This window comes from Chiloscyllium plagiosum, chromosome 2 (genome assembly GCF_004010195.1).
Source record: "Chiloscyllium plagiosum isolate BGI_BamShark_2017 chromosome 2, ASM401019v2, whole genome shotgun sequence".
NCBI lineage: Eukaryota > Metazoa > Chordata > Chondrichthyes > Orectolobiformes > Hemiscylliidae > Chiloscyllium > Chiloscyllium plagiosum.
In genome coordinates, this window is record NC_057711.1 from 62,221,782 (window position 1) to 62,275,095 (window position 53,314).

The following is a 53,314-nucleotide window of genomic DNA, read 5'->3' on the forward strand; positions in this document are numbered from 1 at the left end:
CCTGCCTCCTCCTAGGATCTTTCTTCCTTTTTGGAATGAACTGATCCTGCATCTTCTGCATTATACACAGAAATATCCGCCATTGTTCCTCCACTGTCATCCCTGCTAAGATATTGCACCATTGAACTTTGGCCAGCTCCTCCCTCATAGCTCCATAGTTCCCTTTATTCAACAGAAATATTGTCACTTCCGATTGTACCCTCTCCCTCTCAAATTGCAGATTGAAGTTTATTGTATTATGGTCACTACTTCCCAATGGTTCCTTCACTTCGAGGTCCCTGACCAATTCTGGTTCGTTGCACAATACCAGATCCAGAATTGCCTTCTCCCTGGTCGGATGTTCTGAGTAGTCTGGCATGCTTAAAAATAGTTTTGAGGTCTGATTAAAAGTGGTCCCTGACCAATTCTGGTTCGTTGCACAATACCAGATCCAGAATTGCCTTCTCCCTGGTCGGATGTTCTGAGTAGTCTGGCATGCTTAAAAATAGTTTTGAGGTCTGATTAAAAGTATCCCAGGCTGGTAAGTAAGTCAAGGGAGGATATAATAGGTTGATAATAATTTTCACTTCCTTCCTAGCCACAGAAAAAGTGTTGGATGACAATTCCATTTCTCAAGAAGAGATAAATCAAGAAATTAAGCATCGTAAATCTAACCTTATTGGAGATGAAAATTTCGGATGGACAGAATTAATCTGCATTTGGAGAGGCAGGCATTAGTCAATAACAGTCAACATAGCTTTGTTAAGGAGGAATCATTTAATCAAATCTGATTAAATTTTTCAAAGATAGACCAGGTGTGTAGGTGACGGAAATGCATTCGACGTAGTCTACTTGGACTTCAGCAAGGCTTTTGATTAGGTTAGAGTGAGAGTAGGGAAATCTAACTGCAACCAAACAGGAATTGCTGTGAAAACTCTGCAGATCTGGTAGCATTTGTGAAGAGAAAAGGTGCATTCGAGGAGCAGCATTCCTGATGAAGGGCTCTGGCCCAAAATGTCAATTCTCCTGCTCCTCAGTTGCTGACTGACCTACTGAGCTTTTCCAGCAATACACTGTCAACTCTGATCTCCAGCATCTGCAGACCTCACTGTCTTCTCTGTGCAGAGAAAGCAGAGTTAACATTTCAGATTCAGTGACCCTCCTTCAAAACTGGGAAGTCTTAGTGAAACTGTATAATGTGTCCAGAGCACATCTGGAGTACTGTTAGCAATTTTGATCTCCTTATTTAAGAAAAATATATTATTTCATAAGAGGTAGTTTATGCCTTCATTCCCAGTATGAAGGAATTGTTTTATGAACAAAGGCTAAGCAGGTTGTGTCTCTAATCATTGGAGTTCAGAAGAATCAGAGGTGATCTCATTGAAAGATATAGGAGTCTTAAGGGGCTTGATTGGATAAATGCTGATAGGATGTTTCCCTCACGGGAGAGTTGAGGACCAGGCAGCATTGTCTCAGAATAAAGGCACACTAATTTTTAGACAGAGATGAAGAGGAATTTCATCTGCATGTTGTGAGTCTTTGGAATTTCTTCCTACAGAGATCTGTGGCAGCAGATTCATAAAGTTATACAGCATGGAAACAGACCCCTTGGTTCAACTCAACTGCACTGACCAGATATCCCAATCTGATCTGCTCCCATTTGCCAGCATTGGCCCATATATGAGTAGGAAGGGTTTGGAGGGATACGGACCGGGTGCTGGCAGGTGGGAAGAGATTGGGTTGGGGTATCTGGTCAGTATGGACGAGTTGAACCGAAGGGTCTGTTTCTGTGCTGTAAATCTCTATGACTGTATAACCCTCTAAATCATTCCTATTCGTATATCCATCCAGATGCTTTTAAAATGTTGTAATTGTACCTGCCTCCACCCAGAAGCAGCTCATTCCATACTCACTCCATTCTCTGCATGAAAAAGTTACCTTTTGACTATTCACCCCATCCATGCCCTCATGACTTTATAAAGTCCTTATTCAAAACTTAGGTAGGTTGATTGATTCTCGATCAGTCAGGGAATTAAGTGCTATGGTGAAAATGCAGGCAAGTGGACAAGAAGAATGTCGGACCAGTATGACCTTTTTGAATGGTGGATCAGGTTTGGGGCTAAACTGCCTACTCTCGTTCCTATTTCTTATGGTTCTGCGTGGGAGACTGATAGTGAAGGCCCATGGGTTCCAAATGAAATCGGCAAATTGGGTCTAGAATTGGTTGAGTGGCAGGAATCAAATGGTGATGATCAAGGGAGTGTTTTTGAGACAGGAAGTCTGTGTCCAGTGGAGTTTAGGAAGGATCACTAGGGCTCTTGTTGTTTAGATATGAACATGGGAAGGTTAATCATTAAGTTTGCAGGTGATGTGAAAACTAGTCGAGCAGTAAATAGTGAGGAGGATAACCTTTTAGACTATAGGAGGATATAGACTGGCTGGTCAGATGGGCTGATCAATGACAAACCAAATTCAGTCTGGGATAAGTGATGCTGTTGGGTAGGACAAACCAGGCAAGGGAATACATGATTAATGGTTTGACCCTGAGAAGTACTGATGATCAATGGGACCTTGGTGTGTATGTCTAACATTTCCTTAACATAGTAGGACAGGTAGATAAAGTAGGTTAAGAAGGCTTGTGAGATACTTGCCTCTACTAGCCAAGGCACAGAGTTTAAGAACCAGGAAGTGATCCTTGATCTGTACAAAGAATTGGTTAGGGTAGATTTAAGGCAAAGGTGCAGGAGGTTTAGAGGGGTTATGACGATTTCTTTTCCACCCAAAGTATGGTGGCAATCTGAAACTGATTGCCTACAAGGGCACTGGAGGCCGAAACCCCCCATAACATCTGTAGTACTGTGTTGCTCAGTATTTAGCACTGCTGCCTCACAGCACCAAGATCCTAGGTTCGATTCCAGCCTCAGGTGACTGTGTAGAATTTCCTCCGGGTGCTCCGGTTTCCCCCCACAGTCCAAAGATGTACGGGTCAGGTGAATTGGCCATGTTAAATTGCCCATAGTGTTAGGTGCATTAGTCAGAGGTAAGTGGGTCTGAGTGGGTTACTCTTCGGAGGGTCGGTGTGGACTGGTTGGGCCGAAGGGCCTGTTTCCACACTGTAGGGAATCTAAAAAGTATTTAGATGTGTATGTGTGATGCCAAGGCATACAAGGCTATGGACCAAGTGCTGCAAAATGGGACTAGAATAGTTAGGTGGGGTTTTTTAAGACGCACAGACTTGATGGGCTGAAGGGCCATTTTCAGTGCAGCAGACCTCTGGCTCTTTGACGCATTCCTCTACTCCTTCTTTAATTATCTTATCCTCCGGGTTGGTCTGGCACTGCCCAAACCTCTCACTGACTTCCATCTCAGAATTTCCTCAGTTTTTCATTTAGCTTCTACAGTAAGCTGCTTCTTAACAAGTGATTTTAGTTTTAAACTTGACTTCACTTGCTCACATTATTCTTATCAGTTCACTGGCTTCAACCATGCAGACGTTTAATGGCTCTTCATTGTCCGGCTCTGTGTGACTGCGTGTATTCACAGTGCAGTCAGATCATTCCAGCATAAAAGCAGAACACAGTGGATGCTAGAAATAAAAATAGGAACTGCTGGAAAATTCTCCAAGTTGCAGGATATTGTGAAGGCTGTGTTTAAGGGCAATGTCCCTTGATCGGTAGAGTGTTGCAGTCCATGCGTGTGAAAAGTGACAGTTACACCTTGCTGAATGTGGCACAAAATGACCGTGCATACGTCACCAAAATTTGTTCCACGCAAGAAAAAGTAACCAGACTGCAACAGTTACTTTACATTAAATTTTAAACTAGTTGTAAGATTTGGGAAAAATGCAGGAATACATATACTCAGTAAATTTCTTTGCAACTTAACATGTCTCAATGTGTATTGATAAGTCATGCTGACTATTTTTGCATTTGGTACTTGCAAAAATGGCAAGGTTTAAGCTTAGAAGAAAGTCAGAGGGAAGTCAAGTCAGAGGGAAGTGTCTAAGGATCTAGACACCCATGAATTCTAGGAGTTTATGATCCTTTAAGTCTGAAAGAAAAGAGGATGAGACACAAAATAACTTGAAATTAGCAAACGAACTATAATTTGTGGAAAATATAAATTGTCAATTTTGGCAGGAAGAATAAAAATGAAGCTATTATCTATATGATAAAATACAGAGTTCTGAAGTGCAGAGGGTGTTGCTGCGGATGTAGCCAAATGCTGGTATGTAGATACAGCAAATATTTAGGAACATAAATAAAATGTTATTTATTATAACGGGAACTGCATAAAGTAGGGAAGTTATACTACAGTTGTACAGTGAGACCACAGCTGAGACCAGTGTACAGCATTGGTTTCCTTTAGTTAAGGAAGGATTCAAGGAATTGAAAATAGTTCAGAGAATATTTATTAGCCTTGTAGCTGGCAAAGATGAGTTGTCATGAGGGAAGGTTGGGTAGGCTGGGTTTGTACCTGCTGGAGTGTAGAAAAGTAAGAAATGACTTAATTGAAATCTTTTAAATCTTGAGGGGTCTTGATGGAGTCGATGCAGAAAGGATTCCTCTTGTAGGAAAATCTAGAACGAGAGGACACTTTAAAAATAGGGGGTCACCCATTTAAGATGTCTTTTTTTTCTCAGTCGAGTTTTTGGATCTCTCTCCCTCAGACAGTGTAAGGTTATCATGCGATAGACCAGAATGCGACGTAATTGGATTGGCCACAATCTTATAGAATGGTGGAGCAGGTTTCTGAGCCAAGTGGCCTACTGCTCCATCTCTCACTTTTACACTTTACAATGTCTTTTTTGCTGTTTCAAAGGAGTCATCAGCTGAAGCCTGACTCTTTATTTCCCTCCCTTAAAGTTGGCTGACTTGCTGAGTAGTTTCCTATTAATTTGATGAATTGTCTCATTTTCTCTCTGAATTATTGGTATCACCAAGGTACTTAGCACCTTTTTCCTCAGTTACAGATTGGTCCTTTTCAGATACAGGATTAGCTTGAAGATTGTGTACAACTGACACCAAACCCTTCTGTTAACTTTGTGATATTAGGTATCTCCAGTCCCTTCAACAGTTGCAGGACCTTTTTCTGTCTGTTTCTAGCTGCTGGAATTCTCTGCCTTAATCTCTTCCTTCTCTCATCAAATGTTAACAAATCTCCTGAAGGTGAACTTCTTTAGTAAAACTTTTGATTTTCTTGTATAATCATTCTTAGCATTAATTTTCTGTATTCCAAGCACTTGCTTTGTGAAGTGCATATGAATAGGCTTTGCACAAAATGTGTAACATCTATTGAAGCTGTTTTGTTATTGAAACTTTATTTTCTGTGAAAGGCTGTTGAAAACCCAACTTTTGGAGAAATTCGAGATGTTTGTGCAGCAGCTGGACTGATTGTGGCTGTAGAGGTATTTATTGTAATTAATATTTTCCTGAATATTAAGATTCCTGGTGTTCTACCCACATCTATTAATGTAGAATTTACATTGTTTTTCAGAATAAACTGTACCCACGTGAGTGGAACAGAGATGTACAGTTCAGAGGTAGAATACGAGTTCAACTGAAAAATGCAGATGGATCCTTTTGTTTGGAACAGTTTCCCACACGTAAGTAATTCCATCTGCAAAACATATACAGTGGTCTCTTAACTGTACATCATTTCTGTGAGTGAACTAATTTTTACTTTTATAATCCCATGCACTTTACATTTTCAAAGCAAGTAGAGAAGTTTCACTATTAGGTTTTTACTCATTAAAAACAGAAATATATTAAGGTGCCATTCACCTAAAGATGGAATTAAGGTATTTGACAAATGTCGCTTAACATACGTTTTAGCCAAGTTAAAGCTGTTGTGAATAAAAAGGCAGTGAAAACGTAGAAATATGGCTAAGACATTGGAAACATGAAGTAATAATTTAGTTATTTTTCATGCTGGATTGAAGTATACAATGAAATGTTTCAGAATTTGGAGATCTAAGAGCTATTAATAACAAACTTGGATATAAAGGACATCATTTCAAAGTTTGCAGATGACATCAGCTCTAAAATGTAGTTAATATTGGTAACAGAATTCAGACGAACTTAGACTGATTAAATGGCAGGTAAAATTTAACACCAGTGTGAAGTGATATATTTAAATAGGAAAGATGAGAATAAGGTAACAAACAAAATGTTACAATTCCTTTTTAAAGGGTTGCTATGATAGGGACACTCAAGTGCATGAACACAAATGTTTGAAGGTGGCAAAACAAATGGAGAAGCCTTTTTTTTGTTTAGAAAACAAATGGGATCTTGACTGCCTTAATAACTACGGCAGAGAATGTGAAAGGAAGGAAGTTAAACTACTTTCTAAAAGATTGATCTTAACTGGAGTACTTTGTTCAGTTCTGAGTGCAATGTTTTGGGAAACATGTCAAGATCTTGGAAAAGGCTCGGAAGAGATTTGCTGGAATGATAAGTGTTTGAAATGGAAAGAGCACGGGACTAATTACACAGTTCTGTGAAAAAGCTGGCACAGGCTTATTGTTCTGATCACCATCACACTGTGCTGTCCCATGTTATGATTTTAAAATTTTGGATGAAGACTATTTTTCAAGATGTGTTCAGTTGCAGTGGCAGTAACAGATTTATTCTGCTTAAGTTAATTATATTAGTTATAGAATGCCACTTGAGGTGTGTGTGAAACTGATTTTTCAATCTGCTGCATAAAGACCAAAAGCCTTAAATCAGTGAATTTCATGTGTCCAATTGTACAGGAGGCAGTTTGTGTGGAAGTTCTGTTCATTTATGTACACTTTCCTATTAGTGATTTTGCTTATTTGACCATCAGCCATGATCTTACAACTTATAAAAGTGCTGAGTTATATTCATTTCGAATGGAAGCCTCTTGTCTTTTGATACCAATTTCTGTTTTATCTGCAGCCTATGATATTGCACTTCTAAAAATTACAATATGAAGTTGGGATGTTTGGTCTGTATTCACGTTACACAACACGTGAGCAGCCTTTGTAATTCACTGTTTCTATAATACTTTATTTCTGTTTTCTTTAACTTCCTATCCACCCTACTCTGAAACATTATGGATTTTATTTCAATTACTATCTCTGCCTTCCTGATTCCACTGGCTGAGTTTTTAATGGGGTATTTATAACCAGCAAAATCTTCCTTTTATTTTGTAAATTATGGAGGTTACCGATGACTGTCAACAATTGAAGACACTGGACAATCTGACTGACTTCACTTTGCAAGCACATATTTTTGACTGCTTAGCTTGGAACTTTGAGAGGGGCAAAAAGTCTAAAGATGTAGGAAGCAGAGTGCCTGTTTTTGAGAGAAAACATCTTGAGATTTTCTGTCGGACTACAGATGATTTTCAGGGGCTACGTTTTGAAATTCAGGGGCTTTTTTTTCATTCTTACTTGCTCATTTATTAGGTCATGCAGTCACATAACAATATATTCTGTATTTGTATTGATGTATGAGCTCATTCATCCTATGTAGTCCCTTGGGACTGAGGATGACTTTCTTCCACTCCAGAGTTGTGGGTCCTGAGATAACCACAATCCAATGCTGAATCCCTACACACAGCCACAAATAGTGTTTGAAGAGGCAAATGGGTTGGATGCTTGGATTTCTACATGTGTTTGACCTTGACTGAGGCCAGTGTTCAAAATGAAGGACACCTTCACCAATACTTCTTTTCTAGTTTAATTGCTCTTGAGCACAAGATTCCCACTGGTTGATGTGGTTCTTCCGCTTTTCAAGAAGGGTTTGAGAATGTCCATGAAATGTTTCCTCTGCCCTCCTGGTAACAACACAGCATGATGAAGCTTTGTCTTGTGTTGGACATGTGGAAATATATGGCCTGCCTAAAGCAGTTAATTGACTGTCACCAATAGCTTTGTTGCTAGTGATGTTGGCTGAGAGGGCACCCATATAGACCTGGACATAGTGCGAATTGCAGATGCTGGAGAGTCAGTGGATAGAGAATGGAGCTGAAAAAAGCACAGCAGGTCAAGCAACATCACGTGGACCATCTTTTCCTTCAGTAGATGGAGGCATCGCTGGTGACAAGTAACACTACTGTCCTATGGATCATGGGTGTGATGACACCTTTTGAGGTTTTTTGTCACCAAAAGTTCTGTTGCTTAGGTGACTAAAGGCTGCACTGGCACATTGATGATGAAATTCAACATTGTCTACAATGTCTTCCCTCCATTATTTTGAGGTACCCAAGCTATAGGAGAGTCTGGGACTGGGGAGCATAAAAAGTCACACGATAAGACAGAGAGAAGGAGGTACTTCTTGAGGGTAGTGAATCTGTGAAATTCTTAACCACAGAGGGCTGTCAAGACTGAGATTTACTGATTAAAAGTTTGTCAGGTAATAGAGGATTATGGGGAAAAGGTAGGAAAGTGGAGTTGAAGATTCCAATCAGCCATGATCTTATTGAATGACAAGGGTTGAATGGCTGACTACTACACCTATGACTAGTGATTACTTTTAAGTGATCAATTGTTGTTGGGTTAGAAAAGGGCTACTTCATGAGGTTGGAGGAGACATCTCTGTTTTGTCTCCCGAGGTTTCTATGCTGAGTCTGCAAACAGAAGTTTAAACTGATGAACTAATTCAAAACCACTGATAAATTTGTAAAGAAAATCTGTTTTCTATCTCCTCACACAGGAAAATCAATAATGTTATATGTGGCAGAAATGATTCCAAAACTGAAGACTAGGACCCAGAAGGCTGGAGGAGGAGATCAGAACGCACAACCAGGGGAAGGTGGAAAGAAGAGCAAGAAGAAGAAGAAGAAGTAATTCTGCTAATGTCACTAGCATTAAGTATTTATTTTGAAAACATTCTTGTATCATAAACAAATTTAAGCATTGTGTCATTTGACCTGGACTGTCTGACAAAACTGCCACCATATCTTTCTTTATATTTTAATATTCTATCAGCAGGAGCAAATATTTTAAAATATTACACTTACTTAGATTAAGTTGGAAATGTTTTCAAAAAATGTGCCCTATTATCAACCTTTCACTGCCTGGTTCTTAAGTTGATGTCCATTAATAAAACAAATATAACAATAGATCCTGTGACAGCTGTGAGTTATGTAAGGTGCAAATCAAGTCCCATCGTATGACTTTAAAGTGCAAAGCCGCTTTGTAAAAATATTTTAGTGTTATTCATGTTTTCTAGCTCACCAGAATGGAACTTTAACTATTAAAGCAGGAACTGAATGTCTTTGACAAAGCACTTTTTGGGAGTAAATGAATATTGGAAAAACACTAAAACAAGAATCTGTCCTGTTTGGCTGCCCTGGATACATGAACTCTATCATGACCCTCACTATATCTCCACACAAATGAATAGCTGTAAAGCATGTTAAAGCTGCCAAAAGTCGTTTTCTTCACTTTAACAAAAATTGGTGTATTTGTCAAATTGATTGTAATAAAATAAGTTGTTCTGTTTTCAGTTGGTGTCATACTTTCAAAACCAAACTAAATTTAATTGTCAAAGCCAAAAGAACTGCAGATATCGTTGGAAAGGCTTAGCACTCTGATTTCTTTGCACAGATGCTACTAGAGTTAATGTTTTGGCTCCAGTGACCCTTCCTCAAAACTGATATTGGTAGCTAGGAAATGGTTGGTTTTATGCACGGGGTAAAGAGTAAACAATAGTGGAGATAGAGCCCAAGGACAGAGAAGAACATTTGGACAGACATAGGAGTGAATAGCAATCAGCCTAGGAGAATGAATAGTTACTAATGGGGACAATTAGTGACTGACAATGGGTTGTGTGCAATAACAGACCGTGTGTGTAAACAAGGCCTGGTATGTGGGGGTTGGGGTGAGGATATGGGAGAAGGAGCCTCAAGCCCTACAATTGTTGCACTCAATATTGAGTTGTGAGGCTGCAAAGTTCCCAAGCAAAAAATCAGGTGCTGCTCTTACAGCTTTGCGCTGAGGTTCACTAGACCACTGCAGCAAGCCTGAGATAGAGATGTTAGCCAAGGAACAAGATGGTGTGTTAAAGTGGCAGGCAACTGGAAGCTCAGGGTCCTTTTTTCTGCGGATAGAACGCAGAAGCGGTCACCCAGACTACACTTCGTTTCCTCATTGCAGAGAAGACCACGTTGTGAGCAGTGAAATGCAGGTAAAGTGCTGCTTCACCTGGAAGGTATGTTTGGGCCCTTGGGTTCTGAGAAGGGGGAGAAAGTAAACAGGCAGGTGTTACACACTGTGTGGTTGTAGAGAAAGCTGATATTTAGCTATGGGGGATGTTGGGAGTGAAGGAGAAGTGGACCAGGGGGTCCCAGAGGAAAGGGAGAGGAATGTGTCTGGTCATGGCACCCTGGGAGGTGGTAGATTTCGATCCTGGTGGGATGGTAGCTGAGAACAAGGGGGAACCTATCGCTGTGTGGGAGATGGGTCAGACCGAGCTGAGCAGCCTGTGCTGGGGAAGACTTGATTGAGAAAGAAGGTCGACATTTCAGAGACCTCCCTGTCAGTATCATCATAACAGATGGGACAGAGATGGAATGGAATAGAGTCCTTTACAGGAAGCAGAATGTGAGGATGTATAGTCCAGTTAACTGTGGCAGTTGCTTGGTTTGTAGTGGATAGTGGTAGCCAGCCTAAGCCCAGAAATGGAAACAGATGCAGAGGACGGGAAGGAAGGAGTTAGAGATGGGCCAGATGACGGTGAGGGCAGAGTGGAAGTCAGAAGTGAAATTGATGAACTTTTCCAATTCAGGACAAGAGGGAAGCTGCACTGATGACATCATTGATATACCAGAGAAAGAGTTGTGGTTAGGGACAAGAATAAAACTGGAACAAGGAATGTTCCACTTCCCATAAAGGGACCGGCATAACTGGGGCCCATGCGAGTACCCAAGGCCAGACCTTTGATTTGATGGAAGTGACAGGAATTAAAAGAGAAGTCGTTCAGGGTGAAGAGGAGCTCGGCCAATGGAGGAAGGTGGTGGTGTGTGGACACGGTTCAGGCCTTTCTTTCTCAAAGAAGTGGAGAGCCCTGAGACCATCCTAATGGGGAATGGATGTGTAACAGGATTACGTATCCATAATGAAGAGGACTTCACCCAGGTCGCGACGTTCCGCCTTCAGACCTTGCAGCGATAACTTTACGTCAAGCCTCCTCCTAGGTGGTGCGCCCTGGCGACGTATTTTTTCCGCCAGGTGCGTAACCTCAATTACGACATGCAGCTCCTGTTCATCGACCGTGACGGTTTGGAGGTTGCCCTCAAGACGCTGCCTGTCTTTTACCAGGACCTGATCACTGTCTGGAACATGGTCGAATCGCGTCGTGCCTACCCTCCGGCTGGAGTAGCGGCTGTCGTCAGGGAGCCGTTGCTCAGGAATCCGCACCTCCGTACTTGCGGGTTTGGGTGGCTGTCAGAGGGGAGGGCCGTGGCGGCGAGGGTGACCAGGGTCGGGGATGTGCTGGGGGCCTGGGCTGGACGCTCCCGCAGGACATAGCGAGCAGGGCAGCGGTATACGTCCGGTACGTGGCCACCGCCATCCGACGCCTTAAAACGGCGGTGCTCGGACCCGACGTAGTGCACCAGTTGGAGGACGCTCAGGTGTGCGGTGGGATCCCGTCCGCGCTCACCCCAGCCCGGACGGAATTTCACATTGGCCCCAAGGTCCCGTGCTTCCCGCGGGAGCCTGTGCACCACAACCTGAGCTGCCTCCGCAATTTTAATTTTGTTTCTTTCATAGGTGTAAAAAGGCGGGCCCTGTATCGACTGCTGCTGCACACCGTCCACCTCTTCTCCCTCATCCACCGTCCGGACACGCCTTGGCGTGCCCATTTGCCACCGGGCGGTGGGGATCCCCAGTGGAGGGCTCTCTACGTGGGAGTCCTCCCCCTTTCTCTCGGGGATCTGGGGTGGAGGGTGCTGCACACAGCAGTCCCCTGCAACCGCAGATTGCGGTGGTTCACGGACTCCCAGCCCAACTACTTGTTCTGTGGCGCTGTGGAGTGCGTGGACCACGTGTATATTGGGTGTGGGCGTTTGCACTCCCTTTCAGATTTCCTGAAAAACCTCCTCCTCTGCTTTTGGTTGCATTTCAGTACCACGCTCCTGATCTTTGGGCACCCGGTACGGTGGAAGGAGGGCAGGTCTGAAGACCTCCTCGTGGGTCTGCTCCTTGGCCTGGCCAAACTGGCCATCAACAGGTCCAGGTAGCGGGCCGTGGAGGGGGTCGTTAGGGCCGACTGCCTGCCCCTCTTCCGCGGTTACATTAGAGCCCGGGAGTCCTTGGAGAAGGAGCACACGGTGTCCACCAACACCCTGGAGTTGTTCAGGGAGAGGTGGGCACCGCAGGGAGTAGAGTGCATTATTTCTCCCTCCAACTCTATTTTGATTTAGTCCCTACCCTCCCCTTCACTGTTTTGATCACACAGCACTGCCCTCTGATGTGAAGGGCAGTGTTTGTCACTGGCCACCCGGGTGTTTTCTTATCTTCCTGGTGGTGGAATTAAATAAAGATTCGTTTAAAAAAAAATAAAGAGGACTTGGCTGGAGCTATGTAAAATATCAGAGGAATCATGGATGAAAGTGGGAAGGGACTGGACAAGGGAGAAAAAAATTCCAGGTAGGAAGAGATGAGCTCTGTGGAGCAGAAGCAGGCAGGAGCAATGGGTCTGCCTGGGTGGACGCTAGGAAATTGTTTCCATTAGGCAAGGAGACTAGGACCTGTGGACACAGCCTTAGAATTAGAGGGGGTAAATTCAGAACAGAAATGCGGAGACATTTCTTCAGCCAGAGTGTGGTGGGCCTGTGGAATTCATTGCCGCAGAGTGCAGTGGAGGCTGGGACGTGAAATATCTTCAAGGCAGAGATTGATAAATTCTTGATGTCACAGGAATTAAGGGCTATGGGGAGAATGCGAGTAAGTGGAGTTGAAATGCCCATCAGCCATGATTGAATGGCGGAGTGGACTCGATGGGCCGAATGGCCTTACTTCTGCTCCTAGGTCTTATGCCATCTAGTTATGGATTTTGGGAAAGAGGTAGAAGCAAGCTATGTGGGGTTGGGAGACTATAAGCTTGGAGGCAGTGGGGAGACCACCAGATGAAACTAGGTCAGTCACTGTAGTTGCCACCATGGTCTGGTATTCCATAATTGGTCATGGTCCAAGGGGAGATAGGAGATATCTGAGAACTGGTGCTCAGCGTCCACAATGTAGAGGCCAATCTGCCAGACAACAGCATGACACTTGTCACCTGGCTTCATTACAAAGTCAGGTTTTGACTAAATATAAGCTTGAAAGTACAATTGGATTCATGTGAAAGTATAGGATTGAAAAGGGTCCATCGGGCTAATCCCAAAAACCAGTGATTTCTCCATTGCTTGATCCTTCATATTTCCAAGTCATATTTGCAGATTTGTTTTTGAGAACATGCCTGCTATTACACCAGGGTTAATATCCTTAATCTGAAGTTTGTACAACCTGAAACATAATATTAGCATTGTTTGTTTATTCCCTGAAGGATACTGAGAGCATTCAAGTTTTCTTTATCCTTCACCCTATGAAAGTCTCAGGCTCTTCAATACAACTCCTCGACACAACTCATTTGTGAAGCTAAGCACTGTAGGACATTGTCCATATTGCCAGTAAGGGTCCTCTACTTTTTGTCATTTATATAAGTGATTTGGATGCAAACATGAGAGGTACAGTTAGTAAGTTTGCAGATGACACAAAAATTGGAGGTGTAGTGGACAGCGAAGAAGGTTACTTCCGATTACAACAGGATCTTGACCAGATGGACTAATGGGCTGAGAAGTGGCAGATGGAGTTTAATTCAGATAAATGCGAGGTACTGCATTTTGGGAAAGCAAATCTTAGCAGGACTTATACACTTAATGTTAAGGTCCTAGGGAGTGTTGCTGAACAGAGACTTTGGAGTACAGGTTCATAGCGTCTTGAAAGTGGTCGCAGGTAGATAGGATAGTGAAGGCGGCGTTTGGAATGCTTTCCTTTATTGGTCAGAGTATTGGGTGCAGGACATTGTTTAGGCCACTGTTGGAATATTGCGTGCAATTCTGGTCTCCTTCCAATCGGAAAGATGTTGTGAAACTTGAAAGGGTTCAGAAAAGATTTACAAGGATGTTGCCAGGGTTGGAGAATTTGAGCTATAGGGAGAAGCTGAACAGGCTGGGGCTGTTTTCCCTGGAGCATCAGAGGCTGAGAGGTGACCTTATAGAAGTTTACAAAATTATGAGGGGCATTGATAGGATAAATAGACAAAGTCTTTTCCCTGGGGTCGAGGAGTCCAGAACTAGACGGCATAGGTTTAGAGTGAGAGGGGACAGATTCAAGAGACAGAAGGGGCAACGTTTTCACGCAGAGGTTGTTACGTGTATGGAATGAGCTGTCGGAGGAAGTGATGGAGGCTGGTATAATTGCAACATTTAAAAGGCATTTGGATGGGTATATGAATAGAAAGGGTTTGGAGGGATATGGGTCGGGTGCTGGTAGGTGGGACTAGATTGGGTTGGGATACCTGGTCGGCATGGACAGGTTGGACCAAAGGGTCTGTTTCCATGCTGTACATCTCTATGACTCTAAGTCTATGTTGTAGCAATGACTGAAATTATTACAAACAATACTCCAACAGTACCTATGCCTCATCTACAGCAATATGGATTCTGCCTCTGATTAATCATGCCCAGATTCTCCTTATGCCTGTTTTAGTGAAAGATCCAGAGTACCTGCATATTTCTCATCTATAGTAATTTCTTGGGCAATGTTTTTCCAAATAAACATCAAAGGTCAAAAACTTCCATGCCCATTCCAGAGCAGAATAGGACTGGTTCCTTACAAGCCTGCCCTTTTCAAATCCACAGGGTGGCACAACCAGCATATATTATCAATCATTTGCAAAATTCCAGCATCTGACAGTTACATGGAAATTATAAGGATTACTTTGACTGACTTTACATTGTGAAATGAGTTTTCATCCTTTAACATTCCCTACTTTATATGTGCTTCTGGCAGAGGTATTCTGCAGACATTATCATTCATACCTTTGTAATTGACAGTTGAGGTTGGTGCATTGATGCTCTCGGAATGTCCATCGCTCAAATCACTGGTTTACGTCCTATTCTGTATATTGTTGTGTTGGTGAGTTAAATCCTCTTTCAAACTCCAAGGACAGTTGATCTGCTAGCCTTCTCCAAACTGGTCTCTCTTCCTAGGTCCTCACCTTCTGACTCCGGCATCTCTATTCCCTTCCTCTATGCCATTAAAGTGTATGTCCTCCCAATCCCAATTTACTCAATGTTACTGAAACCCTCATTAATTCAGTTCTTGCTGCTTAGCAAGGTAATGGTGTAGCGGAATGGAATTAGTAATCCATAAATGGATTGAAGCCCCATCAGGAGACAGTGAGGTCTGCAGATGCTAGAGGTCAGCGTTGTGTGTTGTTGGAAAAGCATAGCAGGTCAGGCAGCATCGGAGGAGCAGGAAAATCGACATTTTGGGCTGAAGCCCTTCAGTTTCCTGATGAAGGGCGCTGGCCCACGAATGTCAATTTTCCTGCTCCTCAGATGCTGCCTGACCTGCTGTACTTTTCCAGTAACACACACTTAGCTCTGAAGCCCCATCATGCCAGATGGTGGAATTTGAATGCAAAAAAAAAAAACTTGATCCAAAATTTTAACAATGACTTTGAAAATGATGATAAAATTCCCTTTGATTCACTAGAGAAATCATGCAGGAAACTGAAGGGTTTCAGCCCGAAATGTCGATTTTCCTGCTCCTCCAATGCTGCCTGACCTGCTATGCTTTTGCAACAACACAACGCTGATCTCACCTACGTGCAACTCCAAACCCACAGCAGTGTGGTTGATAATTAACACCCTCTGAAATGGTCTGACCAAACCATGCAATTGGATTCGTCAGAAGCAGCTGAATTGATCAAATTCAGTTCAACAGGTTTCTCTTGTTGACACTTTTTTTTTTGAAAACCCTACTTCTTTGATCAAGCTTTTGAATATCCTCTTATTTCCTTGTGGCCGCATTATATTATGATGATTCTGTGAAGTGTCTTGCAATATTGATTATCTCCTGATCCCAAAGAATTTCAAATTTACCATTCTCACTCTGCTGTTTAAAATGGTTTCACCTCCAACCTATGGTTTACCAATTCCTGTTAAACTTCCCACATTTGACTCCAGCTTCTAGTGCAACACCCACTCTTCAATTTTTTGCTTCACTATTATCTGCAGTGACTGTAGTCACTTCGAACAAGCTTGGACTTTCTGCCCTAAATTTGGCTTTGATCAAAATTTTACAAGCCTGTTTTTAAACTTATGCACTTTTTCCTATTAATATTACTTTACAAATGCATATTGTTATTCTATTGAAGTCTATTATTTTCATTTCAAGAAATTGTTATTTTGGTGAAAAACAAGGTCAGAAGTCAGATGACCAGATTATAGTCCAAGTTTATTTGAAGTCACAAGCTTTTGGAGTGCTGCTCCTTTGTCACGTGAAGTCCTGACTTCACCTGAAGAAGGAACAGCACTCCAAAAGCTGGTCACTTCAAATAAACCTGCTGGACTTTAATCTGGTTGTATGACTTCTGACATTGTTCACATTAGTCCTACACCAGCATCATCACATCATGTGAAAAACAAAGAAACAAACTGAACAAAAAAAGATATTAAGCCATCGTGTGATTTGGTATTTTGTCTATATGATACAATTCCAATAAATATTTCAGTGTATAATATCTTTTCACTTTTCAATTATTTGCTATTCCACGAGCATAAGAAAGATGACAATTTCCAGGTCCTTTAAGCTAACCCCATGTACTTTTGACATAATTTGTATCCCCGCTGGCAGTCTTGGCCTGGCCTTGAAGAAAACAATTATATTGAATAAAGGAACGGTTTAAACCACAGTTAAACCTCTCTCTCGTAGCAAGTGATACAGCTCTACTTCGGATATTAAAAAAGTTATGAATACAGCACAAAATAAAGGCATGCAACTGTTTGGTTTCTGTGGAAAGCTAGTTATTTTTTGTAAGCCTGCAGCAAAGAACACAATTGTTTTAGCAAAAACTGCATTTTCTCAAAGGTATCAGTTTTCAAGTTTACTTAACATTTGGTTCAAAAGTGACAAGAGAGTCAACTTTAAAAGTTTATTGAACATTTAAATCAGACAATAAAAGGACAAGACAAACCAGAAAAATGCCACTCTCAGAACTGCATCTGCATCATTAGCAATAGTCCATGAAATATTTGCAACAAGCAATTAAACACTGATTGTAATATTACATTTGAGTACCATACATTTTTCCACTTTGATTTTGATAAAATTGAGCAAATAGGTTATATAAAGAAATACATTTAAAGTGTGCATTGAAAAAAATTTCCAAAGGCAATATCTTAACACACTCGATTCCAGGGAGTTTTATCGGCCATTGTTTAAGTACTCTTCTTCTCTTCAAAGATCAAGTTTGCTGTTGCTTTTTTGGCTAGAAGAACACAAACAAACAAAGATGGTACCTTCAAATTGTTAATTTCAAACCAGCAAAACACAAATGCTCATTCTGGCATAGATCAATTGTCCAGTGCCTACCAACTAAACCAGCTTACTCAATTTCAACAACAAAGAATTATTTGCATCTTACGAGGTATTGGATTCTATGCTGGGGTACTCGGAACATATAATTTCTTCCCAAGTAGAAGACCAAACAGTAAATGTTGAGAAGCTGTTTTAGTAGTGCAGCATTTCCCTCATGTTCAATCTGATCTTCACCCATTTTCCAGAATTATGATAATCAGGATCTGATTAACAGCATTAAATAGCATTAATATGCATTCATCTTTTGAAATTGATGTTCATGCAGCCATACAAAACAGTACTTTGGAATTCCAGTGCAGGGGCCTGGAATAACACCTATAACCTTGTTCGCACTATCCAGTATTTCACCAAATCTCAAGCTCTGCCTCAGTGGGAGTTATCAAAGCACATTCAACAGGAAATTAAGCTGTTAACTTGAGATGACAGCATTGCAACTCCAAACCAGAGTGCAGCAAAACAAGAAACCCAGCTGACATTTCTAGATGCAATAGGCTAGAAGTGGGAAAGACAACTTGTTTCATAATGGCCTAGATGATGTGTTAGTGATATTAGCCAGGTGACTAGGAAAAGTCCCCTGTTCTGCAAAAATAGCACTTGACCCATCAATTCTTCTGACACAATAGACAAAGTCTTGGTTTAGTGTTTCATCCAAAAAAAAAAATTGTTATTCCCTGGCTAAGAAGCTTGTATTGATGTTAACCCGTCCTCCATTACAAAAGCAGAGTCTTTTTCCTCTTTGCTGTACTGGTATAGTAGGTAAAGTACTGATTACATCCACTTCCATTGGAGGGGCATTAAGCATCCACATTAAGCATCACTAACCAGGAACTCTCCAACTCATATGCCATAGACATATCAGAAGGATGTGTGGATTGATAATCAACATATTTGACTACATTTACAAATATAGTTTCCATGGCTATCAAGTCATGGAAGTGATGCCTCCAGGCTCAAAGGCAACGAACGATACTATCACAGGGCCACAAAGACTTCCACTAATAAAAACAGTAACTGATTTGTAATGTTTGCTGATGCTAATTTTGTCCCAAACGTATTAATGTTGCTTTTTTTAAAAAAAACAGCCCACTCAGATGAGAGCGGATATTGATGAGTGATTCTTTTTCTCCTTGATTAAGTATGGCTGAGTTAGGGTATTCATTCTGCAAGAGCTCCAAACACAAAATATCATCACTGAGAAAACATTTGAAGATTTTGTAGTTTAAAAGACCTATTCAACAGGAGCAGACATGCAAGGAATATATTGCAGCTGTAAATGATACATTATTAATCTTACCATTTTCTTTAATAGTATCTGCAGCTTCTGAGGCCCGATCACCAATATTCTTCACAACCTCATCCAATTTAGCCTCATGTTTCAGAAAGAAAGGGCGAATGAAACGCTTGTAGATCACTTGAGAGCCATTATTTGCAATGGGAACCATACACCAAACCAGGAATGCACACTAGATATGATCAAAGAGATGTATTAAAATAAATGATTGAGATCCTATATTTGTCCACAATGCTACGGTGCATTCTAGTATAACGTGGCAATAGTGTTCCTCTGCAACCTCGCACTATGGAAAACTGCTACAGAAAATCATGCTGTAGAAGATCGCTACAGAAAATGACTATACCCATTCAGTAGAAAGTTCACATTATCCAAACAGCATCCACAATTTGTCAATTGCATTATAGCCTAATCATGTTGATAAAACATATGTTATACCAGAATGACCTATATTCCTATTAAATTTGTTTGCCTACCAGTTGTCATTCCAAATATCACCACTTGGAGCATTTTGATTGTTAATGACTTATTTTGATTTAAGTCAACATGTTATGAATATTTGTTGCAAAATCCTTCTGCTGTCTCAAACGATTATCCTAAATCATCTTGTGATTTCACTTTGAGTTATCCAAAATAATACTCTACATCTGCTCTAAAGCAGGAAGCAACATTGCAGTTAGCTTGAGAAATATTGTGTCTGGCTATCAGATTTGCCCATCTGCAATCAAGGGTCACCAGAGCCGAAACCGTAACTGATTCCTTTTCAAAGGCGGTCAGACCTGCTAAGTTTTTCCGGTAACTTCTATTTTAGTTTGATTTTAGACCATCCGCAGTTCTTTTGGTTTTTAACCTCCCAAAGCTCTTGATTTATCAAATACCCTGTAATCTGCCCCGACCCTATAAGTCATTCTTTACCAGCCATCATCCCTATCTCTCAATCTTCAAGCAGCATGGTCTAAATACTCCTGAAGAAGTGTTTCTTATTTAGAGCCAATTCTTTAAAATCAAATGAGCTTCCTGTTCTTCAAAACAGGCCACTATGGAGACAATACTCTATGGAGAGGAAGGAAGCCTAGACTATTTATTTATTCAATGCCAGGATGTGGGCATTGCTCACAACAGCAGTATTTATTGGCCACCCCCAAATACTCTCAAGAGGTTTCAGACCAACCTTCTAAAAATGGTGGAATCTACATTCCCACAGCGCTATTAGCAAGACAGCATTTTGACATAGCTGAAAATGTGTTGCTGGAAAAGCGCAGCAGGTCAGGCAGCATCCAGGGAACAGGAGAATCGACGTTTCGGGCATAAGCCCTCAGCATTTTGACAGAGCATTCTTGAAGGAAGTCAGAATGCTGTGCCACTTGAAGCAAAAACATACAAGTAGAAATGTTTCCAGGAGCTAGAAGTTGTGGTTTGGAAAATATTATCAAAGGCAGCAATTCATTGCAGTGCACGATGTAAATGGTATATATTATTTCCACTGCATGCTGACAGTAGAGGTAGCAATTGTTTGAAGGAATGAGAATCAAACAGACTTTGTCCTGAATGGCATTGAACTTTGAACTTTGATGGAGCTGTACACATTCAGGCAAGTGCAGTGTATTCTAGAACACTCCTAAACCAGTGGCTTCTAGTCAGGGTGGACAGTATCTTCAACCTCTCACCCTCAACACGCAGCGCTCAACTCCCTCTGCTCCAACCCCAACCTCACTATCAAACAAGCAGAAAAGGAGGGGAGGGGGGGCCTGCAGTGGTAGTCTGGTACATTGACCTCTACACCGCTGAAGCCAAGTGCCAACTTGAAGACACCTCCTCCTACCACCCCCGTGACCACGACCTCACCTCCCAGACCATAAACAACTTCATCACCTCAGGAGATCTCCCACCCAAAGCTTCCAACCTCAGTTCAGGAACCCCTGACTGACCAATTCTACCTCCTACCCAAAATCCACAAACCGCACTATCCTGGCTGACCTGTCATCTCAGCCTGCTCCTACCCCACCAAATTCATCTCCACTTAGCTCGATACTGTCCTACCCACCTGGTCCTGGAACTCCCCACATTTATCCGAGACACCACCCATGCCCTCCACCTCCGAGACCTCAGTTTCCCTAGGCCCCAACGCCTCATCTTCACCATGGACATCCCGTCCCTATACGCTCCATCCGCCATGACTAGGGCCTCTAACCCTCCCCCGACGTCCCCACCAGTACCCTTTCACTGACACTAATCTGTTTGGCTGAACTGGTCCTCACCCTCAATTTCTCCTTTGAATCCGCCCACTTCCTCCAGACGAAAGGGGTAGCAATTGGCACCCACATGGGCCACAGCCATGCCTGTCTCTCTGTCAGCTATGTGGAACAGTCTACCTTCTGCAGTTACACTGGCACCACTCCCCACCTTTTCCTCCGCTACATTGGACTACATTGGTGCCATCTCGTGCTCCCATGAGGAGATTGAACAGTTCAGCAACTTCACCAACACATTCCACCCCGAACTTGACTTTACCTGGACCTCTCCAAAAATGGTGACCGACTCAACACTGACATTTTCTGCAAACCCACAGACCCCTCCCACTCCACCTCCTGCAAAAATGCTATCCCTTATTCGCAATTGCTCCACTGTATCTGCTTGCAGGAGAACCAGTTCCACCACAGAACACAACAGATGTCCTTCTTTAAAGGCCACAATTTCCCCTCCCTTGTGGTTGATGATGCCCTCCAGTGCATCTCATCCACTTCCCACACCTCAGCTCTCGAACCCCACCGCTCCAACCGCAACAAGAACAGAACCCCTCAGGTCCTCACCTCCCGCCCCACCAATCTCCATATACATTGCATCATCCTCTGCCATTTCCACCACCACCAAACGAACCCCACCACCAGGGATATATTTCTCTCCCTACTCCTATCTGCTTTCTGTAAAGACCATTCCCTTCGCAACTACCTCGTCAGGTCCATGCCCCCCCACCCCAACAACCCACCCTCCCCTCCTGGAACCTTCCTCTGGCACCATAGGAATTGAAAAACCTGCATCCACACCACCCCCCGCCTCTGTCCTGTCCCATCTGTCCATCTTCCTTCCCATCTATCTACACAACTCTCCCCTTCAACCTATCACCTTTACCCTCCTCCTCCATCCACCTATTGCACTCTCAGCTACCTTCCCGCCACAACCCCACCTCTCTGCCATTTATCTCTCCAACCCTGAGGCTCCCAGCCTCATTCCTGAAGAAGGGCTTTTGCTCAAAACGTTGATAATCCTGCTCCTCGGATGCTACCTGACCCGCTACGCTTTTCCAGCACCATACTCTTGACTCTAATTTCAGCATGCATTACTCACTTCCGCCTGAATAGTATCTTGCACAGGACCTGTTTGCCTTTGGCCTGTCCATATGGGGAGAGTACAAAGAACTATCAATATGTTTTGGATTGGATAAATTAGAGTCAGAGATGTACAGCACAGAATCAGACCCTTCGGTCCAACCCGTCCATGCCGACCAGATATCCCAACCCAATCTAGTCCCAACTGCCAGCACCCGACTCATATCCCTCCAAACCCTTCCTATTCACATACCCATCCAGATGCCTTTTAAATGTTGCAATTGTACCAGCCTCCACCACTTCCTCTGGCAGCCCATTCCATACACGTACCACCCTCTGCGTGAAAAGGTTGCCCATTAGATCGCTTTGATATCTTTCCCCTCTCACCCTAAACCTATGCCCTCCTGTTCTGGACTCCCCCACGCCAGGGAAAAGACTTGGTTTATTTATCCGATCACAACTCATGAATTTATAAACCTCTACAAAGGTCACCCCTCAACCTCCGACACTCCAGGGAAAACAGCCCTCGCCTATTCAACCTCACCTTATAGCTCAAATACTCCAACCTTAGCAACATCCTTGCGAATCTTTTCTGAATCCTTTCAAGTTTCATAACATCCTTCTGATAGGAAGGAGACTAGAATTGCACGCAATATTCCAACAGTGGCCTAACCAATGTCCTGTACAGCCGCAACATGACCTCCCAACTCCTGCACTCAATATTCTGACCAATAAAGGAAAGCATTCCAAACACCCTCGTCACTATCCTATCTAACTCTGACTCTACTTTCAAAGGAGCTATGAACCTGCACTCCAAGATCTATTTGATCAGCAACACTCCCCAGGATCTTACCATTAAGGTGTAAAAGTTCCTGCTGAGATTTGCTTTCCCAAAATGCAGCACCTCACATTTATCTAAACTGAACACCATCTGCCACTTCCCAGCCCATTGGCCCATCTGATCAAGATCCCATCGTAATCTGAAGTAACCTTCTTCGCTGTCCACTACACCTCCAATTTTCATGTCATTTGCAAACTTATTAACTGTACCTCTTATACTCGCATCCAAATCATTTAAGTAAGTGACAAAAAAATAGAGGACCCAGCACTGATCCTTGTGGCACCCCACTGGTCACAGGCCTCCAGTCTGAAAAACAATCCTCCACCATCACCCTCTGTCTTCTGCCTTTGAGCCAGTTCTGTATCCAAATGGCTCGTTCTCCCTTTATTCCATGAGATCTAACCTTGCTCACCAGTCTCCCACAGGGAACCTTGTCGAATGCTTATTGAAGTCCATATTAGATCTCATCCACTGCTCTGCCCTCATCAATCCTCTTACTTTTTCAAAAACCTCAATCTAGTTTGAGAGACATTTATTTCCCATGCACAAATCCATGTTGACTATCCTAGTCAGTCCTTGCCTTTCCAAATACATGTACATCCTGTCCCTCAGGATTCCCTCCAACAACTTGCCCACTACTGACGTCAGGCTCACTGGTCTATAGTTCTCTGGCTTGTCCTTACCTCCCTTCTTAAACAGTGGCACCACGTTAGCCAACCTCCAGGTCTTCCAGCACCTCACCTGTGACTATCGATGATACAAATATCTCAGCAAAGGGCCTAGCAATCATTTTCCTAGCTTCCCACAGTTCTCAGGTACACCTGATCAGGTCCTGGGGATTTATCAAGCCGTTTCAAGCCATCAAGCACTTCCTCCTCTGTAATATGGGGATTTTTAAAGGTGTCACCATCTATTTCTCTACATTCTATATCTTTCATCTCCTTTTCCACAGTAAACGCAGATGCAAATATTTGTTTAGTATCTTCCCCCATCTTCTGCAGCTCCATACAAAGGCCGCCTTGCTGATCTTTGAGGGGCTGAAAATGTGTTGCTTGAAAAGCGCATGTAAGGCAGCATCCAAGGAACAGGAGAATCGACGTTTCGGGCATAAGCCCTTCTTCAGGCTTATGCCCGAAACGTCGATTCTCCTGTTCCTTGGATGCTGCCTGACCTGCTGCGCTTTTCCAGCAACACATTTTCAGCTCTGATCTCCAGCATCTGCCGTCCTCACTTTCTCCTCTGATCTTTGAGGGGCCCTATTCTCTCCCCAGTTACCCTTTTGTTCTTAAATGTATTTGTAAAAACCCCTTTGGATTCTCCTTAACCCTATTTGCCAAAAGCTATCTCATGTCCCCTTTTTGTCCTCCTGATTTCCCTCTTAAGTATACTCCTACTGCCTTTATACGCTAAGGGTTCATTTTATCTACCCTGTCTATAGCTGACATATGCTTCCTTCTTTTTCTTAACCAAACCCTCAATTTCTTTAGTCATCTAGCATTCCCTATACCTCCCAGCCTTTCTTTTCATCCTAACAGAAATATCCTGTCTCTGGTCTCTCGTTATCGCATTTAGATTAGATTAGACTTCGGCCCAACCAGTCCATACCGACCCTCCGAAGAGTAACCCACCCAGACCCATTTCCCTCTGACTAATGCACCTAACACTATAGGCAATTTAGAATGGCCAATTCACCTGACCTACACATCTTTGGATTGTGGGAGGAAACCGAAGCATCTGGGGATTTCTGAAGGCTTCCCATTTTCCAGCCGTACCTTTATCGGTGAACATCTGCACCTCCCCCCCACCCCGGTCAGCTTTTGAAAGTTCTTGCCTAATACCATCAAAATTGCCTTCCTCCAGTTTAGAACTTCAACTTTTAGATCCTGTCTATCCTTTTCTATTAGTTCTAAATTAGTCACTAATTTAGAACTAATAGAATTATGGTCACTGGCCCCAAAGTGCTCCCCCACTGACACCTCAGTCACCTACCCTGCCTTATTTCCCAAGAGTAGGTCAAGTTTTGCACCCTCAAGTAGGTACATTCACGTACTTAACATATTCCTCTCCATCCAAAACCTTAACACTATGGCAGTCCCAGTCTATGTTTGGAAAGTTAAAATTCCCTATCACAACCACCCTATTATTCCTACAGATAACTGAAATCTCTTTACTATCAACTAGTCTTCATCATTCAAATACTTTATGATCTTCCAAGTATGCTCTGAAGCTTTCATTGTCAGTTTCATTCCATTCCCTCAATACCAAAATGAACTGTTAGTCTTAATAATGGCCTGAATATTTAGGCCATCAGCATTAGCAGTTAATGACAAGAATAATCATTAATGTACTTTACAATGCAAATTGATTATAAAATAATTTCTACTTACCTTGAATATGTAATAAAAAGGAAACCAGGAAAAGAAGATGTCAGAAAAGAATTCACCTACACTGAAGAGACCATATACTACCCAGTACATCAGCCATATTGTATCGTCGTCTTTACCTGGGCTTTCGATAGCCTTGATTCTGTACGGAAGAAAAGTAAACTTACCAAATATTTCAACAGCACAAAGTAAGCTCATTTTAAATCTATCTTTAACAAATAAAACTTGCAGAAAGTCTAGGTACATTGCATCACTTTCTAATATGGGCAATCCAAGTGACATGTAAAGCCAAAGAAATTCACTGTGTGCTTAACTAGATTCCTGGTGAAACAAATTTGTAAAACTCCCACCAGGAAGGTATACATTGAGTACATAGTGTTTTTCAAAGTATTTTTATTTATTGATGATACTTACCCTTGCTGGATTATAGTGCTGCAACAGCTAACTTTAAATATTTTATCCATACAGCTTTTATATCTATACTGAGCTTCAAATGAACAGTTGGCCACAGAAGGCAGAGTTGACATCATTACCATTGTCACTTCATTCTGGTCCCATCACTTGCATTCTAGGAGTAAGGATTGGTAGCTCAACTTATTTTTCTCTATCTTAGTGCCACCAGACCAAGGTTAAGAACTACTGCAGATAAGATCAACTCAAATCAGCACAAAGGTTGAATTTTCCACGCAAGTGAAGCAGTGATCTTCTAGTTCACTATGCCACATGCAGTCTTTAGCTCCACTTGCTGTAAATGCTAGATTTAGCAAACAAAGGAAAATGTTAGGTACAATTAGTAATACATCTGATTGTGTTAGCTTCGAGCAATACAATGGGGTGACTGGCACAAATGTACTGAATAATGTTTATCCATTGAACAACAGTAGTTATAAATATGGTTTTGTGAGCTGTCCCTGAAATGATTCATGTACTTAAACCTCAGGCCTCTTTTCAAGTAAAATTTAAATGAATTTGTAACTCAATTAACAGTGGAGCGTTTGACAAAGGCGATAAATTCCTATTATGAATGCTCGCCATGTGACTGGAGTACATTTCTATTTTTGGCTGTGATACCATACACAAACAACATGGTAGATTAATTTTACCAATAAATTTAACAGATATCCTTTTCATATTTCAAGCAGATTGAGGGCAATTTTACGTAGTACCTTCAGTTTACTGTGACAATCATCTTGTTGTCTAATTAGAACCACTCCGGTAAAGGAGGCTATTTTCCCAATATGGCCGCCAGAAGTTCTATTTTTACAGAGCGGCGAGGAGAGAGGGCAGAGAGAACAGAGGGCTGCCAGGAAGAGAGAGCACACAAACCATTTTTAAAGGAGCAACTGAGGAAGAGGTCACAGCAAGGAACAGAGGGCTGCTGGGTATATCTCTAACCAAAAAAAAAAGGATGCTCATGTGTAGCTAAAGTAAGGTGTTTCAATTGATATTTCTTGTGTATCGTGTGATTAATTAAAACTTTACTGTTAGTTGATTAGTTGAATAAGACCACAGAGAAGTACTAGGAATCATTTGACTCAAATTTGTATAAATTAATTAACTAAGCAGAGATGGCTGGGCAGGTGATGTGCTGTAGCTGTACGATGTGGGAGCTGGCTGATCCCATTGTGAATGGCAGTGACCACATCTGCAGCAAGTGTTGGTTGCTGGAAGAACTCCGGATCAGAGTTGATGATCTGGAATCTGAGCTTCAAACACTGCAGCACATCTGGGAGGAGAAGAGTTACCTGGCCGTTTTGTTTCAGGAGGCAGTCACGCCTGGTAGATTCAAATTCAGTTAGTGATCAAGGACAACAGGGTGTGATTGTAAATGAGGCAGGTAGGGGGATTTGGAGTTCAGGGGTGGAGGAGCCTCAGCCCTTTACCTTGTCCAACAGGTATGAGATTCTTGCTCCCTGTATGGATGAGGAAAAGGGCTGTGGGGTGGATGAGCTAGCTGACCATGACACCATGGTACAGAAGGCCACTCAAGAGGGGGAGCAAAAAGACAAGTAGTTGTTATCAGGGATTCTGTGATTAGGGGGAACAGATAGTATCCTTTGTGAGCCATATCTGGAGTCCCACATGGTGTGTTGCCTGCCCAGTACCACAGTACAAGACATCTCAGACTGGTTTGAAAAGATATTGGAGCAGGAGGGAGAAGATCCAGTTGTTGTGGTCCACGTTGGGACTAACAACATAGGCAAAGCTAGGAAAGGAGGACCTGTTTGGGAAGTAGCAAGCACTAGGAAGGAAATTGAAGAATAGGTCCTCGAGGGTCATAATGTCCAGATTACTGCCTTAGCCACATGCTAATTGGCATAGGGATAAGTAAATTAGGGAAGCAAACGCGTGGCTAAGAGATTGGTGTGGGAAAGAGGGATTCCATTTCATGGACATTGGCATCAGTTTTGGAACCGGGGTGGGGAGGGGGAAATCTGTACTGATGGGATGGGATGGTCTCCACCTGAACCGATATGGAACCAATGTTCTGGCGAAAGAAAATAAATAGGGTGGCCATTAGGACTCGGGGAGGCGAAGGGAAAACGACGGAGTATGGAGTCAGCAGATAAACAGCAGGTTAGCATGTGTTCATGGTTTTGGTTTAAATTCAAGGCAGATTAGGAATGAAGCAAAAAAAAGGATAACTTAGGACATATTACTAGAGATGTTGGAAATCACGAGTATATGAAAATTAGCATTAAAACACTCTACCTGAATGCTCATAGTATTCGTAACAAATTAGATGAATTAGTAACACAAAATCATCGTGAATAATTATGATGTGGTAGTCATCACAGAGATGTGGTTGCAGGGGGTTCAGGATTGGCAGTTAAACATCCAAGGATTTACAAATTATTGAAAAGACAAGGAGGTGGACAGAGGGGGTGGGGTTGTCTTGTTAGTTAAGAATGAAATTAAATCTATGGCACTGAATGACACAGGGTCAGATGATGTGGACTCTGTGTGGGTGGAGTTGAGGAACCACAAAGGCAAAAAACCATAATGGGAGTTATGTACAGACCTCCCAACAGTGGTCAGGACCAGAACTGCAAGATGTACCGGGAAATAGATAGGGCAGGTCAGAAAGGCAAGGTCATGATGATTATGGGGGACTTCAATATGCAGGTGGACCGAGTGAATAATGTTGCTGGTGTATCCAAAGCAAGGGAATTCACGGAATGCTTACAGGTTGGCTTTTTGGAACAGACTGTGATGGAGCCCACAAGGGAGCAGGCTATTCCGGACTTAGTGCTATGTAATGAGCCAGACTTTATAAAACATCTTAAAGTAAGGGAACACTTAGGAGGCAGCGATCATAATATGGTAGAGTTCAGTCTGTAATTTGAAAGACAGAAGGCAAAAATCGGATGTAATGGTGCGACAGTTAAATAAAGGTAATTCCAGAGGCATGAGAGAGGAATTGACGAAAATCAACTGGAAGCAAAGCCTCACGGGGAAGCCAGTACAGTAACAATAGCAGGGGTTTCTGGGTGTAATTTAGGACACAATAGAGGTTCATCACAAAGAAAAGAAAGGTTATCTTGGTTGGGCGGGGGGATAGATTAGATAGCTATGGCTGACAAAGGAAATCAGGAAACGTTTCAAAGAAAAGGAGCCTATATATTGACCAAGAGCAGTGGGAAATCAGAAGATTGGGAAGACTACAAAAATAAACAAAGGATAACAAAGAGAGAAATAAGGAAGGAAAGGTTCAAATACGAAGGTCGGCTAGCCAGTAATATTAGAAATGATAGTAAAAGTTTCTTTCAATACATAAGAAACAAATGAGAGGCAAAAGTAGACATGGGGCCGCTCCAAATTGATGTTACAAGGCTAGTGGTGGGAGATCAGGAAATAGCTAAAGAATTTAATAAGCACTTTGCATCAGTCAGCAGTAATATCCCAACAATTAAGGAGAGTCGGGCAGACTTGAGTATGGTAGCCATTACAAAAAGACCATGTGCTAGAAAAGCTAAAGATCAAAAAAAATTGATAAATCTCCTGGCCCCAATGGGCTACATCCTAGAGTTCAGAGAGAGGTGGCTATGAAAATAGCGGAGGCATTGGTTGTGATCTTTCAAAAGTCACTGGAGTCAGGGAAAGTCCCAGATGGTTGGAAAATCACTGTTGTAACCCCCTTGTTCAAGAAAGGATCAAGACAAAATATGGAGAATTATAGGCCAATTAGCCTAACCTTAGTTGTTGGTAAAATTCCAGAATCCATTGTTAAGGATGAGATTTCTAAATTATTGGAAGTGCAGGGTCAGATTAGAACAAGTCAGCATGGATTTAGTAAGGGGAAGTCATGCCTGACAAACCTGTTAGAATTCTTTGAAGAGGTAACAAGTAGGTTAGATCAGGGAAACCCAGTGGATGTCATCTATCTAGACTCCCAAAAAGCCTTTGATAAGGTGCCTCACTGGAGGCTGCTGAGTAAGGTGAGGGCCCATGGTGTTCAAGGTGAGCTATTGGCATGGATTGAGGATTGGCTGTCTGACAGAAGGCAGAGAGTTGGGATAAAAGGCTCTTTTTCAGAACAGTAGCTGGTGACAAGTGGTGTCCCATAGGGTTCAATGTTGGGGGCTGCAGCTGTTCATTTTATATATTAATGTTCTGGATCAAGGAACTGGGGGCATTCTGGCGAAGCTTGCCAATGATATGAAGTTAAATGGACAGGCAGGTAGTACTGAGAAGGTGGAGAGGTTGCAGAAAGATTTAGCAAGTTTAGGAGAGTGGTCCATGAAATGGCTGATGAAATCCAACATGAGAAAATGTGAGGTCTTGCACTCTGGGGGAAAAAAAACACAGGCTTGGACTATTTTCTGAACAGTGAGAAAGTTCATAAAGCCAAAGTACAAAGGGACCTGGGAGTGCTAGTCTAGAATTCTCTGAAGGTTAACCTGCAGATTGAGTTTGTGATTAAGAAAGCGAACGTAATGTTTTCATTTATCTCAAGAGGGTTTGAATATAAAAGCAGCGATGTGCTTCCGAGACTTTATAAAGCTGTAGTTGGGCCCCATTTCAAACACTGTGTCCAATTTTGGGCCCCACACCACAGGAAAGATATACTGACACTGGAGCGTGTCCAGCAGAGATTCACATGTGTGATCCCTGGAATGGTAGGCCTAATATATGATGAACGGCTGAGGATCCTGGGATTGTATTCAATGGAGTTTAGAAGGTTGAGGGGAGATCTCAGAAACTTACAAGATAATGCATGGCTTAGAAAGGGTGGACACTGGGAAGTTGTTTCCATTAGGCGGGGAGACTAGGACCTGTGGGCATAGCCTTAGAATTAGAGGTGGTCCAATTTGGAATGGAAATAAGACATTGCTTCAGACAGAGTGGTGGGCCTGTGGAATTCATTACCATGGAGCGCAGTGGAGGCCGGGACATGAAATGTCTTCAAGGCAGAGATTGATAAATTCTGGATCTCGCAAGGAATTAAGGGCTGGGGGAAGAGTGGGGTTAAGTGGAGTTGAAATGCCAATCAGCCATGATTAAATGGTGGAGTAGACTCGATGGGCCGAATGGCCTTTCCTCCACTCCTGTCTCTTATGGTCTTAAGTCCTTATAAAAACATCCTCACTGCCAATACTGAATATGTTAATATTCTTGAACATTTAATTTTTTGTTCATACTAAATTATGAATGCATGATGGATTTCAATAAATCATCAATTGCTAACATTTCCCTGAAGAGATGAAGGTTATTTTTCTGAAAGTGAAGCAAACCATCTAGCAGACTGGAGGGAACAGAGGTTTATTCTGCATTCAGTCCAGTTTGAGCACAGCATAAGAATGTTTAGTATTGAAACCATGTCTAAAATGAAACAGTGGTTCATCACCAAGCCAGTGTAGCTCATAGCACTTAACAGGGGCGAGCCCCAAGATCTAATGTTGCCTACATTCGCCTTGTTGAATAATGTTTAACCGTTGTCTAGCCGTGATGCCTTTATTCACTACTTTAAGATTTAGCAAGCCAGAACCTCGAGGTGAAATTGCCATAACAGCTTGGTTAGTGCTGGTTATCTCAAATAACAAGGGCTGAGACATCCTGCTGACCGTCTGCCAATTTTCAGTACAGGAAAAAGGCAGGCACGGCAGAAATTCTACAGCTTCTCTTGTTTTCAGGACCTAATTTTCCCTTGAGAAAAAAAACGTATTTACCATTAAATTTAAGCAGTCTAGAAATTTATTTCATCAATCACAGATTCACTTTGAAAACACATCTGTTACTAACAACTTTGTCATCTTGTCTCCTTTATAGACCATTCTCCACCCCAGCTGCAGGCAAGCACAGTAGCAGTTACAGAGCACACCACTACAGTGATGTATAATATATCTATGCAAGTGATTTTCAGGTTTGAAAAAAATCAACCAGGGCCCAAAGGTGCATCTTTCAATGGGGTGGCAATTCCACTAGGTGATAATGTGCCCCAGATCCTCAAATCCCTTTGTAATAGTACCGTGGGGGTACATGTCCTTCATGGACTCCAGTGGTTTAAGGCAGCAATTCACCATCACCTTCTCAATGTGAGTTAGAGATAGGCAATAAAAACTACTATAGCATGCAATACCCACTTCTTGTCAAAGTTTGGAAGATGAAAAATTGGATTTAAAAGATTTTCCAATAATTTGAAGACAATTTAATTAAAACTCTATTCCTTCTGTAGCAGAAAAGTCTTTCGTGTTTTATTGCAACTGGAGTGTTTAAAAATTATCCACACTACTTTACTAGTACCTGCAATACCTATTATTCATATATTTGCTAGGAACATTAGTTTATGACTTTAGAAAACCAAAGAAAATTTTTCCTTACATGTTAACTCAGCCAGTGCTCTCTATACACAGTAAAGTGAATCACATTAAACACGATTCACAGAATTGCTAAAAAGTTTTGACTCAGGATATTGGTGCTAAAATTTGATTATTGCAGCAAATACTAAGTAGTCTTAAAATTTCATTCAGTGCAAATGCTTTCATGCATTTTTACTTTTAAAATGTAAAATTAAGTTGAACTATTCTGTTCAAGCCTTCTTCTAATTTATCTCACCGCAGAGGTGTTTGTGTGAAGATTTTATTTTTCAATAAAAATAGACATAAATGGCCATTTTGTACTGTAGAACTGGAAAACTGCTTTTAAAAAACAGTCAGAGCTTTGTCATGCACTAATATTATACTGTATTAGAGTGGTGATTGGTTGGAGGAGGTGTTGCTATGGAGAATTTACAAATTAGCTCATTGACAGTCAACTGCCAAGCTTTGCTTAAATTTCAACAGGCAAATTGGTCAAGGCATCGTACTGAGAAATTAACCAGAGAATGGCTGTCACCTCTTTAGTTCAATTGATTAAAAAGCAGGCTGTGTACATATTCTGTCTGTCTGCAGAGTACAGGGCCACATGTCTTAATATATGTGCCTTCAGTATGTGCAAGCATGTGACAATGACCCTGAAATGACAATCTTCAATTGGTTGTCAACATAATTCTGAAAGAACTGTACAGGATAAACACAATGTTCCCAATGACCAGGGATCCAGAACCAGGAGTCGCAGTTTGTGGACATGGGGTGTGCCATTTAGGACTGGGATGAGAAGAAATTTATTCACCCGGAGTGTGAAACCTGTGGAATTTATTGCCACTGCAAGTGGTCAAGACCAAAACATTTGAATGTTTTTTCAAGGAGTTAGAGAAAGTTCATAGAACTAAAGGAATCAAAAATTATGAGAAGGCAAGTGGGAACAAAATTGGAATATCAGCCACAATCATTCTGAGAGGCAGGGCAGGCACGAAGGGTTGAATGGCCTACTCATGCTTTGATTTTACACGTTTGTTAGATGTGAATCACAACTGGAAAACATTTGCTAAATTATTGTGACTGTGTTAAGAATTACACTAACAACCAATTTAAAATCATCAGTTGGGTTCTCATTTTGGCGTACATGTACATTCTTGAAGCTACATATATTAATGCACAGAGGTCTATTGCACAATAGGTGTCCATATCTTTAGTTAATATAGTCAACAGTCATTCTCTGGTTCATTTACATAAATGAAGCAATTAATAATCAGTCATCCAACTGGTGCATTCTCTAAGCAACAACAGCGTGCAATCAACACTCTTTTCTCATTCTGTATAAATACTGTTTCTCATTACATTAATATTCTTGAAAAAGTATCCTGATATATGCAAGATATAAAGCTTCAACATATAGTTTATTGAAAAAACATATGAATCATATAAATAGAAAAGATTTGCTCTAAGGACAAGATGCTTTGCTATAGAAATTAAATGTGTACTTGCAACCAAGTTAGTAGTTTTTAATATTTAGGAAAAAAGGAATCTTCAACTATTGCTGTACTTGATTACTAATTGGGAGTTTCCAACTTCTGAGGGACAAAACAAATAGAACCAAAACAGTGCACGCAATTATTAGAAAACAAGAGAGTTAACAGCAATAGTCCAGATTTCAATAGAATCCAATGCCAACATATTTGCTGATACACACCATTGGTAAACAGAATGTGGTTGCATTGTGCATGTTGGTACATCTAGTATTGTTCAATTACTACTGATTAAACCATTAATATTAAAAATTATTTTGACTTTTTCTACACTGCAGACTATCCTCAGGAGGTCCAACACCTAGACTTGGACATATAAATCTAGGCTGACAAATCTAGAGTTACTGTGTTTGGTTGAGATACTAACCCAAGACCCTTTTACCTTGCAGTTGAACACAAATGTTGCCATTGACACTTGGGGAGAATGCTCACTTTTCAGAGTGTCCTCATCAATATTCTTTCTCAACATTAATCAGTCCTTTCGTCTCATTTCTGTGTGGGGGTCTTGGTGTGCACAAATCTGGCTGCTATATTTGTCTAGAGAAATCAGACACTACCCGTCAAAGTATTTAACTGGCCATGAAGCACCTTGGGAAGTCCTGAGGACATCAAAAAAGTGTTATATATATGCACAAGTTTTTCTTTTTCTCATATCATGAACCTCTATCTATAACTGGTCACTGGGGATGATTCCTTCTGCTTCTCCCTACAGGAAAGGCAATGCTGCCAGTCCCTAGCATACAAAAATGAAACAAAGAAAAAGAAAGAGAAAAAGGAGGTTAGTACTAAAACTGAAAATTGGAAACTATCTCCAAAATGCTTTTGTATTTATTTTTCCCTATATTTCTTTAACATTACACAAACTAGTTTGATAAACATAAATGTAATTTAAGTTACAAAAGTAGCTATAATCAGTGTTGAATTGAAATGGTGTCCCCAGGCAGCCACAAGTAGATTTCACCAGCCTTCCTTGACAATTACAAATGAAAATTCGGAAAGCTAAAATTAGATTAAAAGCAGGATTGTTAAAGTGTAACATCAGAGGCCCATGTCTTTCTTAATTTGCTGGCAAACAAATTCACAAAAAAGTCCTGCTCATGTTTCCAAGTATGTGCTCAACAAGAAAATGACAAGAGGTGAGTCAAGCTGGTACTGTACCTTCAAAACACAAGTCTCAATTCCAAAGCTGACACAATGAACAAAATAACAGTAGTTGATGAAAAAAATTTCCAACTTTGTGACTTTAATACACGTCAGTAATTCTGTTCACATTGCCTACATTTTTTCACAGAACATTGATTTTTATATGATTTTCCAATGATACTCTGATGTAATACAACTGTAAATTCTCAAAATTATACATCCAGCATTAAACATAGACATACAACCATTAACACTATTAAGCGCCAACTAAATGCAAGACCTCTCACTAAAGTTAATAGCTATTCATTAAAATCCACTTCAAAAATATTGATGCTTAAGGAAAAAAGGTTTGACAAGCATGAGAGAGAGAAAGAAATAGAGGGTTATGATCACAGAATTAGATTGAGGAAGCTCAGATCAAGCACAAACATGAATGTGCACATGTAGTTAGGCTGATCGGCTTTTTTTGTGTCACATTTCCTGTACAATCCTATACAGACTGTGCAGTATCATAATTGTTAAATTAAAGGCTCCACCTAACCGTTCAGACAATTCAGATGAACAAAAAATTCAAAAGGCATGAATCGAATAGTGCGGAATTCTCCACAGATGTGACCAAAACCTTCTTTCAACAAAAAAAGGAAGCAATTTCACCACTATTTTTGCAATCCCTGTTGAAAATATCTAACTACATCTTAACAATCCTACATTTGTATTACTTTACTTTCACATCATCTTTTTCTTACTTGGTATATGAATTCTCTGGCCCATGTGTATACATGTATTTCCATTGGATGTTTAACAGGCTATAAATTACACACCAACTGTTCAGTGCCTAAGTCAAATTTTTGTATCCCAGGTACAAATTTGATTTTCTTTTTCAGGAATTTTAGGATAATTGTATCTTTGCAAACACACCTTCCAAACAAAAGTTACATTTCAACAGTTCAACTCTTTATGCCAAATCCACAGTTTCGTCCACAGTATCTGTTGCAGCTAAAAGGATGGCAAAAGTTTTCACCCCATCCTTCTGCTACTCTCCTGGTCTTCTCTCCGCAATCCTGTTTATTTCATTGGCATTATCCTCAATCCATAACTGCAGCTCAGTCTCCCTTCAGCAGATTCTGCTAGATTGGATAGTTAATTTGCTCCCCAATCTCAGCAAATGAAACCAGATCTTTATATTAATAGCAGACATAGAACCTCTCTTTGGAGATTAACAGATGAATTTTCCATTTTCCTGACTCATTGTAGTAGGCTTAATGTCAAGTGACTAATTAAATAGTAACCCAGATAGTAACTATTAAATGACAGTCAGCTCAGGATAGTAGAAAGTTTATTCATCATTCAAAAACTTCAACCTCCAATAAATCCTCTATGACCAGGTAAAATGCAATTAAAACAAATTGAAGGAACAAAATGAACACCACTGATATTATCATTCTTCCCAATTCTTTTTTACATTGCTTGGTTTAACCGTTTAAAACTGTCATCATGCACAATGCCACCACCAGCTGACCTTTCCACCAGCTACCAAATTGCAATTCTCTAGTTATATTGAAACTCAAGTATGAGACAGTTTTTAGTACGGCAGCTATCACGGCACAGTCACTGCGCAGTGATCAGAAAGTGATTACTGAAATGTAGTCAGTAACGTAATGTTGAAAACATAAGTCAGTTTGCACACAGCCCTAACAAACAGAAATTAAATGAATTATGAGCACCCCCTCCCCCCAAGAGAGTGTCAAGCATTCAAATATTTGGCTGTAGGATGCAAGAACACAAGATAGGAAGAACAAAAATGCGAATAAAATAAATGCTGGAAATCAAAAGCAGAAAATGCTGCAAACAGGAGGATGTCAACTTTTGTTCATAACAAGAAAAGGGAATTTAATATTTAGTTGAACACTTCAAAATGGAGACCACTACGGTGAACAAAGCTAGATAAGAAATGATGTCATGGTTTCCCATAGTTAGAACAGCTGTTGGAGACAGAATGTAGAAAAAAAAAGTGATTTACATAGGTTATGAAAGGGGACAGAAAAGCTCATACTTTGGTAGAAAATGCTTCCCATTTTTTAAAAACAGGAACGGTATTGATACTTGGGTGACGTAAAAATCTTGCTGCCACAGAAACCCTCAAGCATTTCTAAACACCACTGACCCATAGATCTGGTATCAATTAGAGGAAACAACCAATATCAGCTCCATTGCAATTAACAAGACTACATAGGTGATACTGGAAAGCACACTATGACGTCCTGCTTGTAGCACAGCTTACTAAGGATTTATTTGCAGACATCTTTTTGTTGCACTCCTACAATTCGGTACAACGGCCAAAAGGCAAGGGAACCTTCCCACAATTGTGGTCACTCAAGTATCTGAGTGCAACAAATTTAATTATTTTGTTTCTAAAAGAAAAATCAAAAGAAATGCAGTGAACCTTTATTACTAAAGAGAGATTACGAACATGCCACTACCCATTGCAATGATTGTAATGAGGTCAGCCAGGTGGACCTCTGAGTTCCCTGATTCGAACTATTAATTTGGTCCAATCAGGGAGCCCTGGCTGACAGATATAAACAGGACTGCACCCGGGTGTTTTCCTATCTTCCTGATGGTGGAAATTGAATAAAGATTCATGCACTTTGTGTCTTTCACTGTGTCTCACACCTGCACACACACACCATGGGTGCTGGGGATAAAATAAGCACTACCGCACTTAGGTGGTAGTGTGGGGGTTAATAAAAAAAAGAAAAAAAAAAATAAACAGGACTGCACCCGGGTGTTTTCCTATCTTCCTGGTGGTGGAAATTGAATAAAGATTCGTGCACTTTGTGTCTTTCACTGTGTCTCACACCTGCGCGCACACACACACCATGGGTGCTGGGGATAAAATAAATACTACCGCACTTAGGTGGTAGTGTGGGTGTTTAAGAAAAAAAAACAAGGAAAAAAAAATAAACAGGACTGCTGGGATGGTAGTCACTATCTTGTATATTTTTATGCTTGATTTTCCCAAAGGTGATGTGCATTCACACAAGTATCAAGCCACTTTGTTAGGAGGCCTGAACTGCATGTTACTAATCTTATTTCATAGTGAATACTATGGTGTGTTGTATGATTAAACATCAAAATATTGTGACTTAAAAGAAATTATTTCGACTTTCTGATCTTTGCTCATTAATAAAATGAGAATCATGTCACATGATACATAGTTGTATTTAATGTATAAATAAAATTGAGAACAGGATGTAGACAGTACATGATTGAGGTGTGTAAAATAGAGTATTGATCTATAATGTTTGAATTAAAATGGTGTCATGTAGCATCTTGAAAAAAAAATAAACAGGACTGCTTATTTTTTCCCCAGCACCCATGGTGTGCGTGTGTGCAGGTGTGAGACACAGTGAGACACAAGGTGCACGAATCTTTACTCAATTTCCACCACCAGGAAGATAGGAAAACACCCGAGTGGCCAGTGACAAGCAGTGCCCTTCACAAAAGGCAATGCTGTGTGATCAAACAGTGAAGGGGAGGGCAGGGATTAAATCAAAATAGAGTTGGAGGGGAAAATAAGCACTACCGCAGTTAGGTGGTAGTGTGGGGATTAAAAGAAAAAAAAAATGGGGAGTGTCAGACATTCTTTCCACTCAGAGCTGGAAAAAAAAAGAAAAAAAAAAGGAAAAAAAAAAACAGGACTGCCAGAAGTTCAGATCACTTAGACTAGGTTCTAAGGAAGCTGAATTAATGTCAAGGACTCTCACCTTTAATAAAGGATGACTTGGTACCGGAATACTGGACTCTGGAGTTATTTCAGTGGTGATGAGAGAAAAGCACACTCCTGAAGAAATTCGCTCGCAACAGTCGTCTTTTGAGTAGGGGCAAGCATTTCTGGCATCATGCTATTATCTGGGGAGCTTCGCTGGTTTGATCCTACAGTCAAAGACTGGGTCCAGTTCGTGGAAAGAATGTGTTCTTCTTTCTGGACAAATGACATTGGGGCAGATGAAAAGCAATGTGTAATTCTCCTGGCTGCTCGTGGACCTGCAGCTTTAATCGGTTATTAGGAGCCTAATTTTCCCTTAGGCACCAGATACTAAAACCTTTCAAAAATGGACAAATTTAGTGAAGGAATATTATGACCCCAAGCGGTCTCTAATTTGGAGATGCTGTTTTAGTCAGCAATTTGAGAACCCGGGAATCCTATTAGGATTTTTGGCTAGGTCAAGATGACTGTCAGAAGCATCTGACTTTGGTTTAACCCTTAATGAGATGCTGAGACACCAGTTGGTATGTGGGATTAATGACGTGATCATGCAAAAGCACCTATGTGAAGCCCAACTGGACTTCAAATAGGCACTACAACTGGCTTTACCATTGGAAAACGTGGCCAGTGGAGTATAGGAGTTGTAATGTCTTCCAATTGGAAGTGGACATCCTCGCCAGTCCAATCGAGCTTGGGGAACAGCACGCGAGTGAAGGCAATTGCATAGCCACACTCAGAACATATCCTGAACAGAGGGACTCTAGGTGAGCCCACAGCAAAATCTCTAAACAAAGCCAAGCCTCAGTCAAATAGTTACAATTTTCTTCAGGATCCAGGCCAATAAGCCATTGTAGTTGCTGCTGCTGTGTACTCAAGACAGCAAAAGTCCCATTCACCTGAAATGGAATAAGGGAGCTCATAGGCCACATCTGGTTTGGAACACTTAAATTGCTTAGCACCAAATCAGAACCAATAAAAATAAACAACTGGCTAAATGGTCACCTAGTTCTGATGGAGGGTGATATTGACACGGCTACTTTGGTAATTGCTGAACAAGTCTTTAACAATATTCCCTCTGGATTCCAACCCTTAAGTTTGCGTAAGACATTGGCGAGACTAAGAACTTATACGGAGGAACTTTTCCACATTAAGAGTACAACTTTAGTTCCGATCTCTTACAAGAAGTAGCTGATTGTGGTAAAAGGCCCAAGCCCAAGCTTGATGGGGCAAAATTGGTTGAGAAAGATTCACCAAGATATTTTTCAATTAGAAAATAGCTGCCTGTGTGAAGCCCCAATTAAAAACCTGGATATTTTTCAGCAAGGTGCACAGATCAAAAGATGCCAAGGCACCTTGCATGTTGACCAGGAAGCAATTCCATGATTCTGCAAGGCCTTCCCAGTGCAATTTGCTTTACGTGCAAAGGTAGAGGCAGAAATCAGAAGGCTTGAAAGTGAAGGAATCATCAAACCAGTCCAGTTTGCGGAATGAGCAGCACTGGTTGTACCAATTATGAAGCCCGATGAATCAGTTCACTTTTGTGGTGATTTTAAACAAACCGTAAACCGCTTTTCTCAGCTGGATAAATACCCAATCCCTCGCTGAGGATTTATATGTAAAGCTGGCGCATGAAGGTGGGGGAGTGGCGGTGTCCTTCACAAAGCTGGACATGAGCCACATGGACCTGCAACTTCAGTTAGATGTGGATTCCCAGAAGTATGCTACAATTAATACCCATAAGGATTTGTACCAATATACAAGACTGCTATTTGGGGTACTGTCAGCCTGTGCAATTTTTCAGTGGGCAATGGAGAACATTTTACAAGGTCTACCTTGCCATTTATCCAGATGACATACTAAAAACACGGAATACCAATAAGGAGCACTTACAGATCTTGGACCTTTCTCCCAGATGGGCATACATTTTAGAAGGGTAAAGTGTTTGTTCAAGCACCCCAAGTGACCTACTTGGGCTACAAAGTCAACAAGACAAGGTTACACACGTTGGAAGATAAGGTTATGGCGATCAAAATTGTCCTGACTCCCACATCTATACTGAAGCTTTGGTCTTTGCTTGAGCTGGTGAATTATTAAGAAACGTGCATACATAACCTGGCCTCCATCCTGGCACTTTCACATTAACTCTTAAAAAGGATCAGCCTTGGAAATGGTCACTTGGTCATGCCATAGCTTGCAAGTGAAGAAACAGATATCACCCTCTAAGTTTTGGCACACCAAAATCCTAAGCAAGATCTGGTATTGACATGCAATGCTTCCCCATTTGACATCTGCATAATGCTAGCTCATATGGCCCAATAGAGAGGAGCACCCAATAGTGTACGCATCCAGTACTTTGGCTAATGCAGAGTGTAAATACACCCAGATAGAGAAGGAAGGTTTGGCTATTCTATTTGGAGTCAGGTAGTTTCATTAATACTTTTATAGATGTAAATTTGTCATAATAACAGACCACAAACCCCGCTAGGTGTACTTTAACATTACTAGGCAGTGCTGTCCATAGCTGAATTCAGCAATGGCTGAATGACAGTTGTTCAACGGCCTTTCTAATGGTTCTAGAAACTGTGGACTCTTCTCCCCCCCCCCCCTTCATCAAGCATTGAAGATACCTCTGAATCAGAGATGAACACAGCAAATGTCACCACCCCAAAGCCTGTGCTACCTGAAAAGAATGAATTTCTTCTGAGACTACCTGGGTACAAGGGGTGAACTACCATATATTACACAACATCTGTATTACAGGCAGAATTGACCAGATACTAAAATGCCCCAGGAGGCGATTCCCCCCCAAAAAAAACTGGCCTTTGTCCTCAGGTTCAGAGGGGAAGGGATGCAGGGATTCTGAGGTCAGCCAGGAGGATCTTGTAGAATGAGTTCCCTAATTGGCGCAGATTAACAGCTCCAATCAGGGAGCCCTAACTGAGATAAACAGCTGCACACACATGGTGCTGGAGAAAAAATAAGCACTACCGCAGTTAGGCAGTAGTGGGGGGGGGGGGGTTTAAAAATAAATTTTAAATTAAAAAAAAGTATCCCTAGAAAAATAAACAGCATGCCGGGATTTGAGGCTTGTCCTCATTTCCCTGAAAACCGGTTGAATGTCAGGGTTTGGGGCTTGGCTTTGCCATTCCTCTCCCTTGTAAAATTGCTGTTTCTCTGTAGACAGCTGTAAATGTTAATTGTTTTGTAAACTCCGAATTGTTTAATAAAAATTTTTTAAAAACCAGCATGCCAGAGATTCTGTTCACTCAGAGCTGGCTCTGAGGAAGCTGGCTCAGCGTCAAGGACTCTCCACATGTAAATAAAGGTGCCTTGGTGATGGGATACCAGCTGCCATGGAATTATTTCACTCAAAAGTATTGAAACATTACAGCACACAAAGCCATTCAGGCAAATATATCTGTATGGCTGAATAAACTAGCCATTCATTCTATTCATACTTAGAAGATTACAGATCAGGTGCAGGTAAGTTAGAGCTTCAGGTATAGATCCAGGTTCCCTTTAAATGAGTTGAGGGTTAGCGTCTCAACCACTAGCTTGGCAACTTCCAGACACTCTCCACCCCTCTATTACGTAAAATGTGTGCTTCCTGGTTACTGGCCTCTGTTAGAGTGGACAGGAAGACCCATTTCCTTAAGCCCCTCATTATTTTGTACACCTTTTAAATTGGAAGAAATGTTAGAGATCAGATGCAGTTTGGAGGGCAGTGGTTGAAAGGTAAGGTAGCAACATATTAGTAAAAGTAGAAAATCAGATCAAATTAAGGATATACACAGAGGAACAATACAGCAAAATATTCTAGGCGCAATAAGCTTTAGTGACCAAAGTTGATGTATCAATATACAATGGAAGTAGCAAATGGAATAAATTGGTCCCATTGAAGTCCAAATAATTTTTACAGCAGCCCCAAGCTTGAGTCAGATCTCATGTCTTTAGTTATTACTATTTGTATGGAAAATTGATGAAGAAGAAAAGATACAAGACAGCAGAGATAGAAATGGCAATTCTTAGAGCTGAATCTAGAGGCATAAAATTTCACACCACTAGCCTGTGCTAGTACCCTGCCTCCATCCGCTCCTCTGGCCATTTTACTAAATGAGAATGGGGTAAGGGATCAGAAAGTTTACTTGCCCACAAGTAGTTAATTGACTTTGTTAAGGCCTATTACCTCCAGGTGCCTGGAACCATTGGGCACCAGTATAAAACCTTAGAGATGGCGGTTTGGCAGCACCACAGGGTCCAGCAATCCAAGTTTACAAGCCAAGTCACTGACCATTCTGAGATCTCCCTCAAATTGTCTATTTTTTCCTCAATCCATTTTGAAACATGATTTTTGGAAGAAGCCGGAGAGCCTTCCTCAGGCCTTTCAACTTCAAAGGCCCACCCACCATTATTAATTAGCCATTTTGGGTAAACCACATCCAGATGACTGCTGCCTACAAAGTAGTGTGAGCTTCTGTCAACCATTTTACCTGTAAGTCCACAAAATTCCTTCACATGATTTCACATCACTAGAACAGAATTTATTTTCAATAGTTCAATAAAAGATTTAACGAGATGGTATCTTATTCAAGTTGTTAATCTTAGATGCTGCAAAGAATCAATTGAATGGGTATATTTCTGCAGAATTGGGATAGGAGATTCAGACATGATAAATATTTATAACTATACATTGGAGAGGTTAAAAAAGGAAGGGGGGGGGGGGGGGGAGGGGAAATGTTAAAAAAAGGAAGATATTTGATAAGATTTTAAGTCTTTTGTCCAGTAAAATGAATTTGTCAATTAGCTGTAAAGTATCTGAACTTAGATATTCAATGTTTCCTACAGCATCTGTCTGGTACTGATGTGAAAACTCGCACTAAAATATTAAGGAAAAAAGGGAAGATTTCGGAGGTACCGTAATACAAGTTCTTTTGAAATACAGGCCGAGGTATATTGTTAAAAAATATGCTATTTTGTAAAATACTGGATGGAAACTGAGCATTTTAAAATGTGCAAATCCAAACCAATTTGATTTTAATTGAGCTTTTAAATAAATGAAATGTTTAATTAAATGGAAACTTTACCATATAAAAGTAAAGCAAGTAACATTTGTTTTTCTTCTATAACTGGGTAACAACTAAAAAAAAAAATCAACTGTGCATTCAAATAGCCTCTGAACTGCTGCCAATGTATAAGTCATGAAGTATTTTACATCAAGAATGCTGGAATCCTTTACCTGCAAACCAATCCACAACAGAATTTCAAAAATACAGAATCTGAAATAAGACACAAATGCCCAAAATGTTAATATAAAAGGAGCTAACTAAAAGTAGTTAACAATGAAACCAAAAGAACATTTTCCTAAATAAGTGGCTTCTGGGAGTCATGAGTATACACCACCTAAAATGTAAACAAACCATTCATTGATTTTAAAAGAAAACCCACTCCCAGTATGTGATACAGAAATAAGACAGCAGAACTTTGTTATAATAATGCTTATGACCTCCTCCAATGAATTCATTTGACTGCTCCTCCTCTCCCCCCCACCTTAAAAATAAAAAAAAAAGTGTGTTTTGAGTACTTAAGCCACAATTGCAGCTTAAGGAACTTATCCTAAAAAGATTAAAACCTGAAAAAGCAAACAAGAATCCATTTCAGCTACTTTTCTAAGGTAGACCTTGTTTTAGGACATGCTCAAAAGTTAAAAACAAACAGATTGTTGCAACAGTTGTGCTTTCCTTCCTCCCCTTCCTTACCACTTCATTCAACATTCATCTATTAGTCATCATGTTTAAGGGTGGAGCTATAATTTTTCTTTTCCAACCATTTTGCTATTTACAATAACATATTTTAGAAGGGATCCACTTTCTAAATATGTTTCGATTTTCACAAGCTATGTAAACAATTTAATACTTAGTTTCTGCTAATACCAAAAAGGGTTTAGAAGTTCTCACTACCTTTGGTTAAAAAGCACAAAACAAGTATGATTGTGTAATTTGTGTCTTCAGAAATTTTCAATTACATCACAAACCACACGAGTGAAGCAAGAGCTGCTGCAGTCATCCAACCTCTAATCTGTGGATGGGCCTAATAATGCAAAGTTTTGATTTTACTGTTTTACAGCTTCCTGGCAGTATTTTATCATTTTCGTGATCACTACCAGCACCAAGAACCATCATTTCATCGTAATGATGTTTGCCTGGGAAATCTATGATAGATCAGATAAACTGGCAGCATTTTACCACCATTTTGGATCATTGTCAACTTGCAGTAATGATCTAGTGCAACAAGGATGTTGAAAGCCATGTTCATTTCACTCTTACCAGAAGATTATGTCGACCACCAACCAGTGTGAATTTGCAGTAATATTCAGAGCACAGAGTACTTAAATAAATCATTTTAAAGCTTAAAACATTAAAGCTGCATCAATTAGAATATCATCAGCTCACCACCATCTTTGTCAGATGTGTGCCTAAAGTAAGTTACAAAGGAAGTTGTACATTCACTCTGAAAAATCAACACCCATTGTATATCAAAAAAAAAGTCTCAGTGATCAAAATGTACCATATGACATGTGCCTTCTGCTGAAAAGTTGCATAGTATATTTAGGTGAGCATAGGAGAAGGGTGAATATACAATAATGGTTCCCAAACAATTTCCCACTGGGAGCCTATTTCGAGGCTTGAAAATTGCCATGCGTCTCAAAGAAGGGGCCTGTTAGAGTAGTGTACAACTGTTATAATTGTCAGATTTTCATAGCAACCATTGGTGCCTCAGAGCTCACAATCACAAAACTTTCAGCTCGTAACCCCCGTGCAGGTCATAACATACAGAACCAGCCTGCTCTATAGTCAAGTTTGCCAATTCTTACTGTCAAGAATTAAAATACAACAAAGTGGGTTACCTAAGCAACATTACTCAACAGCATCCTGATGAGTAATGACTGTCAGAAGACAAGAATCAATGCCCAATAGGAAAGTTTAGCAAGATTGAAATGCAAAGTGCACCCTTTCAAATTGCGACAGATTTTATAAGTTTTTGGTAAGCCTGCTTTGTGGTAATTAAACATGTAGGTAATAAAAATTTTAATGAGCAAATTTTCATGTCTCCCTACTGGACTGTCAAGTGACCTTGATTAAAGTCACATGAAAGCTGAGCTAACACACCCTTAGAGCTGAGAAAGATTGCATGAGTGAACATGGAAAACCAAGTGACAAAGAGAGGGAGAACACGGTGGAGAAAGCAAAATAAAAACTGGTAACAACTTCATAAACATCCCTTATTTGTTCAAAATGAAAGACTCTGCTGCTGCTTTTTGGTTTTTGTACACTGGTGTGTACAAAATAAAAGTAGCTCATCTCAATAAGAGCTCAACTTTCAGAATTGATGTAAAATCTCAGTACTACGATGTGGTAATTTAATTTCTGTCTCTTTGGCAGGAACAATCAGTAAGTCTGCAATTCTTCTTCTAAGATAAAAAAAAAATCAAAGATAAAAAGCATAAAAATGGTCCAATTTTCTAAGATTAAGATTACTGAATAACTGAATTCTAAAACAACCAACATTATGAACAGGTTTAATTAATTTCATCTATAATTGTAGTTTTATAGATCAATCTTTGAACAGGTCACCATTGAAGCCATATACTTGTCATTTGAAGTAACCAATTTTTATCATTTACTAATAAATACATTAGATTCTTGCCTATAGTAAAATGTTACACATAGAATTTCTTTACTTATCTGTAAAGTAGGCCATTCAGCTCATCAAATCTGCTCTGCCAGATAACAGCTGATCTGGCCATGGATTCATTCACCGAGCTGGTGTGTTTTTCTGCAGATGTTTTGTCTCCTTGCTAGGTGACATAGTCAACGAGTCTTCAATAAAGATGGTGATGTCACTTAGCAAGGCGACGAAACGTCAGCATACAAAGCAATGGCCTCATCCACAACCCAAGCTACAAATCTTTTCAAAAACCCAAACTAGCTGATCTGATAATCCTCAATTCCACTCTCCGGCCTTGTCCCCATAACTCTTGATTCCCTTCCTGGTTAAAATCCTATCTATTTCAACCCTGTATTTACTTAACAACTCAGTCTGTGGTAAAGAATTCCACAGATTCACTATCCTCAGAAGAAATTCCTCTCATTGCTGTACAACGAGCAATTATTCTGAGACTTTTGTCACAAAGCTGGTCCCTTTTTTCTAAAGCTCTTCCTTTTCTCAAGGATACTGTGTCCTTGGCCTTTTTTTTTTCCCAGAGGGGTCATAAATCCCTCCTGGCTCAGAGGTGACTCGTTTGGTACGGAGATGAAAAGGATGTTGAAAGGTGTTTTGTTTATATGCAAACAGATGAGATTTCAGACCAAAGTGGTCATGTTTTAGAAGTGACCTGTACAATGAAAGGGGAATAGTCAGCTCTCTAAGCTGAGCAGTTCAGACCAGAACCAGTTGGAAGTGCAGCAGTGGACTGTGTGAACAAGCTGCAAAAACACTCTCTCCTTCTGCCCTTCTAACTTCAACCTGTAAGCATTTCTTCCATTTTTACTTTTTTTTTTAAAAAAAGGGGCTTTGCTTATTGGGACTGTTGTGTTTATTCAGAACAGCATAATTAAGTCTAGTTTGGATAGACTGAGTTCTGTAGGGTTCTTTATTCCATTCTTTGTGTCTCATTTTGTGAATACATTTTTGTCTGTTTTAAAACCTGGTAGTCAACCAAGCTAACTTACTCTGGGTAATTTTCACTGTACACTTACCAAACCAGTTGCAAAGTTATGGTCTGGGCTGCCTGCTTAAGAATATTTCGAGTGGTCTAGCCTAGTCCACAACACTTTACCCTCTGGCCCCAGACTTTCCCATTAGGGAATCAGCCTAACTGTAATTACTGTGTCCTTTCAGAATCTTCTACGTTTCAATAAAGTTGCCTCTTATTATAAATTCCAATGAGTAGAGTCTTAACCTACTTAATGTTTCCTCATAAGACAGCCCCTCCATAGCTGGTATCAACCGAGTGAACCTTCTCTGGAAGGCTTCCAATGCCGGTATGTATTTTCCTGAGACAAGGGACACAAAACTGTTCACAGCATTTCAGCTGTGATTGACTAAGGCCTTGTATAGTTTTGGCAAAACCTCCCTACTTATACATTCCATTCAACCTGTTTCTCTAAAACTATTGACTGTCTTACCATTCATTAAATACTCCCTCATCTTGTTTCTTCTTCCAAAGTGGATCAGTGTTAAATACCACCTGCCCAATGCATCTATAATTTTCCCATTATTCTGTTGGCCTTCCCTACTCTTGCTAAATTTGAATGCAAGATGATGTTGGATGAGGATTCCAAATCCCTTTGTTTTGCAGCTGTCAGCAGTCATTCTCTATTTAAATAATATTCATCTCTTCTATTCTTTCTACTAAAGTAAATAACCAGTTTCATACATTACATTCCATCTGCCAAGTTTTTGCCCACTCACTTAACCTGTCTAATTTGTTTTGCAGTCTGTCATCCTCACCACTTGCCTTCCATACTACTATCATAAAGAAAGCTTAGATGATTGAAAATGTATCAACTTTGTGTCTGTACAGAAGAAAATGTAGAAGTACATTTGACAAAGATTTTCAAAAGATCTAAACTAATCTCAATTAAAAAAATCTAATACAATAAGTCTAATATCAACAACACTGGATCTTATCGATGTGAACACCAACACTTCCATAAACACTTAGACATCCACTATTAAAGAAAGCAGAATTTTTATGAAAAACTTTATGGCATTGGTTACTCATAACAAAAGTTGTATTGAAATACAGCGCTGTTATCTGCATGACAAACCTAACCGCTGCAACAGAGCCACTGTGAATACTGCAATGAGGCTGTTTTGAAGAATCATCACTGGAGCCCTGGATCAAAGGGAGTGGCAGAAGGCTCATCAAGCCAAAAAGCTCAGTGACAGGGAGAACACAAGCTTTTGTCAAACACAGGGGATGACATCCTGAGGAAGTTCCCATTGATGAGTTCTCATTGGACTTAGATACCTTAGAAAAAGGGAACCCCTCCCTCCTCTTCAAACTACGTGACATGGCAGGGCTAAGGTCTCTAAGTCAGCACTCAGTTAACCTCCGGGTGGAAGACTGTCTTTGACCCTTTTACACTGGACTTCATGTGGAGGAGGACGTGGGGGGCCATGTTGGGACAGCCATTAATCTTCACCATGCAAATCCCTATTTATGTTTAACATCCTTTCATGGAATGTGAATGTGGCTGGCTGGGCCAGCATTTGCTGCCGCTTAGAAGGTGGTGTGAGCTAATTTCTTGAACGACTGCAATCCACTTGGTAAGTAGATCCACAATGCTGTTAGGGAGTGAACAACCCATTTCAAGAATTTCCCCTTTCAAAACTCCCAGCTCATCACCACGGAATGTATTACGTTCCACCCACAATAGCTACCAAGCTGCCGCAAAGTTATGCGTCAAGCTGAAAGCTTTTCAAGAACATTAGTGTTAAACATAACCTCGTGCTGAGTCACAAAACTAGAAGCATAGCATCACACAGCATGGAAACAGAATCTTTGGTCCAACTAGTCCACTCTGACCATGTTCCCAAACTAAACCAGTCTCTCATGCCTGCCTTTGGTCCATATCCCTCCAAACTTTCCTATTCATGTACTTATCCAAAATGTCTTTTAAACAGTGTAACTGTACCTGCATCCACTACTTTCTCTGGCAGTTCATTCCATATATGAACCACTGCAAAAAAGTTGCTGATGTCCTTTTGAAATCTTTCTCCTCTCACCTTAAGAATATGCTCCATAGTTTTAAAGTCCCCCACCGTAGGGAAATGATGCTTGCTATTCATGTTATCCATGCCCTTCATTATTTTCTAAACTTCTACAAGTTCACTTCTTAATCTCCTTTGCTTCAGTGAAAAAGGTCACAGCCTATCCCACCTATTTTTGTAACTCAAACCCTCCATTCCCAGCAATGTCCTGGTAAGTTTTTTCTGAACCCTCTCTAATTTAGTAATACCCTTCCTTTAGAAGGGCAGCCAGAACTACACACACTGCTTCAGAAGCAGCCTTACCAACATCGTGTACAACCTCAACAGTACATCTCAACTCCTGTACTCAAAAAGGCCTGAACAATGAAGGCAAGTGTGCAAAACACCTTGTCTACATGTGACATAGATTTCCAAGAATTATGTACCTGAACTCCTAGGTCTCTCTGTTCTACAAAACACCCAGGGCACTATCATTGATTGCACAAGTTCTGCCCTTGTTTGAGGGTCCCTGGTTCAAATATCAGTATCTGTCAAGTTCAGACTGTGACTGCAGGATCAAGAATTAACCTCAGCAACTCTAAGGTAGAGAAGAAAGGAGGGCCTGTCTGATCACAATTGAGTGATGCTTTCTGGAATGATCATCTTTGAAAATGTCTTTGAGTAGATGTACTGCTGGTGTCACCAGGCTAAGGACAATGGACAGGTAGAGTTGGAGGCTGCCAAAGTAGTATTTCCCCACCCTGCTGCTGCAGCTCTTACCAAGGATGGGACCTTCCAAGAGTCAGGAAGCTTTGCCCAGGCCTACTACTGAGCAGGTGCCAGCCCACATCCCACTGCTTCTCCATCACCAGAGACTAAAATGACTATTGGCCCATCAAGAGACAGGGCCAGTGATGTTGGCTGACTGTGAGTTATATTGCTCAATGGGATGGCTGTGTTAACTGTAAACCCACCCTTTCTAGAAACATCTGACAAGGGTGGAATGTCAACTGCATGATGCAATATCATCAAGTCTCACGTGAAGAATCGTCACGTGAACAAAGTACTAATGAACACTTGGAATGGCACACAAGCACAATTTCAATACCTTTGGCAAAGTAACAAAATAAAAATCAAAGTGTAGTGAAAGAAGTGTTTAAAGTACTTGCTCCTGTCTACATTCAAAAATCTTTCTAGAAGATTATTAAAGTTAAACAAATTTGACAGCACCCAACCTAGACACACAATTGGTATGGCAATACCCAAGATACTAAATTATCCCTAATTCATAGGCACCTCTTTTTTTTAAAAATATCCATTCTACAAAAGAAAAGTATAAAATAACTAATAAGAGCAATTAAGATTAGGAATTTCTGTTCCTCGCACACAATAAAATTAGATTAAGTGTGCACCATTAATACCAGGTGATTAAATTAGGAAGATAGCAACTGTTCCCAACATAACAAGATTAAATCTCCAATTAATCCCACTCACTCAATTTCGAATTAAAATTAATCGAATGTTACTTACGAGATATAAGCAGGGTAAACGAATCCGATCAAATTGCAAAGTAAAGATGCTGCATAGCCGATCACCAGGTAAACGGAAATGATTACAATGACAGCTGGTAAAGAGACATTATAATAGAAGGCATGTTAACGACTCTTTGTTTCATACAGTATCAGTGATGCGATTCAACAACAAAAAGGCGGAAACGAAATACGACATGCTCGTCAAATCCCGTTCTTTTTGGCAAATATTCAACTGTGTGGAAGTGGCATAACAGATAACCTTGTGTTTATAATGTGACTCCCCGACTCAGGGTGTAAAAGCCTCGAATTGACATTGCCAGTATAATACTTCACCAAGGAGGATGTTGACATCCATTGGATATAAATTGTGTATATGAAATGGCCACCTCATCATGCCACATTTAAACAAAAAAATATGATAGGGCAAAACGTCTCGTTTATAAATACATTTACTGTAGCACCCTGTGCAAACTGCTGTAAATTTAGTCACACTTCTCTGACACATTGTATCGGATTACAGAAACTACATAAAACACAAAGTAGACTGCACAACATTTCTGTGGAAGTGACGATGCGTATTAGTTTAAAAAATCCAGTCTCCAGCTCCAGCATCATATGTAGATATTATTCAATGGCATGACACTGAGTTAGTGCTTAGTTGGATAGATTTCATTGCTATTCACGAGTTGGAAGGCAGTTTTGGCAGTGATCGTGTGTTCGGGCTGTCCCCACCCTGCAGTGACTCACCCAGCGCAATGTAACGTCTGTTCACTCCTGTCTTGCTCTCAATTTTCCCCAAGATATCTGCAAGCAGGTTCTTTTCCTTGAGGAACTTGTCAAGACGCTGCATTAACGATTCGGCCATGACTAGCGTCAGCAACAATGATACAGTGTGCTGCCTGTCTAGTTGTCTGTGTACTCGCTGCCTGTTCCCAGCGCTGCAGGCTCGAATGCTCCGTCTTTGGAATGTCTGCAGCGGGCGGGGCTCGGGGCCCGGAGCGCGTCACGGCGCCTGCGTCACAATGGCCAGCCGCAGTGTTTGATGTAGATGGTGAGGAAGAGGCGGTGCCGGGTGGGTCCGCATTTAACCTGCTGCTTGTCAACTCTACATCCCACTGCAACTGTCCTGACTCACTGCACTGTGCTGGCGTTGTTTCTTAATCCCATTTTTTTTGTGTCAACTGTTGTCCCTCTAATTATAAATTTTCCTCTGACCATCCTGTTAGAACTTTGCTGCTGAACAGGGGCCTCGCCTGTCATATTACACGCTGCTTTCGCGTCCAGTTTGTGAGCATCTCTCCGTAGTTTCTCTGAATAATATCACATTTTCCAATTTGTTTTATCCATTTGCAGGTTGGTTCGAGGTGCAAGTTTTGGCCTTACCTTAGGAGCACTCTTCAAATTAATCAGTGTTTTGGAATAGGACAATCAAGCTAGATTCATCGGCAAGGTGGCTCAGGGGTCAGCACTGCTGCCTCAGAGCACTAGGGTCCCAAGTTCGATTCCAGCCTCGGATGACTGTCTGTGTGGGTTTCCTCTGGGTGTACTGGTTTCCTCCCACAGTCCGAATATGTGCAGGTTAGGTGAATTGGCTATGCTGGGTTGTCCATAGTATTATGGTGCATTAGTCATCTGAGTGGGTTACTCTTCGGAGGGTCGGTGAGAACTTGTTGGGCCGAAGGGCCTGTTTCCACACTGCAGGTAATCTAATCTATCTCAGGATTCTGACTCCACATTTCTTCAGAAATTCCTGTGTCCTAAATCTTATAGATATTTTTGTAGCAAATTTTGAATATTCTGCGGTTCAGTCTGTTTTCCCTAATGAGAAAAATAATTTCCAGAATTCTACTAGAAACTTAATGCACCTGTTTACACCTTTCACTCATAAAATACACCCATTGAAATCAAAACTCGTTAGTATCCAGGAAGTCTGTCAAACTTTTTTTTAAAGGAAAGAAAAACATAAAAATACTTACAAGTTAATCATTAAACCCCTTCAGAGACAGAACAAACCTGTGTGCCACTAGTTCTCAGTCCAAACCCTAAAATCAATGGTATTTAGACTCATAGAGATGTACAGCACGAAAATAGACCCTTCGGTCCAACCAGTCGATGCCAACCAGATATCCCAACCCAATCTAGTCCCACCTGCCAGCACACGGCCCATATCCCTCCAAACCCTTCCTATTCATATACCCATCCAAATGCCTCTTAAATGTTGTAATTGTACCAGCCTCCACCACTTCCTCTGGCAACTCATTCCATACACGTACCACCCTCTGCGTGAAAATGTTGCCCCTTATGTCTCTTTTATATCTTTCCCC

The 53,314-nt window shown here is 41.0% G+C and overlaps 2 protein-coding genes across 2 annotated transcripts in view; one reads left to right on the forward strand and one right to left on the reverse strand.

Annotated features, from left to right (window-relative positions):
• srp19 (signal recognition particle 19) overlaps nt 1-9,451 on the forward strand; it is a 17,408-nt gene extending 7,957 nt beyond the window's left edge. The window contains exons 3-5 of the mRNA XM_043710687.1: nt 5,315-5,386; nt 5,476-5,584; nt 8,661-9,451. Coding sequence (XP_043566622.1) covers nt 5,315-5,386; nt 5,476-5,584; nt 8,661-8,794 — 315 coding nt within the window. The 3' untranslated portion in view covers nt 8,795-9,451. The remainder of the gene's footprint in view (nt 1-5,314; nt 5,387-5,475; nt 5,585-8,660) is intronic.
• A 7,691-nt stretch (nt 9,452-17,142) lies between these two features.
• On the reverse strand, nt 17,143-51,981 carry reep5 (receptor accessory protein 5). Its single transcript, XM_043710717.1, has 5 exons — nt 51,738-51,981; nt 50,989-51,082; nt 25,448-25,586; nt 18,897-19,065; nt 17,143-17,492 (listed from the first exon to the last, which is right to left on the reverse strand). The coding sequence occupies exons 1-5, from the start codon at nt 51,853-51,855 to the stop codon at nt 17,443-17,445; spliced, it is 570 nt and encodes a 189-aa protein (XP_043566652.1). The 5' UTR covers nt 51,856-51,981; the 3' UTR covers nt 17,143-17,442.
• Between the last annotated feature and the right edge of the window lie 1,333 nt (nt 51,982-53,314).

Coding starts and splice junctions, on each gene's coding strand:
- reep5 (XM_043710717.1), bottom strand. CDS start 51,855: ATGGCCGAATCGTTAATGCAGCGTCTTGACAAGTTCCTCAAGGAAAAG. Junction 25,587..50,988: donor GTTTACCCTGCTTATATCTC/GTAAGTAACATT, acceptor TCTTCCGTACAG/AATCAAGGCTATCGAAAGCC. Junction 17,493..18,896: donor AGATACTATTAAAGAAAATG/GTAAGATTAATA, acceptor GTGTTCTTCTAG/CCAAAAAAGCAACAGCAAAC.